Source organism: Haliotis rufescens, unplaced genomic scaffold (genome assembly GCF_023055435.1).
Source record: "Haliotis rufescens isolate VD_foot unplaced genomic scaffold, xgHalRufe1.0.p SCAF_153, whole genome shotgun sequence".
NCBI classification, from domain to species: domain Eukaryota; kingdom Metazoa; phylum Mollusca; class Gastropoda; order Lepetellida; family Haliotidae; genus Haliotis; species Haliotis rufescens.
The window spans coordinates 257,001-329,089 of record NW_025963839.1 but is presented as its reverse complement, the minus strand read 5'-3'; the positions used below and the strand labels follow the sequence as shown (position 1 = coordinate 329,089).

The 72,089-nt window shown below is 41.7% G+C and overlaps 1 protein-coding gene across 3 annotated transcripts; it reads left to right on the top strand.

The window, feature by feature from the left end:
• The first annotated feature begins 18,188 nt into the window (after nt 1-18,188).
• Nucleotides 18,189-48,797, top strand: LOC124126957 (ankyrin repeat and protein kinase domain-containing protein 1-like). 3 transcript variants are annotated; one of them, XM_048396575.1, is made up of 6 exons: nt 18,195-18,445; nt 21,545-21,627; nt 39,242-39,314; nt 47,115-47,174; nt 47,625-47,690; nt 48,262-48,797. In XM_048396575.1, the coding sequence occupies exons 1-6, from the start codon at nt 18,358-18,360 to the stop codon at nt 48,654-48,656; spliced, it is 765 nt and encodes a 254-aa protein (XP_048252532.1). In that variant the 5' UTR covers nt 18,195-18,357; the 3' UTR covers nt 48,657-48,797. The 3 variants fall into 3 exon arrangements, with proteins under 3 accessions (XP_048252533.1, XP_048252532.1, XP_048252534.1); XM_048396577.1 differs by having other exon boundaries at nt 18,400-18,441; XM_048396576.1 differs by lacking the exon at nt 47,115-47,174 and having other exon boundaries at nt 18,189-18,445.
• The last annotated feature ends 23,292 nt before the right edge of the window (nt 48,798-72,089 follow it).

Genomic DNA, 72,089 nt, shown 5'->3' with positions numbered 1-72,089 from the left:
GGAGCCAATGTTGAGATCGTCTTTGATCGCCCATAGCTCCACTCCCAGGGGTGAGCGGGGGTCAAGGACGGTGAAAACGTGACCTCCAGGTCAAGGTCTACCCGCATGCAAAGTTTCAATGCGCTGCGAGAATTTTTAATTTTTGGTGTCATTGGAGTACTAGGTGTTAGACTTATAGTCTTTTTACAGCATTTTTGACCAAAAAGGTCATTTCATGGTAGGAGTCTCAGACTTGGCTGGTCGACTCCTCAGGTCATTTGGGACATACTGAACCGAACATTTTTCACTTTGGAGCCAATGTTGAGATCGTCTTTGATCGCCCATAGCTCCACTCCCAGGGGTGAGCGGGGGTCAAGGACGGTGAAAACGTGACCTCCAGGTCAAGGTCTACCCGCATGCAAAGTTTCAATGCGCTGCGAGAATTTTTAATTTTTGGTGTCATTGGAGTACTAGGTGTTAGACTTATAGTCTTTTTACAGCATTTTTGACCAAAAAGGTCATTTCATGGTAGGAGTCTCAGACTTGGCTGGTCGACTCCTCAGGTCATTTGGGACATACTGAACCGAACATTTTTCACTTTGGAGCCAATGTTGAGATCGTCTTTGATCGCCCATAGCTCCACTCCCAGGGGTGAGCGGGGGTCAAGGACGGTGAAAACGTGACCTCCAGGTCAAGGTCTACCCGCATGCAAAGTTTCAATGCGCTGCGAGAATTTTTAATTTTTGGTGTCATTGGAGTACTAGGTGTTAGACTTATAGTCTTTTTACAGCATTTTTGACCAAAAAGGTCATTTCATGGTAGGAGTCTCAGACTTGGCTGGTCGACTCCTCAGGTCATTTGGGACATACTGAACCGAACATTTTTCACTTTGGAGCCAATGTTGAGATCGTCTTTGATCGCCCATAGCTCCACTCCCAGGGGTGAGCGGGGGTCAAGGACGGTGAAAACGTGACCTCCAGGTCAAGGTCTACCCGCATGCAAAGTTTCAATGCGCTGCGAGAATTTTTAATTTTTGGTGTCATTGGAGTACTAGGTGTTAGACTTATAGTCTTTTTACAGCATTTTTGACCAAAAAGGTCATTTCATGGTAGGAGTCTCAGACTTGGCTGGTCGACTCCTCAGGTCATTTGGGACATACTGAACCGAACATTTTTCACTTTGGAGCCAATGTTGAGATCGTCTTTGATCGCCCATAGCTCCACTCCCAGGGGTGAGCGGGGGTCAAGGACGGTGAAAACGTGACCTCCAGGTCAAGGTCTACCCGCATGCAAAGTTTCAATGCGCTGCGAGAATTTTAATTTTTGGTGTCATTGGAGTACTAGGTGTTAGACTTATAGTCTTTTTACAGCATTTTTGACCAAAAAGGTCATTTCATGGTAGGAGTCTCAGACTTGGCTGGTCGACTCCTCAGGTCATTTGGGACATACTGAACCGAACATTTTTCACTTTGGAGCCAATGTTGAGATCGTCTTTGATCGCCCATAGCTCCACTCCCAGGGGTGAGCGGGGGTCAAGGACGGTGAAAACGTGACCTCCAGGTCAAGGTCTACCCGCATGCAAAGTTTCAATGCGCTGCGAGAATTTTTAATTTTTGGTGTCATTGGAGTACTAGGTGTTAGACTTATAGTCTTTTTACAGCATTTTTGACCAAAAAGGTCATTTCATGGTAGGAGTCTCAGACTTGGCTGGTCGACTCCTCAGGTCATTTGGGACATACTGAACCGAACATTTTTCACTTTGGAGCCAATGTTGAGATCGTCTTTGATCGCCCATAGCTCCACTCCCAGGGGTGAGCGGGGGTCAAGGACGGTGAAAACGTGACCTCCAGGTCAAGGTCTACCCGCATGCAAAGTTTCAATGCGCTGCGAGAATTTTTAATTTTTGGTGTCATTGGAGTACTAGGTGTTAGACTTATAGTCTTTTTACAGCATTTTTGACCAAAAAGGTCATTTCATGGTAGGAGTCTCAGACTTGGCTGGTCGACTCCTCAGGTCATTTGGGACATACTGAACCGAACATTTTTCACTTTGGAGCCAATGTTGAGATCGTCTTTGATCGCCCATAGCTCCACTCCCAGGGGTGAGCGGGGGTCAAGGACGGTGAAAACGTGACCTCCAGGTCAAGGTCTACCCGCATGCAAAGTTTCAATGCGCTGCGAGAATTTTTAATTTTTGGTGTCATTGGAGTACTAGGTGTTAGACTTATAGTCTTTTTACAGCATTTTTGACCAAAAAGGTCATTTCATGGTAGGAGTCTCAGACTTGGCTGGTCGACTCCTCAGGTCATTTGGGACATACTGAACCGAACATTTTTCACTTTGGAGCCAATGTTGAGATCGTCTTTGATCGCCCATAGCTCCACTCCCAGGGGTGAGCGGGGGTCAAGGACGGTGAAAACGTGACCTCCAGGTCAAGGTCTACCCGCATGCAAAGTTTCAATGCGCTGCGAGAATTTTTAATTTTTGGTGTCATTGGAGTACTAGGTGTTAGACTTATAGTCTTTTTACAGCATTTTTGACCAAAAAGGTCATTTCATGGTAGGAGTCTCAGACTTGGCTGGTCGACTCCTCAGGTCATTTGGGACATACTGAACCGAACATTTTTCACTTTGGAGCCAATGTTGAGATCGTCTTTGATCGCCCATAGCTCCACTCCCAGGGGTGAGCGGGGGTCAAGGACGGTGAAAACGTGACCTCCAGGTCAAGGTCTACCCGCATGCAAAGTTTCAATGCGCTGCGAGAATTTTTAATTTTTGGTGTCATTGGAGTACTAGGTGTTAGACTTATAGTCTTTTTACAGCATTTTTGACCAAAAAGGTCATTTCATGGTAGGAGTCTCAGACTTGGCTGGTCGACTCCTCAGGTCATTTGGGACATACTGAACCGAACATTTTTCACTTTGGAGCCAATGTTGAGATCGTCTTTGATCGCCCATAGCTCCACTCCCAGGGGTGAGCGGGGGTCAAGGACGGTGAAAACGTGACCTCCAGGTCAAGGTCTACCCGCATGCAAAGTTTCAATGCGCTGCGAGAATTTTTAATTTTTGGTGTCATTGGAGTACTAGGTGTTAGACTTATAGTCTTTTTACAGCATTTTTGACCAAAAAGGTCATTTCATGGTAGGAGTCTCAGACTTGGCTGGTCGACTCCTCAGGTCATTTGGGACATACTGAACCGAACATTTTTCACTTTGGAGCCAATGTTGAGATCGTCTTTGATCGCCCATAGCTCCACTCCCAGGGGTGAGCGGGGGTCAAGGACGGTGAAAACGTGACCTCCAGGTCAAGGTCTACCCGCATGCAAAGTTTCAATGCGCTGCGAGAATTTTTAATTTTTGGTGTCATTGGAGTACTAGGTGTTAGACTTATAGTCTTTTTACAGCATTTTTGACCAAAAAGGTCATTTCATGGTAGGAGTCTCAGACTTGGCTGGTCGACTCCTCAGGTCATTTGGGACATACTGAACCGAACATTTTTCACTTTGGAGCCAATGTGAGATCGTCTTTGATCGCCCATAGCTCCACTCCCAGGGGTGAGCGGGGGTCAAGGACGGTGAAAACGTGACCTCCAGGTCAAGGTCTACCCGCATGCAAAGTTTCAATGCGCTGCGAGAATTTTTAATTTTTGGTGTCATTGGAGTACTAGGTGTTAGACTTATAGTCTTTTTACAGCATTTTTGACCAAAAAGGTCATTTCATGGTAGGAGTCTCAGACTTGGCTGGTCGACTCCTCAGGTCATTTGGGACATACTGAACCGAACATTTTTCACTTTGGAGCCAATGTTGAGATCGTCTTTGATCGCCCATAGCTCCACTCCCAGGGGTGAGCGGGGGTCAAGGACGGTGAAAACGTGACCTCCAGGTCAAGGTCTACCCGCATGCAAAGTTTCAATGCGCTGCGAGAATTTTTAATTTTTGGTGTCATTGGAGTACTAGGTGTTAGACTTATAGTCTTTTTACAGCATTTTTGACCAAAAAGGTCATTTCATGGTAGGAGTCTCAGACTTGGCTGGTCGACTCCTCAGGTCATTTGGGACATACTGAACCGAACATTTTTCACTTTGGAGCCAATGTTGAGATCGTCTTTGATCGCCCATAGCTCCACTCCCAGGGGTGAGCGGGGGTCAAGGACGGTGAAAACGTGACCTCCAGGTCAAGGTCTACCCGCATGCAAAGTTTCAATGCGCTGCGAGAATTTTTAATTTTTGGTGTCATTGGAGTACTAGGTGTTAGACTTATAGTCTTTTTACAGCATTTTTGACCAAAAAGGTCATTTCATGGTAGGAGTCTCAGACTTGGCTGGTCGACTCCTCAGGTCATTTGGGACATACTGAACCGAACATTTTTCACTTTGGAGCCAATGTTGAGATCGTCTTTGATCGCCCATAGCTCCACTCCCAGGGGTGAGCGGGGGTCAAGGACGGTGAAACGTGACCTCCAGGTCAAGGTCTACCCGCATGCAAAGTTTCAATGCGCTGCGAGAATTTTTAATTTTTGGTGTCATTGGAGTACTAGGTGTTAGACTTATAGTCTTTTTACAGCATTTTTGACCAAAAAGGTCATTTCATGGTAGGAGTCTCAGACTTGGCTGGTCGACTCCTCAGGTCATTTGGGACATACTGAACCGAACATTTTTCACTTTGGAGCCAATGTTGAGATCGTCTTTGATCGCCCATAGCTCCACTCCCAGGGGTGAGCGGGGGTCAAGGACGGTGAAAACGTGACCTCCAGGTCAAGGTCTACCCGCATGCAAAGTTTCAATGCGCTGCGAGAATTTTTAATTTTTGGTGTCATTGGAGTACTAGGTGTTAGACTTATAGTCTTTTTACAGCATTTTTGACCAAAAAGGTCATTTCATGGTAGGAGTCTCAGACTTGGCTGGTCGACTCCTCAGGTCATTTGGGACATACTGAACCGAACATTTTTCACTTTGGAGCCAATGTTGAGATCGTCTTTGATCGCCCATAGCTCCACTCCCAGGGGTGAGCGGGGGGTCAAGGACGGTGAAAACGTGACCTCCAGGTCAAGGTCTACCCGCATGCAAAGTTTCAATGCGCTGCGAGAATTTTTAATTTTTGGTGTCATTGGAGTACTAGGTGTTAGACTTATAGTCTTTTTACAGCATTTTTGACCAAAAAGGTCATTTCATGGTAGGAGTCTCAGACTTGGCTGGTCGACTCCTCAGGTCATTTGGGACATACTGAACCGAACATTTTTCACTTTGGAGCCAATGTTGAGATCGTCTTTGATCGCCCATAGCTCCACTCCCAGGGGTGAGCGGGGGTCAAGGACGGTGAAAACGTGACCTCCAGGTCAAGGTCTACCCGCATGCAAAGTTTCAATGCGCTGCGAGAATTTTTAATTTTTGGTGTCATTGGAGTACTAGGTGTTAGACTTATAGTCTTTTTACAGCATTTTTGACCAAAAAGGTCATTTCATGGTAGGAGTCTCAGACTTGGCTGGTCGACTCCTCAGGTCATTTGGGACATACTGAACCGAACATTTTTCACTTTGGAGCCAATGTTGAGATCGTCTTTGATCGCCCATAGCTCCACTCCCAGGGGTGAGCGGGGGTCAAGGACGGTGAAAACGTGACCTCCAGGTCAAGGTCTACCCGCATGCAAAGTTTCAATGCGCTGCGAGAATTTTTAATTTTTGGTGTCATTGGAGTACTAGGTGTTAGACTTATAGTCTTTTTACAGCATTTTTGACCAAAAAGGTCATTTCATGGTAGGAGTCTCAGACTTGGCTGGTCGACTCCTCAGGTCATTTGGGACATACTGAACCGAACATTTTTCACTTTGGAGCCAATGTTGAGATCGTCTTTGATCGCCCATAGCTCCACTCCCAGGGGTGAGCGGGGGTCAAGGACGGTGAAAACGTGACCTCCAGGTCAAGGTCTACCCGCATGCAAAGTTTCAATGCGCTGCGAGAATTTTTAATTTTTGGTGTCATTGGAGTACTAGGTGTTAGACTTATAGTCTTTTTACAGCATTTTTGACCAAAAAGGTCATTTCATGGTAGGAGTCTCAGACTTGGCTGGTCGACTCCTCAGGTCATTTGGGACATACTGAACCGAACATTTTTCACTTTGGAGCCAATGTTGAGATCGTCTTTGATCGCCCATAGCTCCACTCCCAGGGGTGAGCGGGGGTCAAGGACGGTGAAAACGTGACCTCCAGGTCAAGGTCTACCCGCATGCAAAGTTTCAATGCGCTGCGAGAATTTTTAATTTTTGGTGTCATTGGAGTACTAGGTGTTAGACTTATAGTCTTTTTACAGCATTTTTGACCAAAAAGGTCATTTCATGGTAGGAGTCTCAGACTTGGCTGGTCGACTCCTCAGGTCATTTGGGACATACTGAACCGAACATTTTTCACTTTGGAGCCAATGTTGAGATCGTCTTTGATCGCCCATAGCTCCACTCCCAGGGGTGAGCGGGGGTCAAGGACGGTGAAAACGTGACCTCCAGGTCAAGGTCTACCCGCATGCAAAGTTTCAATGCGCTGCGAGAATTTTTAATTTTTGGTGTCATTGGAGTACTAGGTGTTAGACTTATAGTCTTTTTACAGCATTTTTGACCAAAAAGGTCATTTCATGGTAGGAGTCTCAGACTTGGCTGGTCGACTCCTCAGGTCATTTGGGACATACTGAACCGAACATTTTTCACTTTGGAGCCAATGTTGAGATCGTCTTTGATCGCCCATAGCTCCACTCCCAGGGGTGAGCGGGGGTCAAGGACGGTGAAAACGTGACCTCCAGGTCAAGGTCTACCCGCATGCAAAGTTTCAATGCGCTGCGAGAATTTTTAATTTTTGGTGTCATTGGAGTACTAGGTGTTAGACTTATAGTCTTTTTACAGCATTTTTGACCAAAAAGGTCATTTCATGGTAGGAGTCTCAGACTTGGCTGGTCGACTCCTCAGGTCATTTGGGACATACTGAACCGAACATTTTTCACTTTGGAGCCAATGTTGAGATCGTCTTTGATCGCCCATAGCTCCACTCCCAGGGGTGAGCGGGGGTCAAGGACGGTGAAAACGTGACCTCCAGGTCAAGGTCTACCCGCATGCAAAGTTTCAATGCGCTGCGAGAATTTTTAATTTTTGGTGTCATTGGAGTACTAGGTGTTAGACTTATAGTCTTTTTACAGCATTTTTGACCAAAAAGGTCATTTCATGGTAGGAGTCTCAGACTTGGCTGGTCGACTCCTCAGGTCATTTGGGACATACTGAACCGAACATTTTTCACTTTGGAGCCAATGTTGAGATCGTCTTTGATCGCCCATAGCTCCACTCCCAGGGGTGAGCGGGGGTCAAGGACGGTGAAAACGTGACCTCCAGGTCAAGGTCTACCCGCATGCAAAGTTTCAATGCGCTGCGAGAATTTTTAATTTTTGGTGTCATTGGAGTACTAGGTGTTAGACTTATAGTCTTTTTACAGCATTTTTGACCAAAAAGGTCATTTCATGGTAGGAGTCTCAGACTTGGCTGGTCGACTCCTCAGGTCATTTGGGACATACTGAACCGAACATTTTTCACTTTGGAGCCAATGTTGAGATCGTCTTTGATCGCCCATAGCTCCACTCCCAGGGGTGAGCGGGGGTCAAGGACGGTGAAAACGTGACCTCCAGGTCAAGGTCTACCCGCATGCAAAGTTTCAATGCGCTGCGAGAATTTTTAATTTTTGGTGTCATTGGAGTACTAGGTGTTAGACTTATAGTCTTTTTACAGCATTTTTGACCAAAAAGGTCATTTCATGGTAGGAGTCTCAGACTTGGCTGGTCGACTCCTCAGGTCATTTGGGACATACTGAACCGAACATTTTTCACTTTGGAGCCAATGTTGAGATCGTCTTTGATCGCCCATAGCTCCACTCCCAGGGGTGAGCGGGGGTCAAGGACGGTGAAAACGTGACCTCCAGGTCAAGGTCTACCCGCATGCAAAGTTTCAATGCGCTGCGAGAATTTTTAATTTTTGGTGTCATTGGAGTACTAGGTGTTAGACTTATAGTCTTTTTACAGCATTTTTGACCAAAAAGGTCATTTCATGGTAGGAGTCTCAGACTTGGCTGGTCGACTCCTCAGGTCATTTGGGACATACTGAACCGAACATTTTTCACTTTGGAGCCAATGTTGAGATCGTCTTTGATCGCCCATAGCTCCACTCCCAGGGGTGAGCGGGGGTCAAGGACGGTGAAAACGTGACCTCCAGGTCAAGGTCTACCCGCATGCAAAGTTTCAATGCGCTGCGAGAATTTTTAATTTTTGGTGTCATTGGAGTACTAGGTGTTAGACTTATAGTCTTTTTACAGCATTTTTGACCAAAAAGGTCATTTCATGGTAGGAGTCTCAGACTTGGCTGGTCGACTCCTCAGGTCATTTGGGACATACTGAACCGAACATTTTTCACTTTGGAGCCAATGTTGAGATCGTCTTTGATCGCCCATAGCTCCACTCCCAGGGGTGAGCGGGGGTCAAGGACGGTGAAAACGTGACCTCCAGGTCAAGGTCTACCCGCATGCAAAGTTTCAATGCGCTGCGAGAATTTTTAATTTTTGGTGTCATTGGAGTACTAGGTGTTAGACTTATAGTCTTTTTACAGCATTTTTGACCAAAAAGGTCATTTCATGGTAGGAGTCTCAGACTTGGCTGGTCGACTCCTCAGGTCATTTGGGACATACTGAACCGAACATTTTTCACTTTGGAGCCAATGTTGAGATCGTCTTTGATCGCCCATAGCTCCACTCCCAGGGGTGAGCGGGGGTCAAGGACGGTGAAAACGTGACCTCCAGGTCAAGGTCTACCCGCATGCAAAGTTTCAATGCGCTGCGAGAATTTTTAATTTTTGGTGTCATTGGAGTACTAGGTGTTAGACTTATAGTCTTTTTACAGCATTTTTGACCAAAAAGGTCATTTCATGGTAGGAGTCTCAGACTTGGCTGGTCGACTCCTCAGGTCATTTGGGACATACTGAACCGAACATTTTTCACTTTGGAGCCAATGTTGAGATCGTCTTTGATCGCCCATAGCTCCACTCCCAGGGGTGAGCGGGGGTCAAGGACGGTGAAAACGTGACCTCCAGGTCAAGGTCTACCCGCATGCAAAGTTTCAATGCGCTGCGAGAATTTTTAATTTTTGGTGTCATTGGAGTACTAGGTGTTAGACTTATAGTCTTTTTACAGCATTTTTGACCAAAAAGGTCATTTCATGGTAGGAGTCTCAGACTTGGCTGGTCGACTCCTCAGGTCATTTGGGACATACTGAACCGAACATTTTTCACTTTGGAGCCAATGTTGAGATCGTCTTTGATCGCCCATAGCTCCACTCCCAGGGGTGAGCGGGGGTCAAGGACGGTGAAAACGTGACCTCCAGGTCAAGGTCTACCCGCATGCAAAGTTTCAATGCGCTGCGAGAATTTTTAATTTTTGGTGTCATTGGAGTACTAGGTGTTAGACTTATAGTCTTTTTACAGCATTTTTGACCAAAAAGGTCATTTCATGGTAGGAGTCTCAGACTTGGCTGGTCGACTCCTCAGGTCATTTGGGACATACTGAACCGAACATTTTTCACTTTGGAGCCAATGTTGAGATCGTCTTTGATCGCCCATAGCTCCACTCCCAGGGGTGAGCGGGGGTCAAGGACGGTGAAAACGTGACCTCCAGGTCAAGGTCTACCCGCATGCAAAGTTTCAATGCGCTGCGAGAATTTTTAATTTTTGGTGTCATTGGAGTACTAGGTGTTAGACTTATAGTCTTTTTACAGCATTTTTGACCAAAAAGGTCATTTCATGGTAGGAGTCTCAGACTTGGCTGGTCGACTCCTCAGGTCATTTGGGACATACTGAACCGAACATTTTTCACTTTGGAGCCAATGTTGAGATCGTCTTTGATCGCCCATAGCTCCACTCCCAGGGGTGAGCGGGGGTCAAGGACGGTGAAAACGTGACCTCCAGGTCAAGGTCTACCCGCATGCAAAGTTTCAATGCGCTGCGAGAATTTTTAATTTTTGGTGTCATTGGAGTACTAGGTGTTAGACTTATAGTCTTTTTACAGCATTTTTGACCAAAAAGGTCATTTCATGGTAGGAGTCTCAGACTTGGCTGGTCGACTCCTCAGGTCATTTGGGACATACTGAACCGAACATTTTTCACTTTGGAGCCAATGTTGAGATCGTCTTTGATCGCCCATAGCTCCACTCCCAGGGGTGAGCGGGGGTCAAGGACGGTGAAAACGTGACCTCCAGGTCAAGGTCTACCCGCATGCAAAGTTTCAATGCGCTGCGAGAATTTTTAATTTTTGGTGTCATTGGAGTACTAGGTGTTAGACTTATAGTCTTTTTACAGCATTTTTGACCAAAAAGGTCATTTCATGGTAGGAGTCTCAGACTTGGCTGGTCGACTCCTCAGGTCATTTGGGACATACTGAACCGAACATTTTTCACTTTGGAGCCAATGTTGAGATCGTCTTTGATCGCCCATAGCTCCACTCCCAGGGGTGAGCGGGGGTCAAGGACGGTGAAAACGTGACCTCCAGGTCAAGGTCTACCCGCATGCAAAGTTTCAATGCGCTGCGAGAATTTTTAATTTTTGGTGTCATTGGAGTACTAGGTGTTAGACTTATAGTCTTTTTACAGCATTTTTGACCAAAAAGGTCATTTCATGGTAGGAGTCTCAGACTTGGCTGGTCGACTCCTCAGGTCATTTGGGACATACTGAACCGAACATTTTTCACTTTGGAGCCAATGTTGAGATCGTCTTTGATCGCCCATAGCTCCACTCCCAGGGGTGAGCGGGGGTCAAGGACGGTGAAAACGTGACCTCCAGGTCAAGGTCTACCCGCATGCAAAGTTTCAATGCGCTGCGAGAATTTTTAATTTTTGGTGTCATTGGAGTACTAGGTGTTAGACTTATAGTCTTTTTACAGCATTTTTGACCAAAAAGGTCATTTCATGGTAGGAGTCTCAGACTTGGCTGGTCGACTCCTCAGGTCATTTGGGACATACTGAACCGAACATTTTTCACTTTGGAGCCAATGTTGAGATCGTCTTTGATCGCCCATAGCTCCACTCCCAGGGGTGAGCGGGGGTCAAGGACGGTGAAAACGTGACCTCCAGGTCAAGGTCTACCCGCATGCAAAGTTTCAATGCGCTGCGAGAATTTTTAATTTTTGGTGTCATTGGAGTACTAGGTGTTAGACTTATAGTCTTTTTACAGCATTTTTGACCAAAAAGGTCATTTCATGGTAGGAGTCTCAGACTTGGCTGGTCGACTCCTCAGGTCATTTGGGACATACTGAACCGAACATTTTTCACTTTGGAGCCAATGTTGAGATCGTCTTTGATCGCCCATAGCTCCACTCCCAGGGGTGAGCGGGGGTCAAGGACGGTGAAAACGTGACCTCCAGGTCAAGGTCTACCCGCATGCAAAGTTTCAATGCGCTGCGAGAATTTTTAATTTTTGGTGTCATTGGAGTACTAGGTGTTAGACTTATAGTCTTTTTACAGCATTTTTGACCAAAAAGGTCATTTCATGGTAGGAGTCTCAGACTTGGCTGGTCGACTCCTCAGGTCATTTGGGACATACTGAACCGAACATTTTTCACTTTGGAGCCAATGTTGAGATCGTCTTTGATCGCCCATAGCTCCACTCCCAGGGGTGAGCGGGGGTCAAGGACGGTGAAAACGTGACCTCCAGGTCAAGGTCTACCCGCATGCAAAGTTTCAATGCGCTGCGAGAATTTTTAATTTTTGGTGTCATTGGAGTACTAGGTGTTAGACTTATAGTCTTTTTACAGCATTTTTGACCAAAAAGGTCATTTCATGGTAGGAGTCTCAGACTTGGCTGGTCGACTCCTCAGGTCATTTGGGACATACTGAACCGAACATTTTTCACTTTGGAGCCAATGTTGAGATCGTCTTTGATCGCCCATAGCTCCACTCCCAGGGGTGAGCGGGGGTCAAGGACGGTGAAAACGTGACCTCCAGGTCAAGGTCTACCCGCATGCAAAGTTTCAATGCGCTGCGAGAATTTTTAATTTTTGGTGTCATTGGAGTACTAGGTGTTAGACTTATAGTCTTTTTACAGCATTTTTGACCAAAAAGGTCATTTCATGGTAGGAGTCTCAGACTTGGCTGGTCGACTCCTCAGGTCATTTGGGACATACTGAACCGAACATTTTTCACTTTGGAGCCAATGTTGAGATCGTCTTTGATCGCCCATAGCTCCACTCCCAGGGGTGAGCGGGGGTCAAGGACGGTGAAAACGTGACCTCCAGGTCAAGGTCTACCCGCATGCAAAGTTTCAATGCGCTGCGAGAATTTTTAATTTTTGGTGTCATTGGAGTACTAGGTGTTAGACTTATAGTCTTTTTACAGCATTTTTGACCAAAAAGGTCATTTCATGGTAGGAGTCTCAGACTTGGCTGGTCGACTCCTCAGGTCATTTGGGACATACTGAACCGAACATTTTTCACTTTGGAGCCAATGTTGAGATCGTCTTTGATCGCCCATAGCTCCACTCCCAGGGGTGAGCGGGGGTCAAGGACGGTGAAAACGTGACCTCCAGGTCAAGGTCTACCCGCATGCAAAGTTTCAATGCGCTGCGAGAATTTTTAATTTTTGGTGTCATTGGAGTACTAGGTGTTAGACTTATAGTCTTTTTACAGCATTTTTGACCAAAAAGGTCATTTCATGGTAGGAGTCTCAGACTTGGCTGGTCGACTCCTCAGGTCATTTGGGACATACTGAACCGAACATTTTTCACTTTGGAGCCAATGTTGAGATCGTCTTTGATCGCCCATAGCTCCACTCCCAGGGGTGAGCGGGGGTCAAGGACGGTGAAAACGTGACCTCCAGGTCAAGGTCTACCCGCATGCAAAGTTTCAATGCGCTGCGAGAATTTTTAATTTTTGGTGTCATTGGAGTACTAGGTGTTAGACTTATAGTCTTTTTACAGCATTTTTGACCAAAAAGGTCATTTCATGGTAGGAGTCTCAGACTTGGCTGGTCGACTCCTCAGGTCATTTGGGACATACTGAACCGAACATTTTTCACTTTGGAGCCAATGTTGAGATCGTCTTTGATCGCCCATAGCTCCACTCCCAGGGGTGAGCGGGGGTCAAGGACGGTGAAAACGTGACCTCCAGGTCAAGGTCTACCCGCATGCAAAGTTTCAATGCGCTGCGAGAATTTTTAATTTTTGGTGTCATTGGAGTACTAGGTGTTAGACTTATAGTCTTTTTACAGCATTTTTGACCAAAAAGGTCATTTCATGGTAGGAGTCTCAGACTTGGCTGGTCGACTCCTCAGGTCATTTGGGACATACTGAACCGAACATTTTTCACTTTGGAGCCAATGTTGAGATCGTCTTTGATCGCCCATAGCTCCACTCCCAGGGGTGAGCGGGGGTCAAGGACGGTGAAAACGTGACCTCCAGGTCAAGGTCTACCCGCATGCAAAGTTTCAATGCGCTGCGAGAATTTTTAATTTTTGGTGTCATTGGAGTACTAGGTGTTAGACTTATAGTCTTTTTACAGCATTTTTGACCAAAAAGGTCATTTCATGGTAGGAGTCTCAGACTTGGCTGGTCGACTCCTCAGGTCATTTGGGACATACTGAACCGAACATTTTTCACTTTGGAGCCAATGTTGAGATCGTCTTTGATCGCCCATAGCTCCACTCCCAGGGGTGAGCGGGGGTCAAGGACGGTGAAAACGTGACCTCCAGGTCAAGGTCTACCCGCATGCAAAGTTTCAATGCGCTGCGAGAATTTTTAATTTTTGGTGTCATTGGAGTACTAGGTGTTAGACTTATAGTCTTTTTACAGCATTTTTGACCAAAAAGGTCATTTCATGGTAGGAGTCTCAGACTTGGCTGGTCGACTCCTCAGGTCATTTGGGACATACTGAACCGAACATTTTTCACTTTGGAGCCAATGTTGAGATCGTCTTTGATCGCCCATAGCTCCACTCCCAGGGGTGAGCGGGGGTCAAGGACGGTGAAAACGTGACCTCCAGGTCAAGGTCTACCCGCATGCAAAGTTTCAATGCGCTGCGAGAATTTTTAATTTTTGGTGTCATTGGAGTACTAGGTGTTAGACTTATAGTCTTTTTACAGCATTTTTGACCAAAAAGGTCATTTCATGGTAGGAGTCTCAGACTTGGCTGGTCGACTCCTCAGGTCATTTGGGACATACTGAACCGAACATTTTTCACTTTGGAGCCAATGTTGAGATCGTCTTTGATCGCCCATAGCTCCACTCCCAGGGGTGAGCGGGGGTCAAGGACGGTGAAAACGTGACCTCCAGGTCAAGGTCTACCCGCATGCAAAGTTTCAATGCGCTGCGAGAATTTTTAATTTTTGGTGTCATTGGAGTACTAGGTGTTAGACTTATAGTCTTTTTACAGCATTTTTGACCAAAAAGGTCATTTCATGGTAGGAGTCTCAGACTTGGCTGGTCGACTCCTCAGGTCATTTGGGACATACTGAACCGAACATTTTTCACTTTGGAGCCAATGTTGAGATCGTCTTTGATCGCCCATAGCTCCACTCCCAGGGGTGAGCGGGGGTCAAGGACGGTGAAAACGTGACCTCCAGGTCAAGGTCTACCCGCATGCAAAGTTTCAATGCGCTGCGAGAATTTTTAATTTTTGGTGTCATTGGAGTACTAGGTGTTAGACTTATAGTCTTTTTACAGCATTTTTGACCAAAAAGGTCATTTCATGGTAGGAGTCTCAGACTTGGCTGGTCGACTCCTCAGGTCATTTGGGACATACTGAACCGAACATTTTTCACTTTGGAGCCAATGTTGAGATCGTCTTTGATCGCCCATAGCTCCACTCCCAGGGGTGAGCGGGGGTCAAGGACGGTGAAAACGTGACCTCCAGGTCAAGGTCTACCCGCATGCAAAGTTTCAATGCGCTGCGAGAATTTTTAATTTTTGGTGTCATTGGAGTACTAGGTGTTAGACTTATAGTCTTTTTACAGCATTTTTGACCAAAAAGGTCATTTCATGGTAGGAGTCTCAGACTTGGCTGGTCGACTCCTCAGGTCATTTGGGACATACTGAACCGAACATTTTTCACTTTGGAGCCAATGTTGAGATCGTCTTTGATCGCCCATAGCTCCACTCCCAGGGGTGAGCGGGGGTCAAGGACGGTGAAAACGTGACCTCCAGGTCAAGGTCTACCCGCATGCAAAGTTTCAATGCGCTGCGAGAATTTTTAATTTTTGGTGTCATTGGAGTACTAGGTGTTAGACTTATAGTCTTTTTACAGCATTTTTGACCAAAAAGGTCATTTCATGGTAGGAGTCTCAGACTTGGCTGGTCGACTCCTCAGGTCATTTGGGACATACTGAACCGAACATTTTTCACTTTGGAGCCAATGTTGAGATCGTCTTTGATCGCCCATAGCTCCACTCCCAGGGGTGAGCGGGGGTCAAGGACGGTGAAAACGTGACCTCCAGGTCAAGGTCTACCCGCATGCAAAGTTTCAATGCGCTGCGAGAATTTTTAATTTTTGGTGTCATTGGAGTACTAGGTGTTAGACTTATAGTCTTTTTACAGCATTTTTGACCAAAAAGGTCATTTCATGGTAGGAGTCTCAGACTTGGCTGGTCGACTCCTCAGGTCATTTGGGACATACTGAACCGAACATTTTTCACTTTGGAGCCAATGTTGAGATCGTCTTTGATCGCCCATAGCTCCACTCCCAGGGGTGAGCGGGGGTCAAGGACGGTGAAAACGTGACCTCCAGGTCAAGGTCTACCCGCATGCAAAGTTTCAATGCGCTGCGAGAATTTTTAATTTTTGGTGTCATTGGAGTACTAGGTGTTAGACTTATAGTCTTTTTACAGCATTTTTGACCAAAAAGGTCATTTCATGGTAGGAGTCTCAGACTTGGCTGGTCGACTCCTCAGGTCATTTGGGACATACTGAACCGAACATTTTTCACTTTGGAGCCAATGTTGAGATCGTCTTTGATCGCCCATAGCTCCACTCCCAGGGGTGAGCGGGGGTCAAGGACGGTGAAAACGTGACCTCCAGGTCAAGGTCTACCCGCATGCAAAGTTTCAATGCGCTGCGAGAATTTTTAATTTTTGGTGTCATTGGAGTACTAGGTGTTAGACTTATAGTCTTTTTACAGCATTTTTGACCAAAAAGGTCATTTCATGGTAGGAGTCTCAGACTTGGCTGGTCGACTCCTCAGGTCATTTGGGACATACTGAACCGAACATTTTTCACTTTGGAGCCAATGTTGAGATCGTCTTTGATCGCCCATAGCTCCACTCCCAGGGGTGAGCGGGGGTCAAGGACGGTGAAAACGTGACCTCCAGGTCAAGGTCTACCCGCATGCAAAGTTTCAATGCGCTGCGAGAATTTTTAATTTTTGGTGTCATTGGAGTACTAGGTGTTAGACTTATAGTCTTTTTACAGCATTTTTGACCAAAAAGGTCATTTCATGGTAGGAGTCTCAGACTTGGCTGGTCGACTCCTCAGGTCATTTGGGACATACTGAACCGAACATTTTTCACTTTGGAGCCAATGTTGAGATCGTCTTTGATCGCCCATAGCTCCACTCCCAGGGGTGAGCGGGGGTCAAGGACGGTGAAAACGTGACCTCCAGGTCAAGGTCTACCCGCATGCAAAGTTTCAATGCGCTGCGAGAATTTTTAATTTTTGGTGTCATTGGAGTACTAGGTGTTAGACTTATAGTCTTTTTACAGCATTTTTGACCAAAAAGGTCATTTCATGGTAGGAGTCTCAGACTTGGCTGGTCGACTCCTCAGGTCATTTGGGACATACTGAACCGAACATTTTTCACTTTGGAGCCAATGTTGAGATCGTCTTTGATCGCCCATAGCTCCACTCCCAGGGGTGAGCGGGGGTCAAGGACGGTGAAAACGTGACCTCCAGGTCAAGGTCTACCCGCATGCAAAGTTTCAATGCGCTGCGAGAATTTTTAATTTTTGGTGTCATTGGAGTACTAGGTGTTAGACTTATAGTCTTTTTACAGCATTTTTGACCAAAAAGGTCATTTCATGGTAGGAGTCTCAGACTTGGCTGGTCGACTCCTCAGGTCATTTGGGACATACTGAACCGAACATTTTTCACTTTGGAGCCAATGTTGAGATCGTCTTTGATCGCCCATAGCTCCACTCCCAGGGGTGAGCGGGGGTCAAGGACGGTGAAAACGTGACCTCCAGGTCAAGGTCTACCCGCATGCAAAGTTTCAATGCGCTGCGAGAATTTTTAATTTTTGGTGTCATTGGAGTACTAGGTGTTAGACTTATAGTCTTTTTACAGCATTTTTGACCAAAAAGGTCATTTCATGGTAGGAGTCTCAGACTTGGCTGGTCGACTCCTCAGGTCATTTGGGACATACTGAACCGAACATTTTTCACTTTGGAGCCAATGTTGAGATCGTCTTTGATCGCCCATAGCTCCACTCCCAGGGGTGAGCGGGGGTCAAGGACGGTGAAAACGTGACCTCCAGGTCAAGGTCTACCCGCATGCAAAGTTTCAATGCATATATCTGAATACTGTATATCTTTGAACAATATTCCTGAACTTTGTAAAACATATTGTACCAACTCTTCGTATACTAGAATGCTTGGGGAAAAAACAATTCAATTGTAGTATGGGCCTGAGGCTTTACATTACTGAAATAAATGTATGTGTATGTGTTTCTGTATGTCTATGTCCGATATGCATTTACACCAATCAAACGCAACAGATGAACTTTGGACCTTGTGTTTCATACGTCAAATGTTCTAAACTCGAAGACAAGACAAGAAATGAAACGTTTGCTTTCTTTATGGATTTTTTCACACCTTGCTCTTTAGTTCGTCCCCGCCCTTATGTCTTACCACCGTCTCACAGAAACAATGTATTTCACTTTGAATGGCCCTCAGTATACACCTTGAAACATTTATTGGAACAAACAAAAAGTCAAGAGAATTTTGGTGATGGTCCCCAGAAAAGAGAAAATAGTGCAAACTTTCGTACAGCACCGCGTCGCGACTAGAGACAGTTTGGACAAAGAACGGCCACGGGATAATTCCACAGAATGTTCCATACACTACTGACAATTCAAACATGGGGAACGATCATTTCCATTTTTTTGGAACTAGTTTTTATCAACGACGGCCCACTAATATGCCACGTCAGGGAGAATTCCTTTCACAAAATTTCACAAAAAGCTTTACTACTAGCTTGCGTGCTATTTACATTGGTCTGGGTCCTTAGCTTTTGTTCCTAACATATTTATTTGTCTCTTCGGAGACCATCTTAACGCTGCCAACGTCCTCTTGCGTTCATTTCCTTCCAGTCAGAATTGTACGACTTCCTTGCAGCCATTGCAGCCATGGCTCCCTCGCGCCAGTCACCTAAAGTCGCCGATTGCATATTATACAATAGAGAGGAATATGACGAGTCCTTTTCACATTGTGTAGGTAAGTTATATTAAGGTTGTATTGAGCAGAACGTGCAAAGGTAAATTGTCTTTGCAGCAACAGAAAATCGAAAAAAAGCTCTGTCCACGAGAGAGCTTCAGTTTCTGTTCACTCTTTCTGCCACGCCCAACACGCCAAATTAAACAACGGGGTTGTCGGCATCTTAATTGTGGGTAAATGTATGTTTTGGACAGGTGGGATTTTTAATAAATGCATACAAAATATGATTTGAATCTTTCATGTTTTGTTTTATCATGTTTATTGAACTGAGTATCATCATACACTCAGCTGGGATGCTGACAGATTTGCACATTGATGCTCACTGTAACCATTATGGCACAGCTAGTATGGTAAGACAAGCATGTTGGACAATCTGAGGATAGAACTAGTAGGTTTTCAGTGTAGAGCAATGACCAATAGGTATATCCAGCAGTATAGGTCAGCACTGTGTACTGGGTAAAGTGACACACAGTAAGCCAGCTCACACATCCCGACCACCGGGCTACAGTTGGCTGACTACATGGGTTCTATGGACCTGACATACAGCACATACAGCAGTCACCCTGGGATGATTGGATAGTCACAGAGAATGAGACAAGCCTTTCTGGGTACCTTTTTATTTGTTTTTTTTATTAAAACCTGCACCTGTGGAGGAATACAATAAACTGGTGCTGCATTTGGTATGATTTCATGCACACTCTTTGTTTTGTCCAACAGTTTATGTCACTGAAAAGGTATTGAGTTGAACTTGAATCTGATGTGGTTGTCTTCCTCATGAAAATAGTAGTAGTCAGCCTCAGTGTCTCCTGGTAGCCTCAGGGTTAAAGTGTCCACTTGTCATGCCAGGTACAGGTTCAACTGAGTATAATGTGTGAAGCCCATTTCTGGTTTCCTCCACCATGATATTAATGTAGTATTGTCTAAAGTCACATTAAACCACTGACTGACTGACTGACTGACTGACTGACTGACTGACTGTAATTGTGGCTAAGGACATTGTTGGTGTATCTGGCACCTTCCGTAGGGTGAGCATACAGTTATACTTACACAAATACCTCATTAATTCCACCTTGTCAAGCAAACTTATAATACATCTTTCTTGTACAACTCAGGTCAGGGGGTTTAGAGTTAATCAGATTATCATGTACGAGACAATGGTCGCCATTCACAGGCCCAAGAACACCTGAAGAGTAAAATACTAATAAATGTTCAGGGGTGCTGAGTAATCCTTGTGGGTTCAATAATAATTTGATGAAGACCAAAAGTTGCCTGCAAATATTCTAATGGTTTAAAGATACTAAGGTAATCAATCTGTATTAATATTACCTGCTAGCATTGAATCAATACCATTAACATATCAATCAAGCCCCAGCATTGACTACTTTAAGTATGTTACAACATCCCTATCACAGATCAACAGGTGTTCCTTCTTACAAGTGATTTTCATCCAAAATGTCTTGAGTCCTATTAATAAGTTATCCATGCATTTAGTAAATAAGTTGTCATTAATATAGATGGCAACACCCGCGACCCTTGTAGATATATCTGGAGTAAATGCACTGCGGAAACCTGGTAGTAATTCTTCATTTAAAATATGAGAGTGCAGCCATGTTTTTGTAATATATATTATATTACATTATGTCATTAAATTTGATGTTAATAATATGAATCTTGTAATTGGGACTTCCTATACTACTCAGCTGTATCCCCTCTTGCTGAAAGTACAGATGAACTAGATAATATAATATAGATGTAGTCTGTGTTTAAATCTCTTTGTACAAAGAACCTTACAATTAAATGCCCTGATTCTCTGTTGATACTGTACAATACCTACTCCTCTCAAACACTTTCATAGGATCAATTTGGATAGAAACTCAGAGTCTGCAAAGTAAAGTGTCAAGATAGTTGTTTTAATATAAGAATTATGGATCATTTATCATATCTGTATCAGAATGCATGAGCTGGTGGCATGTGGTCCTGTGCCTTTGAAATGTGACTCTGTTCACCCAGCAGTGAATGGGTACCCAGTAGGATGAGATGTCAATGTGACGGTTAACCTGCAAGTGCCTCAAAGCAGTTTGGGTTGTATACTCCCTAGGGAGCTGAGTATGTTTGTTAAGTGCACACTGATCCATTGAACGGGTAATAAGTGTGCTTTTAGCAACCACAGAGTGGATGGAAAACAGCGCCTAACAAATGCACTTGTGTTGTATGAAATGTGAATGCAGTATAGATTTTCAAATGTGAAAAAAAAATAATGCAAAACAGGCATAATAAATATAGTAAAATGACAGATTTTCACATCATCTGTATATAATCTGCATGTTAACCTCTCACACTAGACATGTCAGCACAATAGAGGTCACTCATAAGGCATTTTTCCATTAACCATGACAAAATAGAGTTCAGAATAAATAATCATAATAACTAAAGATATGCACTGAAAGTCAAGTCACAGTTTAGATGATTGATTGATGGCAGTAATGCCGCTCTAGAGATCAGAATTATGTTGACAAATAGAGTGAGGCACCTAACCACAAGCTCACAAACTCAGCGATCTAACCCACTCAGCCACCGAGGCTTAGAAAGTGTTATCCCAAATATAACATTTTTAACATTATAAATAACATTGTATGTTCACATTTCAAATTGTTATGGTTCTTAGTATAAAGTTATCATTACAAGTTAAAAATGTAGATATATATTATATAAAATATGTCTCACTGTATTGTCACTTTAACACCTATCTTTAAAGTCACATGTCAATAGAGTTATTTAGTTGTCCAGCAGCACTAAGGAATTCAAGGGGAGTCTGAATCCTTCTATGAATTTGTCCGCAACCTCTCAGTGTAAGTCCTCTTAAGGGATTGGGACGGGCACCATGAACCATCTGAGCTTACTTGGTACTGACCCACTGTGGTACACTTGCCCAGGCAGCCACCCTGTGCCATTACACGCATCCGCGTTCGCTTTTGTTTATTCCAACTTTTGGTTGAACCGGGCCTTCCGGTTTTTCTGTCGATGTTATGGTTGCAGAATAAACTGCATTGAGTTGACACTGCTGTGTTGACTAATCCTTGGCACTGTGCATATTTCCAGTGAACACAAGTCAGCCGCTGGTTGTTGAGTCTGTATCTGAAGCCATGGAGGAGGACTTGCCTACCGCCTTTCTGCCACGTGAAGTATTCAACTTTCTTTGGATTTGTCATAGTTTAGATTCCATGATAAGCATTTTATAACTATACATTTCCTTCTCCATTTTGAGTAAAGAAAACCAAATTCTTATTTCTCATGAAATATCTCAAACTTGACTCTAAATTGCCATCAAAATACTGATATATCAAACAGATTCCAAAGAGGTGCCCTTTGCTATTTTACAGATTTGGGACATTTCATTTTCTTGTTTCCATGGAAACAATTTGGAGTTAGTGTCAAAAGGTGGGGGTAGGTGTCGTTTCCAGAGCACAACTTGAAAACTGGGAAAGACTTTTCATGTAAACCTGGTACATGTATTAATCAAGGGCTGAAGTGGTGCTTTTTGCTATTTTTGAATTTAAAAAGAACAAGTTCCTGTTTCCAAGGCAACAAGATTGACTGATTGTTGATAGTGGTGTATGTGTTTGTTCTAACCATATATCTAATACTAAAAGGTATTGGAGGTTTGGTGAAAAGGGATTTTCTCCAGTTGGAGTTATATGTTTCAATATAAGTATTTATTTTGAATTTGTTTTATGGAGCTTAAAGAGTCAGAAATTATAAGAACGTGTTTTGTTTTGTTTTTTAAATATTTTTATTTAAATTCAGTAGACATATATGTAACATTGGTACATGAGGTATATACATGTAGCTATTCATGGAATCTTAAAACATGATCAGATATGGATAAGTACATCTATTGATTGACTGAGAAATTATAATCAGTAGGCTGATAATTCCATCCATTTTCTGTCGAATCTCTTAATACTACTATTTTCATTGCGATGAATCTTTTTATGCATACATCTCTCAACATTTTATGAAAAAAGGAAAGCATAATGGAGTTTTCTTAGTGCTTGACTGGTGAATGTATTTTTTTGCAAGAAGAATTATGAGGTTGAATAGGTAGTTGTTTTTGTTGTAGCAAAATAACTTATCCAGAATGCTAATATGAATATCATAAGCAAGTTTCGAGTTAAAGTACATTTCAATTTCTAACCAAAATTCCTTTACAAAAACACATTCTACATACACATGGTATAAGTTTTCAGATTCAGAGACATAAAATGAGCATTTATCATCATCTATTAAGTTCATTTTCCATAATTCCTTTTTGGTATATACAGCTCTATTTTTAATTCTGTACTGGAAATCTATTAGTTTAACATCATTGGTACACAATCTACAATTAGAGAAAGCGTTATTCAATAAAATGCTTTGATTAAGTTAATTTTCCCATTTATCACACATCAGAGGAAAGTTAGTTTATAGCTATGAGTTTATCATAAAATATTCTCGAGCCCTTTGTTCTTATCAACAAGTCTCTCAAAAAAACTTTAAAGTATACATAAGTTAGCTGTGATAGAAGATCTGCCATTTATTGCTTTTTTCCATGATTTAGGGATATTTAGCATTACTCTGTTGTAGTCAAGTATAGTACCTTTAATTTGAAATTGGTTTTGTAATTCTTCAAATATTCAAAATCTGTTGTTGCTATATAAAACTTTTAAACTATGAATACGCTTATTAAACCAAAGTTTTAGAATGAAATTATTTTTATATTGGTGATTGAACCATTATGGATCTGATAAAATTTTGTCAATACGTTGTTTGTCAACTTTGTTTTCTGTAGTAATTACCCCAAATACTCAATATGTCCCCCCAAAAGGGAATTTTCAAAGTAATACACTTATCAATATTTGCTCCCAATAGGAATGTCTGTTTTGATTGGAAGTTCTTTAATGTTGACGAAGTCAGTTTTTGTAAACTTGTCCTTAAAAATGATCATTTCAATGAATCAATAGATTGGCTGGTATCTATCATTCTCAGACCACCTTCTTCATATTTCCTTATCAAGGCAGATCTTTTTATTTTGTCTGGTTTGTTATTCCAAATGAATGTATAAAATAGTTTATTAAATTTTCCAATAAATTTATCAGGTGGGTTTGGAAGTGCTGAAAATATATGAACTAATGTTGAACAAGACAGAGTCTTAAAAACTGTGATTGTACCTGTTAATGATAGATGTCTTTTTTTCCAGCTTCCCAGTAATGTATTAATATGTTCCAGTCTTTTTCTTGTATTTATTACCCATGGATCAAGTAATGTGGGATTAAATATTATTCCCAAGACTTCCAAGTTTCCCTCATGCCAGTCTAATATCATGTCTTCATGTCTTCTAGTTTTTGATGCTGCTTCCTGCCATTGAACCTATCCATATAGCTTTAGTTTTGTCAATATTTACCTTAAGACTGGATATTCTATAAAATTTATTCAAAGTATCAATTGCAGCTCTTCAGATCCATCTAAAAATAACTGTGTATCATCTGCATATTGACCTAATTTATACTCCATACCATTTATTGTTATTACTTTTATGCCGGCATCCTCTTTGGTTCAGAAAAGGGTGGAGAGATGTCAATTTTGTATTACACAAGATGATGCATTCTTAGTTAAGATATTAATCCATTTAATTATGTTTGGTCCAAAACCAAATTTTTACATAACCATTTTTTCATAATTATAAGAAAGTTGGTTTGGTTCAGGGTTTTCGCTTGGTGTAGTGCTGCTGATATGGCCAGAAATTCTGCTGTATTTGAATTTTTGTGATGATAATTACTGGTTATTGTGGGGTTGGTCTACATGGATACCTATGCTGGTGTTGTTTGTGTCTTGTGATGCATCGGTGTATGTGTGGTATGTGATGGCCAGTTTGTGTCTTGTGATGCATCGGTGTATGTGTGGTATGTGATGGGCAGCTTGTGTCTTGTGATGCATCTGTGTATGTGTGGTATGTGATGGCCAGTTTGTGTCTTGTGATGCATCGATGTATGTGTGGTATGTGATGGCCAGTTTGTGTCTTGTGATGCATCGGTGTATGTGTGGTATGTGATGGCCAGTTTGTGTCTTGTGATGCATCGGCGTATGTGTGGTATGTGATGGCCAGCTTGTGTCTTGTGATGCATCGGTGTATGTGTGGTATGTGATGGCCAGTTTGTGTCTTGTGATGCATCGGTGTATGTGTGGTATGTGATGGCCAGTTTGTGTCTTGTGATGCATCGGTGTATGTGTGGTATGTGATGGCCAGTTTGTGTCTTGTGATGCATCGGTGTATGTGTGGTATGTGATGGCCAGTTTGTGTCTTGTGATGCATCGGTGTATGTGTGGTATGTGATGGCCAGCTTGGGTTGATAACTTGAGATGGGACGGTAGGAGTCAGGCTTGTTTGGGGTTTTTCCTCATTTGAGGACTGGTACTATATCAGAATGTTTCCATTGAAGGGGTATAGTGCCCGTTGTCTATATTTAGTTTTTGTATTCTAATTAGGATTTTGTTTATGATTATGTAACTGATATTATCTTGTCCTGTGGCTGAGGCTGTGTTTTTGGTGTTGGCTCAGCAGCTTGTTTTAAAAAAGTTGGCAGCGATTGCAATAGTTTTGGCTTTATTTGTGGTGAGGTTCTTAATGTTTGGGTAAATAGATTTTAGGGAATTAACTTTTATGGCTTTAAAATTTGTGGTGAGGTTCTTAATGTTGGGGTAAATAGATTTTAGGGAATTAACTTTTATGGCTTTAAATTTTTTCCACAATAGCAGTGTTTTGTCTGCTTATGTTTCATTTTTACTGAAAGTTTGCCAGTGTATTCTCTTTGCGCTGCCATGATTATTTGTTTAGTTGTGTTGCTCAGATTTATAACTACAGGTAGTTTAGAACAGTCTCTCTTAAAATGATTGGGAGCCTTTTTTCTTTGTTTTCTAGCCTTGATTATTTTGTTGCTCCACCAAGGGACTGGGGTGTGTAAGAAGTTATTTATATAGGTGGGTGTCTGTGTCGGTGTTTTGTATTCGTGATCATGTGATGTGTCAGATTGATGGCAGAGTTTGATGAACAGTGGCCAGTTTCTTTGTTTTAAATTAAAATTTGTTTGCTGGGTGTTTCCTGAAGTTTGATCGTTTGTTAAAAGGGATTTGTTTATTATATTTAGTATAATTTTAAGGACCAGTGATCACTGCCCCATGTGACATTATGAACTTCCCAGCCTGTTTTTTTAACAGATTTGCTGTCAAAGAGATAGTTATGAATGACATGGTGATGGGTATAACTTTGAGATAATTTTAGTTCAGTGATATGACTTTAGTTTATTTTTCAACTGTGGGTGGCAGTTAGGAAGCTGGCATAAGATGTTTGGTAGAGTTTGAACTTGTGAGCAAGGCTTTTGTATTTTTAACAATATAACAAGAAGGGCAGCTGCTATGAACTTTATAAGTTTGTTATGTTGTTATATTTTGGTTGAGTTATGGTTGCTGAAGGTGCTGTTTTTAAGTTTTGATTTTTCTTTGCTTTTCTGTTATTTTGCTGAGTAATGTGGGTGGTGGTGTAGGTGTATGGGTGTTGGAGTGGTTGGGCGTGCTGGTGGGATTGGGGGTTGTGATAGTGGATGGTTGTATGGGTGTTTGAGTGGTTGGGCGTGCTGACGGGATTGGGGGTTGTGATAGTGGATGGTTGGATGGGTGTTTGAGTGGTTGGGCGTGCTGGTGGGATTGGGGGTTGTGATGGTGGTGTGGTTGTATGGGTGTTTGAGTGGTTGGGCGTGCTGACGGGATTGGGGGTTGTGATAGTGGATGGTTGGATTGTAGTGGTATGGGGAGGGGGGATTTAAATTGTGGTTTGGGCCTGGGTATTGACTGTAGTAAGGGCCGGGGTTGGGAGTTGGTGTGGTTTAAGGGGAAGGGTAGGATAGGATGTGTATGTGTATTAGGTTTGGTAGGGGGTGGAGGGTAGGGGGTGGAGGGTAGGGGGTGGGGGATGTATGTCTGTCTGCATGGTTTCTGTGTGTTTGGAGATGGGTTGAGAAGTTGTGAGTATCTGTTTTGGCTTAGGTTTTTGTCTTTGAGATTGTGGTTTCTGGTTGTTTGGGGGAGTGGGGGGAGGGGTTGGAAGGAACTAACTGTAGAATCTAGGGTTTGGTCTGAGAGTGGTAGGATTTCCTCGTCTGTGGTAATGTGGTGTTGTTGTATGATTGCTGGTTTTGGTACATGTGACTGTTTGATGTTTTTATCAAGTTTAAAAATATATTGTTTGACGGACGGGTGTTTTGGTTTGCTGTATGTCCTTCGGGGTTACAATTCTTACAGAAAGGGGCCCATGTGCACTCCTGTATTAGATGGTTTTCAGAGTCACATTTTTGGCATAGTGGGTCGTTTTGGCCTGTAGTAGAGTCGTGATCAAAAGAGTGGCACTGGTCACATTGGATTGTTGTTTTTTTCTGATGGGGTGGACTTTATCATTTAATGCGCCAAAGCTTACGTGAGTGGGGAGTGATATGGCTTTGAATGTTATGAAAATTGTTTGGGTGGATGTTCTGGCTGTGATTGGTTGTTTCCTCTTTACTGTTATGTATTCTAGTATTTTAGGTTGTGTTGTGTTTTGGTTTGCTAATTGTATCTATTCTTCCATGTCTTGTGTCCAGGTAAATGACTCTTTGTATCTGTGTTTGCCTTCTGGGGCTGCCAATGTATGTTTAAACCATCAATGATGCTTGTACTAGTCTGGAATGATGCCGATTTACTGTGCCGAGATACCATGCGGCAGTTTAACATGAATATCCCACTCAGAAACAGTATGCTAGAAACAGACAAGGTAACAACAACAACCATGGTATGACACGGCTGGGGATCAAACCCACGACCTTCCGCTCTCCAGGCAGATGCTATACTACTAGACCACTGAGGTGGTCGAAGTCATGTTCGGTGTTCATGGTTGTTGGACATACTTTTGTGAACATTTCTAATGAATAGAAGTTTGACACCCGGTCTGAGTCATCAACTTGTATCCAGTAATGGCATACAAGAAATGGCAATCTGCCTTAAAAATTGGGAATTAACTGTTCATCAACATGTCCATTTGCCATAGTGGAATACTGCTTCTTGTCTGTAATTCTTCTTTTAAAGCCCAAATCACACTAATTGAATAATGTCTTTTGTGCACTCACTCACTGATATGTATTTTAGAAGTGTTCACTCTGTACACTGTCTGTGAATATAAACTGACGTCCAAAAGAAACTTTACTAACTGAAAATATAAATTTCAGACAAAGTATCATTTTTTTTACGATGAAGTCTATCTAAAACACATAACCTAAATACAACAATAGTGTATGCAGAAAATGTTAATCGTCTGTTACATGTTTGCGAGATAACACGCGAAAAAGTGAAAAACACATGCACCAAGGACAACTGCAAATGCACGTGTGGGTAAGGGTATAAAATGATTGCAACGGCAAATCAGACATCCACAGTGATATGGTACAGATGGGAGCCACCCACGCCCATATTGCACGAATCTTCGGTTGCTCCCGTGTTGCCGTTACCAACTTGATGCAACGTTACAGAAAGACAGGGCGGACCGCTGACAGGCCAAGAACAGGCAGACCCAGGGTGACCACGCCCCATGATGACCGGTACTTGCGTACCTTGCACCTCTGAAATGGCTTCCTGACAGTGACGTCGACAGACAGTGGCCAGGAGACTCAGTGCTCATGGAATCAGGGCTTTTAGACCATACACAGGACAGCTATTGACAGCACAGGGCAACATCGTCGTCTGCGATTGAGATGGGCCCGGACTGTACGACCTTGGCAACGACGTGACTGGCAGAGGGCTGTCTTCACTGATGAAAGTCGATTCTGTTTAGGGCTGATGGAAGACAACGTGTTAACCGCCGAAGTGGTGAACGAACGTCGGCGTGTTGCGTACAGGAGGTCGTACAATATGGTGGAGGGAGTGTCATGGTGTGGGGAAGGATCTGTTGGCAGGAGAGGACACCGCTGGTCATCGTTGACGAAAACTAGACAGCTCGGTGTTACGTGGATAACATTCTTCGTCCAGTTGTCCTACCATTTCTCCAACAGCAGCCACGTGGTGTCATTTATTAGCATGACAACGCTAGAGCCCATACAGCCAGAATTGTCACTAACTTCCTCGCAGCAAACAACGTCAACGTCCTGCCGGCAAACCGGCAAGAACTGTTCTTGGCCCGCCAAGAAGAATGGCGTCAAATCCCACATGACCTCATCAGACGACTGACTTTTTCTGTGCGTCGAAGAGTTTTTGTGTGTTTTGAGGCATTTGATGGTCACACACGCTACTAATGACTTGTTATTGAACGTGAGCAATTGTTTATGTACTCTGCCTATTGTCCATGAGTTTTGTACCACACCCAACTTTGGGGGGCTCTGACGTCATTCTCGGTCGCGGTATGATTGTCATTTTCAGTGTTGATTACGTTGATATATTGATCTTCTCAATATACTTTACTTCATGCATATATGTTTTGTTGTTTTTGAACAAGAGTGATTTCAGACTCTGGTAAAGTTTCTTTTGGACGTCAGTTTAGTTCACTGATTTGTTGTCTTATTTGAGAGATGTTCAGCAAATAGTTGTTTCAAACATGATATGCCCCCCATAACCCCTTTTGTCTAACCAACATCATGCTCGGGTGAATTTGTATGTATAACAGTAGGTGCTGGACAAGTAGGGATACCCCCATTTTGGTGTAAACATATTTTTATTTCAACTGAAAATTGGGATCGTTAAACATGTTAAACAAGACAGTGCTTATTTTAATACCTCTCCCTACATAGAAATCAGGTAACAAAGATGGTAAAGGCGTCTACATAATATTTACACAAAAAAAACCTGGTGGTCAGTTAGCCTGTGAAGATCCGGGGTAGAATACGTCTTTAGCAACCCATGCTTGCCGTAAGAGGTGGCTATGCTTGTCATAAGAAGCGACTAACGGGATCGGGTGGTCAGGCTCGCTGACATGGTTGATGCATGTCATCATATCTCAATTGTGGGGATCAATGCTCATGATATCAATCACTGCATTGTCTGGTCCATACTCGATTATTTACTGACAAACAAACAGTTGGCAAGCATGATCAGCAGTGTTTGGTTTGGATAGTCAGAATGATGGGATTGTACGTAATATCTGTACTACATAATGTCCACAAGATACACATATTTGTATTAATTGTCCCCCGCCGTGCGAAAGCGCGAAGTGGGGGATATAGTATTCACGACCGTCCGTCCATACGTCCCACCTGTTTGTTGCCGCGATATCTCAAGGTCACAGCCGGCAAATCTGCTTTTGGAGTTAGAAAACGGTGTTGCCGCGATATCTCAAGAACTAATCGCTGGATTGTCTTCATATTTGGAACTAAGGTACCGCAGACACCAGTCGGTTTTGGTGACCTTGACCCCATTTTCAAGGTCACATCAGGCAAATCTGCTTTTGGAGTTGGAAAACGGTGTTGCAGCGATATCTCAAGAACTAAACACTGGATTGTTTTCATATTTGGAACTATGGTGTACATACAGACTCTGCAGACACCAGTCGATTTTGGTGACCTTGACCCCATTTTCAAGGTCACAGCAGGCAAATCTGCTTTTGGAGTTAGAAAACGGTGTTGCCGCGATATCTCAAGAACTAATCGCTGGATTGTCTTCATATTTGGAACTAAGGTGTATATACAGACACCGCATACACCAGTCGGTTTTGGTGACCTTGACCCCATTTTCAAGGTCACAGCAGGCAAATCTGTTTTTGGAGTTGGAAAACGGTGTTGCCCCAATATCTCAAGAACTAATCGCTGGATTGTCTTCATATTTGGTACTATGGTGTATATACAGGCGGGGGACATTTCGTCACTTTGTGACAAATACTTGTTAAGTTAAAATCTACCAGAACTGGTGATGAAAATATGGACAGATAGAATCATTTCTTGATTTGCTTCAGATGATAGGCCTTCACATCCGTAAAGTACTGTATTAACATCATATCCTGTATCTAATATAAGAAATTGCTTCTAATTTGATCAGAATTGTAACAAAAAAGAAGTAGAGTAGCGGGTCTTCATAGCAGTGACCACAGGAGAAAACTGGGCTGTTTGTTATGAATCTATCGAATTTATGTCCGTTTAGGTCACTGGATCTGAGTGAGGCGGCAGTCGATATTTTCACAGAATCTGGTTCCAAAATTTGTATATTAAAAAATGTTTGTAATTGTAAGTGCATGCTAATAATTTCGAGAATTTGAGTATGAGCAAGTAAACTCACGGGCAAAAGAAACGCTGGTTTTATAAACGTTGACACAGTTTTGATCAAAACCTAAAACCATGATTCGATACCATATAAAAACATTCTCCCAAACGCACCAACTATTTCCTAGGGGTAGTGGCGATTCTGCAGCACGTGATTTTCGGAGAAATATGTTTTTTCCCTCTCTATGTAAAAAAATGCATAAAGAAAATTTCGTGCTAGATTTAGGTATTACCTCCTGTAGCATTGAATCGTTTAGATTCAACTTACAAGAATGCCACTTTTGACGTCTGAGCAGCGAGAAAGAGCAATAGGAATGTTGCAGATGGGTGAAACTCAGACCAGAGTTGCAGAAATCATGAACTGTCACAAAACCACCATCGAGAGACTGGTGAAACCTTTAAGAGATACTGGCCGGACATCAGACAAACCACGAAGTGGAAGACCACGAGCAACCACGCCCAACGAAGACCGCTATTTACGTATGTTGCACCTACGTAACAGATTTATCACTGTGACATCATCAGCACAAAATGCTTTCCAACACGACGTCAGCAGACGGACTGTAGCCCAACGTCTCCGCAATTTTGGCTTGAGAGCTTATCGACCTTTGATGGGAATGACCTTGACCCGACAACATAGACTCAACAGATTGAGGTGGGCTTGTACAGTGCAACGCTGGCAAAGACGACGTTTTCAGGGCCGATTGCGAGTTTACCGGCATAGAGGCGAACGTACTTCACGTTGCTGCTTTCAGGAAGTGCACCCCTATGGTGTTGGCAGTGTGATGATCTATTTGCGGTGACACCAAGACCGACCTGGTGGTTATAAATGGTAACCCCAACGCTAACGGCTGTATCAACCAGGTCCTTACACCAGCCATACTTCCATTCCTGCAGAATAATCCCAGAACGCTGTTGCAACAGGATAACGCAACTCCACATTCTGCACGTTTTACAAGAGACTTTTTGAATGCAAACAACATACAAGTTCTCCTGTGGCCAGCCCGATCCCCTGACATGAATCCAATAGAACACCTCTGGGACCTTCTTGGGAGACATATTCGGCAACGTCAGCATCCCCCACATGACAGACAGACCTTGACGCAGGCCCTGCAAGAAGAGTGGCGTCTCATCACTCCAGCTATTGTGAGGAGACTGGTAACATCAGTACGACGTCGTGTCAGGGAGTGCATACGTGCTAGAGGTGAACACACTCGATATTGACGATTAAGTGTGATTTTCAGGTGTGTTATTGTTTGACAACAAGAAAAATAACATGATCGAATTATGGACATATAAACACCTCTTCCAAAAATGCTCATAATTCCTGAACATATCATCGCGTGGCTGTCAGAGTTCGTAAACCTGATGTCTATTGTTGTGTCTGTAAAATAAAATGATGTCTGTTGACATCATTTTTCATGTGTCTTTATTAGATGCGAATATTAGAAGCCAGCGTTTCTTTCGCCCGTGAGTTTAGATTTAATTTCTTCATCATATAGATTATTCCACAATTTTGTAGAGTTAGGTGTAAAGGAATTTGTATAGTGTTGAGTCTTACATCTAATAGTTTGTAATCACTGCGAGTGCTAACTTGGTCTGGGATAAGGTTGTAGAGATAAGCTGGTGCCGAGTTATTTACCATTTTGTAGAATAAAGATATAGATTGATTTTTGCGCCTTAGTGAAACTGGTTTCAGATTTGTTTCTGTATACAATGTTGAAGGGCTTATGCCCTGCCCTTTGTTGCACAGCATGCAGTGTTCCCACTTGATTTTGAAACTGCCAGTGCTGGTGGACTGTCAACTCCAAAAATTACAATTACCCCCTAATTTTTGTTAGTCCCAACTTTCAATAAATGAAAAACATATGAAATTTACCTGGTTGTAATTCCCTCAACATCATGTTCAATGCAATGATGTCATCTCTGCCGTAACATAGTTAGATCTACACGTCATTCATACAAAGTTCTAACCTCCAAGCAAGGCAAAATGTTATTGCCTTCCACTAAAAGTAGACAAGGGGAAACCCTGATGGTGATTGTTTGGAATAATATATTATGTTAACTAAGAGCTAGGTTGCACCTGATATATACTGAACAGCATTGAAAACGCACTAGCAATAAATCTTGAAATATTACAAAAACAACATGAGCAATGACCGATTTTGATTAGAGGTGAGGTGAGGTGAAATGGGGTTTAACGTTGCGTCCAAGATTATTGCACTTATATAGCGACGTGCATGCACGTGTGTGTGTGTGGCTGCTTGTACTAGACCGGACTGATGCCGATTTATAGTGCTAGCATACTGAGATACCATGCCGCAGTTTAACATGAATACCCCACTCAGACACAGTATACTGACTCAGAGCCGACCAGTCCTTGCTTTAACCCTTAATGCCGAGCGCCAGACAGGGTAACAACAAGTACCTTTTTTTAACGTCGCGGCCGGGGATCGAACCCCGGACCTTCCGCTCTCAGGCGGACGCTCTACCACTAGACCACGGAGGCGGTCGATTTTGATTAGAACAGACATAGGCGGATTATTAAGAAAGACGACAAAGGAAACAGGAATACCACACAGTAATTACAATTACGTCATCAGTGTAAGGAAGACACATAAGGTTAAAATGAAAAGTCAATATCTGGTATGTCCGCCATTGGCAGCAACACAGGCCATGCAACGTCTTCTCATTGATCGAATAAGTCTGTGAATAGTGTTCTGGGGCATTCCACTCTTGACGTAGTGTATCTTCAACTTCTCTCAGACTCTGTACTTGCGGACGACGTAAGAGGCGTTGACCCAGGTAATCCCATAATTGTTCAATTGGCGATAGATAGATCAGGTGACAGGGCTGGCCATGGAAGCAGAGGCACATTATTGTTCGCTAGGTACTGTGTTGAAACACGTGCTGTGTGTGCTCTTGCATTATCTTGCTGGAAGGTGTGCATATCCTGGTGCTGATGAAAGAATGGGATGACATGATTTGCCAATATGTTATTCCTGTAGTAAAGGGCATTAACTCTTCCACGACAAACATGGAGCTCTGTTCAATGGTTATGACTGATGCCGCCCCACACCATGACACTCCCTGCCCCCATCGGTCTGTCTGTACAACGCAGTCATTGTGGTAACGTTCTCCACGTCGACGCCACACTCGCAGTCGACCGTCAGCCTTCCGTAAATGACTCATCAGAGAACAGCACACCATGCCACCATAATCATCTCCAATGACGATGCCTTTTGGCCCAACGCAGACTATCATTTTCGATGTCGATCAGTGAGTATTGGTCCAACATATGGACGTCGAGCACGTAGCCCTGCTGAGCGGACGTGCTGAGCGGACGGTGTCAGCACTGATCAATTCCGTCGGCCTTGTATGGTTGCTGCAGTCCTGGTAGCCGGAAGTGTACGACCAGGAAGATGCTGACGAAAAATATGGCGATCCTGACGTGGTGTAGTTACACGACGTGACCCGGACGTGGTCGATCTCTGGTGGTTCTTGTCTGCTGGTATCTGCTCAGTAGCCTGAGAACTGTTGAATGATGGCATTGAAACCGTTGTGCAACGACTCTACTTGACGTACCAACTCGAAGCATGCCCAAGGTACGTTCACGTTCCTCTGCTGTTAACCTTGGCATTTCTTGTATCAGTACCCTTTACGGTACAAATGATGTGGCTTTTAAAAGTCTGTCTTTTATAGCCCTATTCTGCATGCTTCCCAGTGAAACAAAACACGTTTTCCAAGATGTGCACGCAATTTGTTGTGTTTGGGCGATTTCGCTCACAAAAAATTAGGAATGTGTTTTGACGAGCTGTTCTTCTTCATGCTTCGTCCAGAACGTCGTATATTACTCATTCACTTATATTTTTTCATATGACTAAAGCCCGGATAAAAATACATCCATTTTCATTGTGGGGCGTTTTCAATGCTGTTCAGTATATTATCTGCTATATGATTGAGCCAATAGATCCATCTACAGAGAGAGCTGTATTTCATTTATCGTGTTGCATAATGATTCCAGACTGCAATGTGATTACTACTTGTATAGTTATACAAAAACTTTAAATCTCATTATGCATATATCATTGATGTAGACTGAGACGTGAAAACCGAATTATGCCAATTATAGACTTCGGAGAATAAGTAATAACATTATGATTGTAATGATGATGTGTTAGCATATTTTCCGAAATGTAATCATAATATTTACAAAATGGTTTTTTATCTAAAATATGTACAGAGGCATTTTGTCACCATGTGTACTAATTGTCGGGAATATTAGTTGACTTTAACTTGTTTAATTTCTGTGACTGTAGGTGCATAGCTATAGAGGCTTTACACTGACTGCTTTGAACCATTCTGATACAATAGATGCTCCCTTGAGTATTTGTTTTTACTGCGAGCAAGTGACCCAGGATGGTCAGAGAGTTTGAGAAGTGCGGAAATTCAGCTGTTGAGAAGTATTACATGGTCGAGATCCACTCTTCAGGTACAGAAGACATGAATATGAGATAATATTAAGATTTATGGGAATTTTCAAAGGCGGTTGTCAGTCAATTTCTTAATTTAATGGAAAGTTGAATTATTTAGCCATGTGAGATAGCGTTTCCTATTTTAACAGTGTTATTGAAATTATTAATTGTTTTAGAAACAAAATACTGCCCACATGGTCAGTGTAAATGCTTTATGTTCATATTTTTGGGTAAACATGACATTTTCAAAGTTGCACGTAGCAAGGGAGCAGTCATTGTATTACAGTGTAAGGTATCATGCTATTGATGTGTTGCGATTTTATTATGCTGTTTTTTTATAAAAGTCTACTTCAGCACGTTTAATTACATGTATTGTCATGACAGTGAATGGTGGATACATTCAATTACATTCTATCATTCTGTAATTTTTAGAAACCTGGAAAAGTAAATCCCATGTTAGAAGAAATCTAGGCTTTGTGATCTCTGTATGATTCTTTCTAATAATGCCTACCAGTAACAGACAAGCTGACTTCGTTCGGAAAAATTTAAATTTTGCTTATGTTTTGTTTCAACGACAAAGATTTTTATGAGGACTGGTACTAACTATATTTGCCGCTCCACAGGGACTGGTAGTCACATGAATTACCGGTCCAAGCCTAATTGGTCCAAGTAAAAAACTAGTAATTACCGGTAAATGGGAACACTGATATGGTTCTTAGAGCATACAGATTTAATCTGTCCAGTACCAGATCTTGATTTTTTAGAACAATTATTCCCATTTTTGCTATACTGAACACCCAAAGTTCCTGTGACATTGAATAAGATTTAATGCAAAGTTTTGTTTTTTTACAACAGATAAAGACTCCTGTAAGTGTTCAAATGGTTTAATTTGCCATACTGACTTTAGAAAATGCGTGATTTCATAAAAAACATGAACATGCCAAAATGTCAATTTACAAATCAATAGCGCGTTTGTCCACCTCTGGTTGCGATGCAAGCAACACATCTTCATCTATATCTGATGGCACCTGTTTCGCGGTTCCTGGAGTGTCTGTGGAACACGTGGTTGACGTCTAATACTCTGTTTATACGGCAAAAAATTGCATATATGCAAATTTGCACACATATGCAAATTTACATACGTGAGCAAAAGTATATTTGCTGTGCATTCATACGAAGTATAAGTCCCATAAGCAGATTTGGAGTAAATTGTCAAAACCATCCATTTCTGTCATAGCTATGGAAAAGATCAGACTGGAATGTTTCCTGGAATGGTTGTTCTGCAGCACTTTGAAGAGACAGACTGGCTAGAAAACTTCAGAATGAGAAAGGAAACATTGGATTTCATTTGCAGAAGACTTGAAGGTGAACGCTCTCCTTCCCAAGACACTGTTGAAGAACCATTGGGTGTCCTAAAGAAGGTAGCAATTGCCATTTACTGGCTTGCAGCATACAGAGTCGGTAATCTCTTTGGTGTTGACAGCAAATGACAGCATAGGTGTTGATGATGACCTTGTGCCCCATCTGAGCATTGTGTATCGCAATCATGTCCATGGCGTCCCGGGCTTCAGTCAGCGAGGACCACGATGCCCGCGTGTTTGCCAATTCCGATATTTTCATTCAAGGTGATAATGGCATTCTTTTCCCCACATGGAACAAGAAGGTTGGTGATTCCAATATGCCAGTGGTACTACTTTGTGATGCGGCCTACCCATTAAAGACTTGGCTTTTAAAGCCTTTCTCCAACAGAGCCAATCTAACTCCTGCTCAAGCCACATTCAACTATTGCCTCAGCAGGGCAAGGATGACGGCAGAGAATGCCTTCAGTCGTTTGAAGGGACGGTGGAGATGCTTACAAAAGCGATTGGACATTTCACGGTGATTGGCTGTTGCATTGTCTTGCATAACATGTGAGAGTGTCAATGAAACCTTCAGGGATGAGTGGAATTAAGACACAGATGATGACACAGATGATGGACAAGTGGGCATACAGGATGGAGGTGATGAACCTGTCCGTTGTGCAAAGACCCTTAGGGATTAAGTTGTTCTTCAAAACAATTCTCTTCCCTTAATCCTAAAAGACATCTCGTTTCATCGTCGCTCCATGCAGATCCACATTTTGGGCCCTCATTTGTTCTTTTTCTGCTAGCCATTTTTGATGGTCTGGTCTGTTTGAAGTCTGGACATCAACTGGTATCATTCTGACCAATGAGGATTAAGCGTTGCCAATTTGAATATCTAAACTGCATATACTCACAGGTAGTAGCAAATTTGCACCTAGTCCAAACTAGGTGCAGATTTACTCATATGAGTAAAATCTGCACATGAGTAAATGCGTCCATACGGTCAAATTTGCTCACATAAGCAAATTTGCACATATGCAAAAAATACACACGTGTGCAAATGCCGCCATATAAACAGGGCTTAAGGCGCCGATCCACCTAATTCCACATGTGCTCGATTTGTGAGAGATCAGGGGAGCAAGCCGGCCAGGGCATGACATTCACATTGTTTAGTTGAATGGAGCCTGAACAAGTCGAGCAATAATGAGGCTGGGCGTTGTCATGTTGAAAGGTAATGCCTGGGCCATGATGACGCAAAAACGGTAGAACAACAGGGCTGATGATCTCGTCGCGGTAGCGCTGTCCATTGAGATTTCCCTCTACCACTATCAAACGGGTCCTCTCTCTTGCTGTAAACCCACCCCATACCATAACGCTGCTGCCCCCGAACCGATCTTCTTCCATGACACAATGATTGACGTAACTTTCACCTCGACGTCGGTACTCTCGAATCCGTCCATCACTGTGGCTGAGGTGAAAATGAGACTCGTGAGTGAATAGAACGTGTCCCCACTGCATGGCCATCCAGCGTTGACGCTGTCTGCACCACTGTAGACGTGCTTGATGGTAGTTTTCTGTCCAAATGGGACGTCTGGCGACAATCCCTGCACATTTGAGGCGGCGACGTATGGTTTGTGAAGATATTCGTCGAAGGCCAGGGATGTTTCTTGCAGTCACTGTTGCTGGCTGGAATCGATTTCGTAGACGTGTTGTTTGAATCCATGCTAAACAATGCATATGGAATCCCGTTAACGCACATGGAGAGTGAAATGCATGGGGCTTGCATAAAAGTAAACTTTTGCATAGAATGCATGCTTTTCTGATGCAGTTGCGTTTTTGTGACTTGATTCCACACATGTACTACAATATTGAAAACCAAACTTTACTTGTTTGAAAAATACACTTAAATATTGGTGTCACAGGAACTTTTGTTGTTGAGTATATGTTTGTGATCCATGAAGACTTTACTCAAAAGTTACTATTCACTGAAGATTCGTTAGGTATTCAACACTACTCCCTTGGGTGTTCAATCTATTTTGTATTTTTTAGGCAATGGGTAAACCTTTCAAACAATAATTCTGCTTAAAATGCTGTCATTTCGGGACTTCTAATGTGCATCATGAGCTGCCTAAAGTGTGCCACTAGTGGTATAAGCTCACAACAGTGATATATGTCTGTATGAGATACAATGAGTAAGACATAGAGGTTATCACGCGAGTGTGTTTGGGGATGGTAAATATCCTGCATTAGGAACAAACATTGTATTGCGAGCCTTGGCGAGCTAAATACATAGTGTTTATTCCTAATACAGAATGGCATGTTCATTCAGTGAGTCAGTGAGAGTGATATTTCAAGAGGAAGCAAGCAATATCTATTATACACTCTTATGATCTCTTAATCTATAGGTCGGTCGGGTAGCCTAGTGGTTAAAGCGTTAGCTCGTCACGCTGAAGACCCGGGTTCGATTCAGACATGGGTACAGTGTGTGAAGCCAATTTCTGGTGTCCCCCACCGTGATATCGCTGGAATATTGCTAAAAGCAGCGTAAAACCTCACTCATTCCCAGGTTTGCTGATTTCGTTATAATATTTTCTTTGTATTTGTGTTATTAGTATGATTAGTTTATGAGTGTGTCAATAAATTGATCCACCAGACTAAACTTGAATTTCATCATTACAGATACAGGAACTTGAGGACCGTGATGCGCTGCGTGAGAAACAAATCCAAGACTTGACGGAACAGAAACAGAAAGGTTGGATTTCTATAATCTGTTGGGAATATTGAAAACTATCATGTGGTGATACCAGGTGTTTGTGAAAAGGTGAGTCAAATGAGGGAATTGTGTCGGACATCAGTTTTGTCACTGACGCATCAAATTTGGAAATTTTCCTCCACTTGGTTACCATAAAGCTTTTTGAAAGGTTTACTGAGGCCTTGAACGTTGTAACCTTTATCAAACAACTTTTGAGCAAGAGTCAGATGACGGTCTTTGAAATCTTGGCAGAAAGAGCGTGGTTGATTGTACCTCAAAATTTGTAAAATATAAACACCAAAGGCGTCCTGTGTTTCTAATGGCGACAGAAAACGTCATTAACACTTCTAACACTGTACAGTAGACATGATACACCAGCCCTGTGCTTCTAATGGCGGCGGGAAGTGTCATTAACACTTCTAACACTGTACAGTAGACATGATACACCAGTCCTGTGTTTCTAATGGCGGCGGGAAGTGTCATTAACACTTCTAACACTGTACAGTAGACATGATACATCAGCCCTGTGCTTCTAATGGCGGTGGGAAGTGTCATTAACACTTCTAACACTGTACAGTAGACATGATACACCAGTACTGTGTTTCTAATGGCGGCGGGAAGTGTCATTAACACTTCTAACACTGTACAGTAGACATCATACATCAGCCCTGTGCTTCTAATGGCGGTGGGAAGTGTCATTAACACTTCTAACACTGTACAGTAGACATGATACACCAGTACTGTGCTTCTAATGGCGGCGGGAAGTGTCATTAACACTTCTAACACTGTACAGTAGACATGATACACCAGTACTGTGCTTCTAATGGCGGTGGGAAGTGTCATTAACACTTCTAACACTGTACAGTGGACATCATACATCAGCCCTGTGCTTCATTAACACCTCGTGGTTGAAGCCATGTATGAACAACCTTTAAGGAGAGAACTTTTCTATCAGTCCCTTGTCATATGCTTCACAAGTACCCCGCTTAGAAATATCAGAGATTAAGTTGGACACATACCGGCACATAATATTCGCGAAATGAAATACGTCTCTCCATCTTTTGTTTAGTTCTAAAAGTGATGTTAAGTTACATAAATAACTCAAATCTCCTCACTGAATCTTATCGCTGACAACTATACTTACATCTAGTAACAACCATCTCGAGCATCTCGCTCTTCACCCACTCGATTTGCGGGCGCATCATGTCATGACACGTTCAACGCCCAGTGATAGAGCAAAAAGAATATTGCGGGTTACCTAATAATTTACAGGAATGTGATTGACTTCGTGCATGTGAGACGGAAGACTGGCAGTTAATGCTAGGGGCACTCAGAGGTTGACAAACTCCTCTCCTCGTTACATGGCTTATATGCGGCCTTAGATTGAATTCTCTCAATCAGTGACTCACTATTAACTCAAATGTTTTACATCTGTCGCATAACTGACCTGCCATGCACATGCTTTACATATCGTTAAAAAACTATACTGTATGTCCGCCTGTAACAATGGCACACGACGTACCAAACCGAATCGTTTTGCTTCATTTTTCATTCATTCACAATATGTCCTTTTCGTGAAGGCACGCCCTATTAAAGGATAAAGGCATGCCCTATTACTATTAACTCAAGCTATTTCCAAGGGAAAATTTATACCTGCTTGTCAAAATGTTTCTACAGGACGATGATCTCACTGTCTCACGCTCATTATTGCGGTAAACTTTCTTACAAATGTCTTGCATTCGGGGTTAAACAGCTTACAAAAGTCGAAAAATTACCAAATGTGACATGTTATTGGCAATTGTTTAAAGAAATAGAAATGCATGTACTTTCTACTCAATTACCCATAAGGCATTATTTCAATTACCCACACATCCCATAGATTTTTCAGAAAACTATTACATATAGTTGAAAAGACAAACTGTTCAAGGGAGAATATGTTATTGCAGTAAGAGCATATGCCACCATACAGTGCGGGCGCTACCCGTAGGTCAGGACATGCTTATCCTTTTCGCGAACACCTGGTGTCATCACTGATTTTCAGTGCTAATTCACATAATCTGTACCGCTATTTGCCCTCTATCCAAAATGGAATCTGTTTCGGCGGATAATCTAGATTTGTTATTCTCTTGCATTGAGGGGGCGGTCGGGTAGCCTAGTGGTTAAAGCGTTCGCTCGTCACGCCGACGCCCCGGGTTCGATTTCCGACATGGGTACAATGTGTGAAGCCCATTTCTGGTGTCCCCCGCCGTGATTTTGCTGGAATATTGCTAAAAAGGGCCTAAAAACATACTCACTCATTCACTCACTCTTGCATTGACAATTTATATATTTGCTGTCACGAGTCTAGTTTGATCACTTGGCCTAGTTGGCCTTACCTCGATCGGCTCGATCGTTCGTTCCTGTAAATGGGGTAAAACACAAAGTAAAAGTATGATCTATAGTATACATTGAGAGGTGGTTCCTTGAAATGGCAGTTGTCCCGTGGAGACTTATGATATAGACACAATAGTTTTGTTTTCGTGCTAAATACATTAGGCCCAGTTGCATGGAATTTTGTCTGCCATTTTCATTTGGCGTTGATTTGGTTAACCAGTAATATAGACATTTTGCTAAACGGTGACATTTATCACCAAATACATTCAGCTTTAAAAGCGCCCGAAGAGTTAGAATAATTAATTTAACTCTGGTATACAGACATAGGGGTAGACGTCAGTAGTTTTTATATTTGTAGGGAAGTTGTCGAATGAAACACGTTCCACGCATGTGCAGTTCTTTATTACGATCGAAGCCGAACGCTGTCTGCAGATCCGTATTTTCTTACACAGACAGCACAGGGGGGTTCAGTGGCGGTGGACCCCCCTTGTTGAAACATTAAAGTAGAAAATTATTTTGAAGCATAAATGAAAATATTATCAATTGATTATTTATACGTCCTTCGTGTGATAAAGGTGCCTGACATATCTGTGAAAGGTATCTTTGTATGACACGCGGAGTGAGTGAGTGAGTGAGTATGCTTTTAGCATTATTCCAGCAATATCACAGCGGGACACGCGAAGTAACAAGAATCTGTGACAAGTCATAGACGGAAATTGATCAGCAAAAATCCTTCCGCCGCACATGTTTTGGGTGAGTTGGTTTAAACGCCGCTTTAAATATTATTGCAGTTATATCACGACGTGTCAGCTTAATGGGGAGCTAGGCCCGAAGTGATGCAGGTCGGTGAAACCCACGAGCACGGGTATGGTGCTGACAAACCTAGAAACATAATCGGGACGAACCGGGATTCGAACCCACAATCGCGCCCTATAGACGACCGGGCCACCCATGTAAACCGACAGACCACTTTACATCAGGCTCATCATTTTCAACTTCGATGTCTCCGAATCATCGCCTCCATCGTCTTACACATCATTGGTACCCACGAGTTCTTCAACCCACAATCCCCTAACCGCATTCACATAGTCATTCCAATTATTTAAATAAATGTGAATTCAGATTTAGGATAAGGATTTGGAGAGCAAACTTTCCACCGTTCTGAGTCCTGTTTCAAAACAATTGTTTGCCTGATAACTCGGAAGATAATGTTTGCAGTACCGCACTGTCGATAGGTTTCTAACGCCCTGTAGAAATATAGATTCTGATCATGGATACAGGAGTTATAGTTGTTATATGACAGACGCGGAAATAACCACACATGATGAAACATTGTCACCTTTCTGAGTTCCATTTTGAAAAAACTCGTCTTCCTGATTGAATTGTCAGAACCGCATTGTCAAGGGTTTTTTTAACGCCCTGTTTATATAGATAAATATTCTGATAATTGGTATATAGCAGGTATAGCGACCGTTCCGTCGCGCATATACAAAGCAGAATAAGATTGACACTTTCAGGAGAGTCCATTTGAGTAACATTTAGTCGCGTAAATACAGTTATCTTATTTATACAAAGGGACAGACAGACAGACAGACAGACAGACAGACACGGTTGACCCAGTCGTTTTAGGCGGCACAATTCGCAGTGAAGAGTTGCGTCCCCTGGGCGTGCAAGAAATCTATAATCGTAGGTTCGAATCCCAGCACTATACAATATTTCGTATTTTCCTCCCACATCAAGCTAGACACACGGTGGTATAACCGAAATACTGTTAAAAGCGGCGCGAAATAATAGTCATTCAGGATATCCTTTTTGACGATCCTTTATCGATAAATTACTAGTATATCAGATAACCAACGACTCTTTAACCCACAGATTTAGTTCCTACTTAACGGACTTAAGTATGCACATGTGTTATTGCTGTGACTGAGTTAAATACCTGGGCGCATTCATCTACAATCAAATTTCATGTTCAGTAAATTTTTTGAAAATAACCAATACGAAATGCAACAGCGACAAGGCAACACTTCATCACTATGTCAGCGGCCGACATGTTTTACAAATACAACATTCAAAATGGTGGCTACCGTCGCGATAGCTTCAATGCTATGTTTGCTTGTGATAAGGTTGAGGAACTGGTCAGTAGTTCTTGGTAATTTTCCGATCAAAACACAAACATGAGTTCATGGTCTGATGGTTCTTAACAAGCCAAAATGATGTCTCATGCAGGGCGAGGGCCAGGCAAGTCGGGCTCGACCAGTTTAAAAATATGTTCCCATGGTAAAGTGAGAAGTGCAGGCTTGCAGTCAATAGATCGAGTCGTTACAGTCAATAGATCGAGTCGTTACAGTCAATAGATCGAGTCGTTACAGTGATTGATGTCATGAGCATCGATCCATGCTGAAGACATACTTAATTTCTTAGGGCACCAACGCCCAAATCGAACAATTTTGTGACTGTTGTCGCATGGTTGGTTTGGTTGGTTTGTTGTTTAACGCCGCAATCAGCAATATTCCATCTAAATGACGGCAGTCTGTAAATAATCGAGTCTGGACCAGACAATCCAGTGATTAATATCATGAACATCGATCCACGCAATTGGGATCGATGACATGCATCAACCAAGTAAACGAGCCTGACCACCCGACCTCGCTTCTTACGACAAGCATAGTCGCCTCTTACGCCAAGCATGGGTTGCTCGAGACCTTATTCTAGTCCGGATCTTTACGAGGAAACAATGCTTTGTCGCAGGATAAAGTATTGTCGGTGCCTTTGATCTTTTAGGGAAGCATCTTAGAATAAAAATAAAGACATATTTTACGGACGATGATGAGGTAGATTTCTTTAACCAATGAAGTAGGCTTAATTTTTTACCTCAACATGCAATCTGAGACGAAATAAGGTGAGACTGTAGTAAGACTTCTAGTATCACTCCACACTGTATTATCTTAGAGTGATCGGCACAAGCAGCCGAGCGCCAAACTATGACATGCTCCTAACCAGACACGTCACACTGACGTCATAGCTCGCCCCTTCGCCAGTCAAGGCGTTTCTTGCGTTTTTTTGACTGGCAGTGGGACGTGTCACTCGTGTTAGGACGTAAACGGTGGGTAAGTTTTCCGCTTGTACTTCAGAATTTTGTTAGGAAATTAAATGAAATAAACATTGTAAATATTTTAAGATTGATGTACAACAGAATACATTTTGAAGGAATCAGGTGCTTGCTTCACACAATATCTACACCCAGACGTTTGTTTAGCCTGTCACCGGGGATAACAAACGTCTGGATGTAAACATTCATACTTCGTTTCAACTGAAAAGTTTGTTCTATTTTAATCAGTATATTGCATAATATATGCTTGTAAGTTTCATCTCTGAACTAATAACAATTATTTACAACTGGACTGAAGACTATATGAGATTTTTCTAAATCTGTTCAGTCAAGCGTCAGATGTGTTTTTTCGCTCATATTTTTAAAATGTTGTCCTGCATCATAGAACGGCCAAATGTGTCAGCCATATAATTTTTACACTCAAGGCCTGCAGCTTTGTTCTTCGAATCCGGAATATATTATCAGGAACAAATGTATTTTTGCATTGCTTTTGAAGAATTGCAAGGAAATGTAGAATATATAAGAGAAAATGTGCATGATTCTCATTATTTTATGACTAAGTTAGAACGGATGTTAAATGCGAAAACAATTTGGCGAATGTCACACGGGCAATCGGCATTTAAGTCTTATCACTTTATAGAGCCACGTGTTTATTCCCTTCTTTACACAACCAAACACCGTATCAAACATCTTGTAGTGCCGGCTACAGTTTCTGCCTCAGATAGTAAGCTGATCTGTGATGGATGTACTGCCGCCATCGCTCGGAATGCTGAATTATGACAGTGTTGCAAAGAATTTTCCTGACACTGAATTACCACTGTGTTTCACACACGCGTAGTCAAGTAGACCTGTTGCTCTTTTACAATAATTGTACATCATCATGAAAATGTCCTCACTGAAATATTAATCTGTAGCATGTCGAATATCGACGTTTGTAATACTGTGTAGCCCGAGACACCAAGCGACGTAAAATGGACCAGTTTCAGAGTCTAGTTAAGAGAGTGTTTGTATTGGGGAGGGTGGGGACTAAAACATCAAGCAAAGTCACTCGGAACAACAAATAATTTACGATAGGTCACAGCACTCTACATTTAGTAGCCTGTTATCATCAATTTGCAAAGGCAATATGTACACAGAGAAACCATCAAGACAGTAGTCGATTTGACGATGTAACAATTGTGTTAAATGCCCATTGTCCACAGACGTTGAAATGCACGAGAAATATATTTTCCTCCAGAATTACACTGGTGGGCGTCCTATCCTGGTCAAAATATATATAACGATGTGCATTGATTCTTACTCGCAACAAATACCTGAGTATAATTTAAATATACAGTAGTAATAACATAGCAGGCAATGAAAATTAGAAAACAATGTTCAGTATTTGACCTGTATGAGCGAAGTAGGTTTGCTATTCACAGTATTGATACTCAATTGCAGATATTATGCAACAACGCACCAACTTGCGGGGACCATTTCATTGTCATAACGATTCCACCCACAACTAACGAAGTCAGACTAAAATACTAATCATTCCATAATTGGGAATTAATGGTAGGTAGCTGATGTAATACCATGTTGTAAAGTTCCAAAATAATAAATGCACATATTCTGTGTATTCTGTGTACAGCAATATAAACTAACATGTTTAGTCCTTAGTCCTCATAATGGTAACATATTAAACCCTAAAGAATGACATATGTCTACTAGCCTAGTCGTTATGATATCTGAACTATTGGGATGTTTGGCAAGGACTACAGGAGGAGTGCCAATTTTTATCGCTGATGTAGTAATGTTCATTTATGTTGTATGTTGTATGATTATATTATTATGACAACAAAATAATCTATTCAGTTCATGCAACTTCAACCAAGAGAAGAGATATATCTCAGAAGTGATTCAATAAATAAAAGCAATATAAATCTAATAAATATAAGTGATTTCCAAAATTTGTCAGTCATGATATATGAATAATGCCTCTACTGCAACAAATGTATCATAAGTTAAGTTCATCAGTAAATTTGAAAGTCACACATTTGTTGAAAGGCAAAAGCTTCTCTGAGGCCAGTAGTTATAATGTTTACCTGCAATATATAGTTTTCTGAACAGCAAATATGGGGGTTTTGGGTGGAGGGTAGCCTAGTGGTTAAAGCATTCGCCCTTCGCGCGGAAAAACCGGTATCGATTCCCCCACATGGGTACAATGTGCGAAGCCCATGTCTAGTGTTCCCCGCCCAGATATTGCTGGAATATTGCTAAGAACCTGTAAAACCCAACTCACCCAACCCAACTGAACAGCATATTTTGTGTTTCAGGCTCGAGCGACCCGAGTCACGGAGAAAGGGCTGCACAGATGACGACAGCGACGACCCATGGTAGGTGGGAGAAGCCAGCAGGTGGTAGATACTGTCACTGTCCAACTTTGTACGAGATGAGGTCACATCAACATGTAACAAATATAAGCCTGAAAGTTCACTCCACAAACCTTCATATGAACAGTCTCTACAATAACAAGCTGATAAATGTAATCTCTTATCCTAATAATTTGAAACAAGTCAATTGTATTGGCAGTACCACCATAAGGCTCAATCCAACAAGCCTGTACAGACGCGTGGCTCAGATGAACAGCAATCTCAATGTTTGTGTTGTATTTATGATAGAATCTAGTCGTTTGAGTGACTTGTTAGTCGCTAGACCTTATATTTATACCTCTACTAAGATGAATGGTTTTGAAATTTTAAATACACAAACTTTGTCGATTATCTTGTATGTATAATGCTTATTTAGTTTGTATTGTTTTCTGAACAGCATGATGTGTGTTTCAGCCTCGAGCGACCCGAGCCAGACCGCGAGGACACCAGTGAAGACCACAAAAAAGCCTGCTACACAGGGTAGGTGGGAGAACCCAGAAGGCAGAAAGCCCACACTTTAATTCCTCCAACAATTAACAAGCTGGGGTATAGACCCGTGGGGGTTCTGACTTGCTTCTTGCATGTCATCGTATACCAGTTGTGTCGATCGGTGCTCATGTTGTCAACCACTGGACTGTCTGTCTGTACCAGACTCCGCCATCTTAGTGCTGGACTACTGCTGAGTGCGGCGTAAAACAACAAACAAACAAACAGACTGACAAACTCCAATGTCATGTCTTATAAGATCTATCTAATATTTCCAAACAACTGTACTGACAGTATCATCTCATAAAGCTCAGTCCATCAAACGTTGACACTCGCCAGCCACACACTGAATAATGTTACAACAACTGGAGGTGACAGAAAGATTTTAAACATTGACTACATAATCCTTGATTACATGAACCAGCTGTCGTCCTTCCCCTTGATCCTTGCGTTGTCAAGTGTTGGAAGTGGTTGATGACGTACCGTGTCACCACGTTGAGGTGTGAACCGTGTAGATGTATGACGGAGATGTCTGGATGTGTACAGAGTTTACTTTGTGTTACAGCGACTCCATCACCAGCAGACTGCAGGGACCTCTATGAAGCCAGCAAGGCCGGGAACCTGGAGAAGGTGAAGCGGCTCCTGTCTCGGGGCGTCGACGTCGATTGTAGGTGGAGGGGCAGGACACCAGTGATTGGGGCAGCATGGTATGGACACAGAGACGTGGTGGAGCTCCTGGTGGGTAAAGGGGCCGATGTGTCACTGGTGGACAAGGACGGTGACAACATCCTTCACTTCGCCTGTAGGGGAGGAGACTTGGAGACGGTGGAGTTTGTGCTGTCTCTGAACGCGGTGGACATCGACGCCAGGACCAACTACGGGCGGACGGCGGCCCACCTGGCGAGACGCTATAGATATACGCGAGTGGCGGATCTCCTCGTGTCCCGTGGCGCTCAGTGACGTCAGTGTCGTGTTTGTGTAGACGGTGGGGGAGACCTGACAGGGACGTGGTGTGCCGTTCACGTCGTCGTGTGTACATATGTCTTTATTTACGTCAAACTGTTTGTTGTTTTTGGATGTGAATAAAACTTGTAAAAACTTTGTCAGACATTTTGTCATTTGTTGTGTTTGGAACTTCGCATCATCAGGTAAGAAAATTGTTAACTGAGTGTAAATAGAGATGATGTGTGATTGGTATGTAAGCACCGCACCTCGTGATATGTTCATGCATGTCGTCATATATTTCTGTGTTAGTTTTACGCCATAAGTTTGTAATTAATCGTGAAAAACACAAAAAAAAAACCCTGTTTGTTTACATCTTGCTGAGTAGTATAGGTAATGATGGTTCTGGCTCACTTCCACTAGAGCCAGATTCATATACCTATACCATCACTACAGAGAGAATTTTTATGCCAAAATGATGATGCGATTCAATGATAGTCATGAGATTAAGTTAAATTGACTCCAGCTCACCACCACCTGGAGCCAATGATATAAATTTTTATAGGTAATGATGGTTCTGGCTCACTTCCACTGGAGCCGGATTCATATACCTATACTGCTACTACAGCTGGCATTTTTTATGCCAAAATGATGATGCGATTCAATGATAGTCATGAGTTGTATTAAACGAAACTTCAATATTAATTAGTAATGGATAAAATTTACTATAGCCCACGAGGATAATGGAAAGGTATAGGAGCAATAAAAAAATTAGCCACAGCGGCTAAGGTATCTAAAGATGTGGCCAAGGATTGGTTAAAGAAACAAGCGTTGTGGCAAATATATTTTCCGGCACCGCGTTATATACCGAGGAAGAAGTTTGATATTTTTACAACGAATGAAGTTCATCAGGCTGACCTCTTGTTTCTTCCCCACGATAAGGTAAGACGCAAAACGTATAAATACGCTCTAACAGTAGTGGATGTGGCTAGTCGATACAAAGAGGCTGAGCCATTAACCTCGAAAGAATCAACGGAGGTAGCTAATGCACTGAGCCGCATATATAAAAGCGGACCACTAAAATGGCCTAAGCTATTTCAAGTAGATCCCGGTCGCGAGTTTATGGGATCGATAACAAAACTGTTAACAAAGCACGATGTCAAAATCGTCCGTGGTGAAAGAGAGGCCCACCGCAGTCAAGCTATCGTCGAAAGATTTAACCGGACATTAGCGGAACGTTTGTTTGGCTATCAGTATGGGATCGAAATGAAATCCGAGCGATTGAGATCAACCGAATGGGTGACACGATTATCAGCCGTTGTATCAGCGCTGAATAATGAAGTGACGAGATTAATAGGGAAGAAACCATCCGATGCTATTAAAATGAAATCCGTGACTTCCGAATCTTCAGCACCGAGGAGAGGCAAAGAACGAAAACTTCCGGAGAGTAAGGGTAAGATATTTATACCAGGCAGGTGAACTCGAAGGAGGCCTACGTCGTGCAACCGATCCGATTTGGTCTCTTAAGACGTATAACATTAGTCGATTGGTTACGAAAGAAGGAGAGCCTATTCTTTATTATCTTCAAGATGGACCGGGTAGGGCATTTGTACGAGAAGAGTTGTTCATAGTTCCCGACGGTACGGTATTACCACCATAACCATAAGCATAGGTAGTTACACCATCATTATCAATCCATCTCTTTGTATCTAAGGGGGATAATGATGTCTTGTTCATTCTTAATCCATATATCCTATGATAGTAACTTCTTAAAGAGTTCATCTCATGTTTGAACGTTCTACCATTATATAATGATTCTTTATACCGTTCGTGTTTGATATGCTTTTTTACCACATACTTCTTAACGACCTTGGCTTTTCTTATCTCTCCATTATCGGACTTCTTTATAGAATACATCTTAGGTCTTAATCCTACATACTCCGCTATAGGGGTCCCAGCACATTCATCCTTCATCTTACCTAACACCTTTTTATTTACTACGCTGTGCAGTGGATTATCTTTTGGGTAATCGCTCGTGTCGTACATATCTATTTTTTCTGCCATATCTTTATACACATCCTCGGTTTTTATTTCCATCAACAAAGAATCTGTGTCGGTATATAAAACCTCGCATCTATCGCCGTATTGCTTCTTAAGTTCGTTGTAATAAAAGTCATACATTAAGTGTCGAGAATACTCATACCGACGTACACCGGTCTGTTGAATTTTATATTTCTCTTCTGCATATGCAACGCGGCTAAGTCGTTATCGAATATCTTGCTTCTGTTAAAAGCCGGACTGGCTATAAGTTTCCTGAGTCTTTCTTCCTCATTAGATCTGACTAATTTAACATCAACACGCTTCCTTAGATTCTCCATGGTTTTACCAAATACCGAGTTATTCATGAGCTTATATAGATTCTTTTCGAAATCGCTGGTAGCTATCTTTCTTAAATCTGTGTTCAACCTTATATAGGGCTCCATCCAAGGGCTTTGATCAAACTTTAGAACTCTGTGTATTTTCTTAAGTTTCATACCTAACGATAGATACAACTGGAGATTTCTGTAGTGAACTATATATTTTGTGTTTATCCATCAAATTTGGTACGAGTTTTTCTACGTTAGCTAACCTACTATTACCCATCAAGGAGCGTTGATATTCCGACATCCAATCTTTATTAACCATTAATCTTTCGGGAGCTAGCGGATAACTGTTATGGTCTTTATGTAACGAACTTGGATATTTCAAGTCAACTTCTAGTATGTACCCTTTATTCGCATCATTCACATTAATATTATGGATATCATCAATCCACTCAAAACCACCCGTGGGTAAAGGTTGACTCATAGCCCATCCGTACAAATTGTTAGCGTTGAGATATAATATATGCGTGTCGGGTTTACTCGGATCGTATCCTTCCACTAATTTATTATTAGCCTTAGAATACCTTTTCGCTGCCATCGATATACCACCTCTTAATCCTTTCTCAATAAACAAGTGCATATCATAATCTGTGAGTAGTTTTAGTTCTACGCCGGTCTTCTTCAACAATGCATCCCACGATAGTCCGGGACTGGAATAGTACCATGCCGGGTCCAAGCTGTATTGTTTTAAACATGTCTTTCTAAATATCTCGAATATATCGGCGAGTAACAGTACATTGGTTTTTAAGTACAGATCGTGATAATCGCCTAAATTCTTACAACCTAATTTATCCCAGACCGTCAGAGCGTGTTCATAATCGGCATCTGTTATTCTAGATTCCGTCAAGTTACTATAGAATGATTCGAGGGGTGGTAATTCAGTTTCTTCGAATCTAGACCAATCATCCATATATTCGTAAGGATATACACCTTTTCTCAGCAACAAATGACGAGTTATCTTATCGGTATATTTATTTGTTATCGCAAAGTCATCGGGATTGTTCGCATTAGCTAAATTGTCCAGGGAAGATAACAGAAACTGTACAGAGTCTATGAATCTAAGCCCATTACTTTGCTTTATTCTAGATTTCCCATCCTTGTCCCTATAATGTATAGGTTTAGTCAACGAGAACGATATGTATTTTTCCATATTGTTAGGAATGCACGTTAAACCGCCGTCGGTCTTTGAGATAGCTTGCATAATGAGATGTGAATCGTATCCCCTAAGGTTGTGAAACACCACGGGGATGGGTATTGTTTGAGAATTCATTTTTAGTTTCAAGTTACACTCGTTATGCGCGGCTCCCCGATAATTACCTGTGACGTGACAATGATCTCTTACGGAATCCCCATCCAGGGGTTTATTACAAACGTGACAACTCGTTGACTTCTTATGGACCCTCCAATCATCCCTCGTCATACACATGGGTTTCTTACACGATAGATTTTCCCTGATTATTCTCTCTTCATTTTGTAAATATTCTAGAAACTTTCCCGCTGCATCGGGACCTCTGTAAATCACGGGAGTGTTTGATTTCCCATCATACCTTACAACTTTATATCCAAACCCACAAGGAATATGTTCTTGAGTTTTGTACGTAAAACTACTATCTTGATTATTATGGTTGGTATTTTCTATGGGTTTGATAAGCGCTTCGAAGTCGGCGTAAATTACGTACGGTACTGGCATTTGATTACAATAATGTTCAAATTTTAATATATTTTTTCCCTCTTTAGGCATATCGATCCTGATAGCATTCTGTCCAACACCTCTACAGTCTTCTTTATGCGCTTCTAATAGATCTTGTCTGCTGTACCCATGTAGGCATCTTTCGCAGAAATATTTCTTTCTAGCATGTTTTGTTTGATCGTATAGTAGCCTGTTTAAACTCTTTATCCACGTATAATGATATTTACCATCTTTTTCGATCAGAGATGAATTGATTCTGGGAATATGTTCCGAAGCGGAGCTTATCCTGTGTACAACAATTCCTTTAGAATGTCCGAAAACATTTATAGCTAAATTATTTTGCTTTTCCACCTTATCAATTTGTGATATTGGTGTAGGTTCGTCTATACCATCGAAGTTGAGTCCATCGTTTTGAGGATAGCTAGAAGGTCTATCCGGATTTTTATCTACGGGGAACAATGCAGATCTTATCATCATTCTTAAACAGTCATTGCATTTATTTTTTACGTTAATTATGGCTTTTTTCTTCTTATAATACGGGGTTAAATCTATATAAGATCCACCTTTGAAGGGCATATAATTCGCTATATCTAAATATAAACTCGATTTTATCCACACCCCAACAGGAACCTCTATTAGTCCAGCGTTCTAAAGTTTCCTGTATTCTCTGAATTGATGTATCTAATGATGCGTTTATAGTATCGGTTTCGGTTATAACTACTTGATTGCTACGGAAATATGGTTCGGTATATTCGGTGCTATCGTCTGTGTTACTTTTACTCAATGACATTTTAATCGTCAGCTGGTATTTTATACTATGTAAATCATCTAACTCCTCGTTAACTTTACTCGATATGATGGGCTTAATATCATTAACATCCGTGTTGGAATTCATATCCATCTTCCAACCTCTTAGATATTTACCAACGCCGGCGGATATGGGTACAAATATTAATTCTTGTTGTTGTTGTTGAATATCATCATCATCATTATGTTGATTATCATTATTATCTAGTAAAGCGATCAATTCAGCTCTTCTCATTCGAGAATAACCTCTCAGCCCACTGTTTCTCTCTAGAGCTTTGAGTTCTCTAACAGTCTGCGGTTTGTTGTATTCCAAACCTAGTAAGGTAATCAATTCAGCTTTTCTCATTCGAGAATATCCACGTAGACCACGTTGCTTTGCCATAGCTTTTAACTCTCTGACAAAAACCATTGTGGTTGAATGGTATATGCAAAATGAGACAAATGTCTAATTGGTTGTTTTTCATATATTTAAATACGTATTCTACCCAACCTATTCCTCTCATTGATGTAATCTCTCTTCCTAGCATAAATAATCTGGTTCCTGACCCTATCAGCACCGTTTTTCTTACATAAACAATAACGACCTTTGACCCCTATCCCGCATTCAGAACACTTATAGTTTATGTTTCCGCGCCTGATGTAATAATTGTGTATGCCACAGTATATATCATCAACACAGCGTCTATTACATAGAGTCGTCTTCCCCATGAGTCTAAACTTGCAGTTATTCATAGTATATACATCTATCATATCATTTGTCTAAATGCAATTCACATCTACACTAGGCGAGATATTGATTAGGCTATTTATAGATCGCTATAACTAGGTCATGGTTTATGCATAGCCACAGCTGTCACTGTGTAGCTATTGTATAGCTGAAAATCAATAGAGCAGATAACCCAATAATCACAAATGTGACCTCTCGGTCTTTCTGAGCCTCTGACGGTGTATAAAACTGACTCATTGTTGGTCTAGGTATTGGGTCGAGTTTTTTTCCCATAAACGAGGTAGTATTCGTGCATGGCAGATTCAACATCCTTAAACGTTTGAATTGAATGTCCTTCCTTAAGCAGTTTTTCATGAATAAAGTCTAATCTCTTTATTCTCTGCCGCGTATATTGTGACTGGGCTGCTTGGAGTTGTTCCATTGCTTCGTTATGTCGTTTACGCTCCTCTTCAACTTCTTTAGCGTTTGATTCCCTCATACTAGAAAATAAATAATTACTCCCCGAAAAAGCTAGAGCATTAACAATAGCTCCACCGACCATCATCGCAATTGTTGCCATATTTATATGAATATAATATATTCAAATGTTTAATTACTTCATTATGTCTTCCGGGATAAGTCCTTGTTTGATGAGCATATCCTTCGTTGCCATGGCTAATCCAATATCCAGAACCATCATTGGTATGTCAAAACTATTAAAATCTAGCTTGGGGGGTGTGGCTTTAGTAATCATTTTAGCCATACGGGCATAGCCAATGGCCAAGCCGGTGACCACCGCTGAATGATACGTCGCGTTTACCAACATTTTACCGTCTGTAGTTGGAGTAGTCATGTCCTTATAGCATTATATGGGGGCTAACCTCTAATTGAACTTGTTGTTGCGGCGGGGGTGACGTTTTCTCTTCTCCATTCTTATAAAAGAACCATACAGCCGCTATACCAGCAACTCCTACTAGTGCCCATGTTTTAATCGGATTAATATTTGAATTATTTATTAATTTCGCTTTGCGCGCCAGTCCTCCCGTCCTTCCTGCAGCTATTTTCAAAGGATTCTTTGTCACTCTGGGTTGTTTTTGTGTTTGTTGTTGTGTTTTCTCATTCACTGGTGGTTCCTCGTTCACTTGTTGTTGTGTGTTCACTTGTTGTTCACCAATCTGTTGTTCCTCGTTCACAATCTGTGGTGTCACCTGTTGAGTCTCCATTATTATTAAGTGGGCATGTATGTTTAAATTGACAATACCTAGCCGTTATTAAAGCTGTGGTGAACAGAGCTAAGAACATTCCGAATCTATGATAAAACTCACAGCTCACTGAGCTTATAGCGTGTTCGATGAATGGGTCTTTCTCGAGAGATTCGCATAAATACATGCGATTTTCTGTCGGGATAGGGAGAAACGTACTAGCTACGACTGTGTATAGTTGTAATATAGACGAACCTATGGTTTTAGTCATGGTAGCTCCCAGTCTAGACTCGTAACGCGCGTACAGTTTTCTAATTTCTTCGTCGGTCATGTTATCAATTTTTTCGATGGTATAATTTTCCCCCAAATATTGGGAACATTTTCCACCAGCTACCAAAGCCGCGAGTCTTTCTCTGTTTATCTAAAGATTTATCTACATCAGATTCTTTGAGCATTTGTTCGATGAGTTCGTCGCATTCCATAATGTAATACCTAAGGAGATATTTAAGTCTAACATAATATAATATGACATATCCAATACATCCCGTAATAATGAACTGTTGCGAAAGAATGATGATTTCGAACCACATTTTATGTCATATTAACCGCTTATGTTCAATTTGCTACATTTTGCTATAATTTTGCTACAATTTTGCTAAGCAGTTGCTATAATTTTGCTTCATTTTGCTATAATTTTGCTAAGCAATTGCATAAGCAGCTGGTTGATCGGTTTTTAATACAAGTTTACAGTGCTTCTTTGCCGCTAACACTTTTCTGACTTTATCTCGTTCAATCTTGGTATAAATGACATCATTTTCGCGTAAACATTCCTCGAATGAATCTTGGTCTTTGCAATGAAAGAGTGCTACCCATTTGGTTTGCTCTCTGAGATCTTTCAGGACAGAGTTGTATTTTTGAGTAAGTACCCAAACGCTATGCTGAGTATGTCGACCGGAGAATGCTAAATACGAAAGCATATCTTTCTTTTTTGTGAGTTCTTTACTCGCGCTGCAATCGTCTATTACGAAAAGGGTTGATTCTCCTTTGTATTTCTCGTGACATACTCGGAGACAGTCTTGTAATCGATCGCCCCGGATCGACTCTGTGTACCCCGTCGTCATTCATTACCCAATCTCTCGATAAGTATGTTTTATTACGCTTATAGTCGGGCACAGAATAATAATATGATCGAAAACGTCCCGATAATGACTTTCTAAAATATCTAGAATAAAAGCTGTTTTTCCACAGCCCGTTTGACCGCATATGATAGCGCAGTGCGGATCTTTAGGTAAAAGATTATCAATAGATTGCTTGCACGAATCTCCCATTCTGTATATTAAGTTGCGCATCCATAATCACGTACAAATATATGTTTAATTTACCAGCTGATTCCTGAAGCTTCGTTATCTGTATGGTGGCACCCTCGCTAGCATTTTCTATTCTCCTCCCACTGCCGTGTAGTTGGTCATCGTCCGTTGTTCGCATGTCGAGCCATAGCGCGTACTTCGTGGTGAGGTATTCACCCATCGATACACTCCCGAGAGACAGATCTTTCACGACCGCGTTACCTTCCGGGGAACGTTTTATAGAAGGAAGTTTTTTTATCTCATCCCACTGGTGATACGCTAGCATTCCTTGGCTATATAGTTGATTAGGAACGCCCTCGATAGTTAATTCTACTTTTGTAATCTTGGGATTGTAGAACTTCTCGGTATTTCTTTTAAACGCATCGGAGGGGTCCTCGAACAACATTAAAATACCCTTCAACGACCTTGTCGGGACGTTAAGATTGATATTCCACATCGTATCTTTTTTGTCCCTCGTGATTTTTCGGTGTCGCAGCACGCGATCGTACAAAATGGCTAAACTTCTGTGAATAATGGTTACGAATTTGTCTGGCTAATTCGGGATCCGTTATCATATCGTACTCCAGCGAGATATTGTCAATGGAATAGCTAGCATCATCAGCAGCTCTGATTACTCTGCCGTAGTCATTAAAAGTGAGTTCGTATTCTAACCTATCGCCTAGGGATGCTTGATAAAAGGGCATGTGGGAATCTAGTAATTCAAAGTCTAGGGGAACATAGAATCGGTTACCTAATGCGTCGGCATCGGCCTTATCTTTTTCGTTGGTATCAACACCATTTTCAGCGCCCACGCGCAGTCACAATGTGTTCTTATTACAAATACCTTGGTACTGTAAGTTTTCCCGCTCTTTATCCGTTCTCCATAGATCCATGTAGCAATAGTATACATCGCTATCGTCGATACTCAAAACCTCATTACCGCTAATTTTAATCGCGATTTTCTTAACGATAGCACAACCTATGTTCTGAACGGGCTCCCTGTTAACGTCTGTAGAAGTCAAACTAATCGTAAATGCTAGTCGGACAGTTCCCGGAACTAACACATCGTGTGGGCCGAGATTAGGAAAGCGAACCAGAAGCGTTTGATTCTGATCGATGGTACTAGGGTTATTAGTTATAGTTACAGACTGACGAATTGCTTTGACCCCTAATGGATCTCGAAGTCTATGTTGTGGGTTTAATATGTGTCCGTATTGCGAAGTCATTGTTATATTGAAAACATGTACCCTATGTTTAATATAAAAATGACTGATTTTGATATTAATGACTTTGATCTAAGTACCTTTGATGACTTTGATAACCAGAATCCAATCGAAGATACTGATGAAACCAGGTTTAGTAGTCTTAACGATGAACTTTTACAATCAAACGTCAATGATTATTACGATGCCTTAAAAGAAGATAAAAATTATGTTAACCCAATAGGCCGTGACTATTCAAAGTTTACGATAGATAGTAAAGGAATATTGCGACTGCGTGACTTTCCGGATATCGATCTTATGAATTCTCGTACTCGTAAGCCCTAGCCTTGTCTACTATAGCCGGTAAACACGGCACCGTGTTTGTTCGTGATAAATTAGGTTTTGTAGACTACTCGCGGCTTTCCGCGAAGACTACTAAGGTTCTTCGAACCGTGCGTACTGAACTCGGTAATACAGATGATTTGGAAGCAGCCTCGATGGTGGCCTCGAACGGACTCGGAGAAATCTTAGATACCTATTACGATAATTCCACGTTACAGGTATCGGAGTTTAGTATTAGGGATTTACGAGGTCTTGACAAGGCAATGCAAACAATGCGGGGAGAACTGATCAATAATATAGCCAAGATATCCGAAATCGACAAGCATATAGCTCAAGAGAAAACAAAACTTGAACAGGCGGGCGATGAGTTCAGTAGACGCCGCGTAGCGGAAAGATTGCGTAACTTAGAAGATGAAAGATCAGCCGGCCTCGAAGCAGCTTCCAGTAATAGAAAGGCACTTCGTTCGCAAATCAGTCGAATTTCGAGAAACTATCGATCAAGTCCTCAACGATGATACTACACTGGCCGATAAAATTAAAACATTGTTCAGAGAACAGGGAATAACAATTGCCAGTATTTTAACCGCGTTGGGATTTATTATATCGACTTTGACTCTCTCGTTAACAGGTGGCAGTACAGGTGGTGGTACACCGCCTAACGATAAAAATGGTATAAAAGAGTGGATAAAAAAGCATTTAAAAGCATTAGGTTCAGCACTGGGAAAGCTTGCTGAGAAAGCGGCAGCCGCACTTCCCGGTATATTGGGAGTGTTGTTTCCTGGCTCTTGAATTTATTAGCTAAGACCACCACTTGGCTTAGTCAAAACTTGTGGGGGCTGATCGTAGCAATTGCAGGGCTGTTGTACATTTTCACTAAGAACTATTTAACCACCAAATCATGAGTAAACCAACCGAGACTCCACCCACTACAAGCGCTGTTTTTTCATCGATATGTTGTTGATTTTTAGCCTCAATATGCGGTGGCACTTGTGCGTTAGTAGATGGTTGTGAAACATGTGGTGTTTGAGGCTTGACTATTCCCTTTTCGCCCGTGATTGTTTGCGTTATTAATTCGACGTTAATATCTGAATTTATACCTGTTTTTTGTTGATCTGTAGCGATAACAATTTTATTATTATAACCTATCACTTGACCGATCTTAAGTTCCATATTACTCGGAGACATGTATAGTCCCGCCGCATAAACGTAGTCCACTTTGGATTGAACGTACTGTAATGCATCTTGAAAACGATTTATAGACGATGGTATGTCAACTGGTGAATTAATGGCGTCCTCCACGTTTGTGACAAACTGTTTTTGCGCATCGAACCCCATCCCGGTACGAATAATGGACGTTCGTGTTTGCGATTGCGCTCCGAGAATTGCCCACACATAAGTTCTTATCGATTCATTAACTCTTTCAAATCCTGGGTTAGTAAAATTATTTTCCGTTTTATCATTAAGAAATTCATTCCAAGCATCTGTTGTATCGTTTGGATGCACAAACTTTGTTATAATATAAGTAATGCCACTCTCAAAGTTCATACGATCTGCTCTAAACTGTTTACTCGAGAGAGCAAAGCCTGAAGGGATCACACCCTCTTTAATTAAATAATCGCTTTTATCTTTAATAGTTCTTTGTCCATTGTACGGAATACCTAGACCATGGCTAGGTCCTTTAATGCGCCAATCTTTACTCGTAGAAACATTAAATTCATTACAAATACGTTCGAAGGCCCTCTTATTATAATGATTATTTGCGTGATTCCATGCTGGATCCAGCGGTAATGGAGCACTAATTTCTTTAAGTATACGTCTAATCTGATAGAACACGTGAAATAATATAGCAGACTTATATAGTTTAAATCCTGGGGCATTAACAGATACGCCACATCCCGTTGTGGCACACCATCGGCAAAGTTTAACTGATTCTGCCAAAATTGCATCGGACGGTTAAACCAATCGTCCACCATTGTATCGTTAGTTGCCGTGAAACTGTATTTTTCAAAGATATCGTGGAATTTAACGGTAAACTCAGCACCGGAGGCAGTTACTATAATCGATTGATTAGTAATGTAAGTTGATTTCATATTTAAGTTATGATATAGTATCATTGTATATTTAATATGTATGTTACACTCCCTGGAATAACAAATGGTCAGTCTATTGAACTGCTTCATACTATCGATAACTCGGATGGACAACTCGAAGTCGCTCTATGCGACATAACGTATTACCCGCTGTGGACCAATATAAATGCTGCGAGAGGTAATAATGAGTTGCTTACACTGATAAACGAATATACATTTGACAAATTCATTACTATACCTGATGGGTATTACAGCGTATGCTCACTCAATGATGAAATTTTTAAAGCTTATGGAATGAGTCTCACACAAAATGAGTCGAATGGGATGCTGAAATTAGCCACTGGAGAAAAAGGTGTACGGATTGAAATGAACTTATATTCTAAACTTGGATTTACACTCTACAAACCTATACAACCCAACATAACAACACAGGGAGTTAAATTACCTGATTTAGTTCCCTATAAAGAGTTGTTCATCCATCTTGATCAAATAAGCACGACGGATAATATTCAACTAGAAAGTCCTTCAACTCTGCTCAGAAGTGTTCCAGTGAAAAATGAAAAATATAATAGCAGTAGAACGGAATCTTTCTCGTTATTACAATATAAAAAATTGAAGCGTGGTATTATTTCAGACCTCAAAATTTCTGTATTAGATGTAAAACACCAACCTGTACATATAGGATACTTAAGTGTAACACTCCATATTATAAATAATGGTTGATGCATCAGGCCCTGGAACACTAAGACAATGTAATACAATTGCGCTTTCCGATCTCGGAGACACAGAAGGATTTGATAAACCCGGTTACAATGGTAAGTTATACGCTTTACACTTACACGATAATGTATACAAGCGGAAAGAAGTCACATTCACAGGTAATCTAGAAGATTTAAGCGATGTCGACGTTAGTAGACTCATTAAAAACACTTCATACAATATTATTCTCAACGGCGAGAATAAATGGACCATGGTCGAAGCAAACATCGAGTGGCTACTGAATATCGTCATTACCCCACCTTATGTGATGATGGGTAAGGGACATAATTTAACTAAGATAATAAATAGTGGCATCGTACTCGCGGCTTATATCCCGTCAAAACGAAAAAGTGTGTTAGTCACTCCCCTGCCAGAAAACCCAGGTCATATGTTATATAATCGTCCGGCCTTAAAAAATGTTACTTTAAATTTGATTACTGAATTCGAAGATATGAAAGATACATTGAGTGCAATACCTAATATTTCCACGCTTATTATTGAAGTCTTGTTCGGAGATGTACCAGAAGATGCCTTCGAAATATTACCAGGTCTATCGATTAAATGGCTCAAGAAACAGGAGCGTCAACTTTGCAGTATTATTCATATCGGAGCATCACCCGTTGCAACCCTCGACGGGGTTCAAATTATTAAAAGTGGTAGTATTTCTCTTTCTAAGATATTCTTGCCGTATAATATACATTTGATAAGGTTGATGTATAGTCTCAAAACATTTAAGCAAGACCAATTAAAGACTATTATATGATCGTAATATACACTATGAGTTTATATCCAGCGCTCGATGAAGCATTTGAAAAGATGGAAACTGTTTATGGATTTCGATTACATCAAATAAGCGACATAAAACATCGAATAGAGAAGGATAGAGAGTTGAGACTTGGATTGTATAAAAAGTATCGCAGAGCCGTGAATGCTCTGGACGGAGTTGACACCGCTCTTGTAGTATCTGGCATGGGACTTGGTGTAGCGGGTATCGGTTTACTATCAACTATAATCGCCGCGCCTATCGTGCTCGGCATGGAAATAACAGCTGGAGTCTCGGGACTGGCAGGAATAGCGATAAAATTCATTTCTCGTAGGTTACAAAAGAAAGCATTAAAACACGATAGTATTCGGATACTCGCCGAAGCAAAGTTGAACAGCATTGAGGATCATATTTCGACAGCAATGGCCGATTGTAAGATATCCGAAGATGAGTTTCGTTTAGTGCTGTCGGAACTCACCAAATACAATGAAATGAAGCAGGAGATTCGATCAAAATCTCATAAGACCAATGGTATTAGCGAAGACGAGAAAAAAAAGTTCATAGAACAGGGGAGGCAACAAGCGCGTCAATTATTCCGTGCCAAAACCAAAGAACTGGTTGGAGATTAAAAATAGATTGCTTACTATCGTTTGATCACATCTAGACAAATGCTTACATAAATATATAATAATGGAGAAAGCTATTAAATGGAGAGAATTACCACAAGGTTTTTATTATATCAGTGATGTCAAACCAACCAAATACGGTTATCAATTGTTTCTTATCAATTTACAAGAAGAGTGTAGTTATATAGTCTGGTCTCCTAGTAAAATGAACGAAGAACTTAATAAAAATGTTGAATATCGCTTTATCGATAAAAATAATAAGGATATTTTTATTACCATTTAGGCTCATCTAAAGCAATGATTGGCCCCAGGTATTGGTGAGCTAGAGCCAATTTAACTTAATCTTATGACTATCGTTGAATCGCATCATCATTTACGCATAAAAAATGCCAGCTGTAGTAGCAGTATAGGTATATGAATCCGGCTCCAGTGGAAGTGAGCCAGAACCATCATTACCTATAAAAATTTATATCATTGGCTCCAGGTGGTGGTGAGCTGGAGTCAATTTAACTTAATCTCATGACTATCATTGAATTGCATCATCATTTTGGCATAAAAAATTCTCTCTGTAGTGATGGTATAGGTATATGAATCTGGCTCTAGTGGAAGTGAGCCAGAACCATCATTACCTATACTACTTGCTGCACTTGGTGACCTCAGACCGAGCCGAGGTTCGCCCAGCTGACGTGGCGCCAAATGTACAATGACAGTGACGTCACACTGTCGATGACGTCACGGCATTCCGGCTTAGGTCTAAACACTAAAGCTGCTGGCTGTTTTCTCTGCTAAATACGATATCGGTAATTCACAGGGCAGCACAATGATGGCTTCGCGACATATGCAAGTACAGCACAGGCCTCATGTGGGCGATATAGATTAACAAATGGAGATGTGTTGCATATTATTGCTGCTGAAATTTAAAAAGAAATATTTCTGATTGGCGAGATATTTTTTTTCTCTCCCATTTCACCATTTCAATCAAGCTAATTCCCAGCTCGTGACACCTTCTTTACACTCTCGTCTTACAACTGACCAGATTTCCCAGATGAATTCAGAGCTATAGATAGGGTTTTGGTTATTTGTTGTTGTTTTTCACCCAGGGGCAGGATGTCAGAGGGATATATATGTCTCTCCTCTTCACACCTCACTTGGAAGTCGAATAAAATTCAAAATACATCAGACACGCAGATACACTTCACAGTTGTGTATACTGTGAACTTTCCGCCATATTAGATAGTGTTTACAAAATCACGTTTCACGTGTAGCCTACCGGTAATGAGACGTCTGTAACATTACGCGTATTTCAAACTTAGCTGTGATACATACATCCTTGAATTCCTCATACATTTTAGAATCAAATGACACATGGACTCTGTCACCTATACAAAGTGCCAAGATCAAATCAAGCAAAATAAGTTAGGTGTGAAAACAACGCTGTGCTCGAAAAACTGCACTTGTTTGAAATGTAAACAAAGCAAAATACATATTTTACAGTGTATCATTTTCCCCTTCTTTTAGCTATCCATTCGTCTATTCGTTCAGAATATGCATGGGAAGAGAATTATAGGAAGAATTAGGGAATTAAAAATAGATACATTGCTATGATTTTATATTTTTCAACAGAAATTTCTTGGGAGTGTCAAAGTCAATATTATAAGTTCATATAAACAACTTCCATGAATAGCCGTTTCAATTTATTTTAAAACTAAAACTGAATATATAACATTAACCAAATGGATATTTATACGCACACATTTCCTGGAGAATTGTCTTGGTCTTGGTCTTGGAATAGTTTTTTTAGGTCGTTTGATAAACATAACGATTCGCAGGTGCGCGTTGTCACAAACGATTTACGAATTATTCCTCTCGTTTTGCATTAAACACTCTCTCAAAAAAGAAACGCAACCCCTATATTTTCAAGATGTTTATCTCAATATTCAAGTTATTATAACACATTTATTATTGAAGACAACAACATGAAATTTGGCATGGTGGCAGTACAGTTATGCAAGTTTAAGTCCAGGCTTCGACAGTTCTCTCACTAAGATTGACTTGACGCAAGGGGGCGTCTTTCTCAGTACCTCGTATGAGCGCCACGAGCTGCGATCACAGCATTGCACCTCCTTGGAACAGAACGGATTAGATGCCGGATTCTTTCCTGAGGGATTGCTCTCCACTCCTCCTGCAGTGCAACGGCTAGTGCATCCAACGTCTCGGGCGGCGGTGTACGTGCACGTACTCGTCGATCCAGATAATCCCAAAGATGTTCGATTGGGTTGATGTCTGGTGATCGGGAGGGCCATGGTAACACGTTGACGTTTGAATTCTGGAGAAAATTCACTGTTGCATGAGCAGTGTGCGGCCGGGCGTTGTCGTGTTGATAGAGCTCCCTCTGTTGGTCGATAATCGGCAGAAGATGAGGCTGTAAAACGTCATTGATATAGCGCTGGGCTGTCAAATTGCCACGAATGATCACCAAGTCTGATCTTTGGTTGTAAGACATGGCTCCCCACACCATGACGCTCCTCCACCAAATCTGTCGACCTGCCGAACACATTTCGGGGGCAAAACGTTAGTTTCCTCTTCTATAGACACGCTGTCTTCCGTCACGGCGTTGTAAGCGAAAACGTGATTCGTCACTAAACCAGACGCACCTCCAGTTTCTGAGGGTCCATATCCGAACATTGGTGCACCACCTGAGTCGTTGGCGTCAATGTTCGTGGCGTAAAACAGGTCCAATAAGTGGTCTTCTTGCACGTAGACCGGCCTCTCATAGACGGTTCCTAATTGTTTGTGCGGACACTCTTCTCAAACCTGGCACCTGTGTTGCAGTGACGGTAGGTGTGGCTAGCCGATTACGTAGGTGGGTGACCTGGATGAGTCGATCCTGGGGTGGTGTGGTAACCCTTGGCCTACCACTTCTGGGGCGATCTTCAGTTGCATGAAACTGGGAGTATCGGCTCCAAAGTCGGGAAATCCTTGTTATATGAACATTGAGGTGCCGGGCAACGTTTCCAAAGCTTTGTCTGGCCTCAATACGACAAATTGCGATATTTCGATCTGCAGCACTCAACCGTGGCATATTCGACCTTGTCTTTCGGTGAAAATGATAGAGTGAATTGCTAATCAACACGTGCTTTTATAAACCCATACTTCTACTGCTCTTTCCATGAATTGCATGTGCATGAGGCTTTTGGCATGGGCCACGTGAAAAGTTTGCTCACTATGATAAAAGTAACAATAAAATGCCCTTGTGCACGAAAATTAATGTGTTTGGGCGCTTACGTTAATAAACAGTGTACGTGGTATCCGTGCATATCAGATAAACTGTATTTACAATCAACATTCTTCTTTTGGGGCTTTCTAACATTTTCAGACTGGGGTTGCGTTTCTTTTTTGAGAGAGTGTATAATCAAAATGTTCATCTTTTTCTAAATATTGTGATCACAGGATATTAAACTAATTACTTTATTTCTCCAAGAATTGTAAAAAGTAATTAGGGGAGGTATATATTTTAATCAAAATACCAGTGTCGTCTTTCTCCAATGCTGTCAAAGATATAAAACCAGCCATGACATCAAATAGAACGGTGTCATGTTTTTAGTATTTCATTACATTTGATCACAAGGCTAGTACTCCATTAATAATGGTGCAACATAAGCCAAATTACACTTACACAGTCAGAAGAATGTTGTAATCTAAGGACCATTAACAGCTTAGATAGGGCCATTCATTTCGCTATTACTTCTTTTTTTATTAAGTAAGTTTCATCATTTCTTACGGTAATATAAGGGAGTATACAGTTTCAATATCGATATTTGTGTTGGAATAGTTTGGTTACTCGTGAACAAAATACCACGAAAATATACTGTCCTTACCCACAGCTAATTCTCACCACGTGACCGGAGTTTAAATAAACTGGAGCTAAGCATAGCTGAGTTATGCCCCCTTTTCTTTTTTCGTGTGTAACCTCTCTGCCGCCTTTTGATGTCATAGAGAAAAATCAGTTTTCGTCATTTACGGCAGGCTATTTTTTGCATTGAATGTATGGCAGACAGACAGACAGACAATTTATTCAATAAAAGGCCACTGGCCCAAAATACATACATATGCAGGAATACATAAAGCCTGCGCAAAATGACATATTTACAAACTGGGAAAATTGACATTATTTATTTATTTTTATTTTTTTATTATACTTATAAATTCGCAGTGGATTATTTACTATTTATCCTAAGTTGATGAACTTTGGTAAGAAAAATAGATATTTTATATAAGGTATCATATGCATCGGAGGAAATAATAATAGAGATAAAGTTATGCTGAAGGTTAGAGGTAATATATTTATCTAAAAGTGCATTACGAAGGGAGCTGTAGGATTCACAAATTAATAATACATGATATTCAGTTTCAATAAAGTACTTATTTTTAGATAGACAGAGAGGGCAGAGTCTTTCTTCATATGGTTTGGCATGGTATCTTCCAGTATTTACTGCTATTGGAAAGTTACTTAAAATCCTTTTTAAGTGAGATGGAAGTGGTGAATTTAAGTAATATTCAACATTTAGTAGCGATTTAAAATGTTTATAGGAATAAGAGTCAGATAAACTGTTCACATTTACACTCCAGGTTTGCTGCAAGTTGTCAAATAGTCTCTGTTTAAACATGGAAATAAAAACAATTTTATCCCCAACTTCTTGTGCTATCCATGCATATCCAAATCCAAATCGGAGTAAAATATTTTTAATGTGTGTGGCCCAGGTGGTGCGACCTGAATCATCCAGAACAGCTAGCATCTTGTAACACTGATATATGGTAGTCTCTCCGGGCTCAGTTGTATCAGCCTGCACCAGTACTTCACAGCTCTTGTCATATATGTAAGCTGTAAAGGAGCTCTACCACACTCACCAAGCACTATCACATTACATGTATTTCTTGACACTTTAAGAACTGATTTGCACACCTTAACTTGAATATCCTCAATGATTTTGCTGTAATTAACTTCCCAGATTTCAGAGCCATAGCACTGGATAGGAGTTACAATACTATCAATAATTTTGAATACATCTTTGCATGGAATATCACAAAGTTTCTTCTGATATCTATTAATGGCAAACACAGCTTTGGAACTCTGAGCAGCTAAACATGTTTGAGCCTGGGTCCACACAAGTTTTGGGGTGAACATAATTCCTAAATATCTGTAAAATGGAACAACATCAATGCTTTCACCATTATATGACCACTTTTCACAACTTCTTAGGGGACCACCATTTCTAAATACCATTACTTTTGTCTTCTTCAGATTGACTTTCATACCAGTTTGTAAACAGAATAAGTGTATAGCATCAATTTTCTTTTGTAGTTGAACTGCTGAAAATGATACAGATGAAACATCATCTGCAAACATTATGGCAGAAACATTTTTAAAATCTTGTGATATAAAAACACCTTCTCCTCCGCAGTCTTCAAGTTGAATTAAAAGCTTGTTTATGAATAGTATAAATAGTTGTGGACTCAAAATACAGCCCTGCCGGGTGCCAATATTACATTCAAAATAATCAGTTAGTCCAGTTGAAGCCCTTACACAAGCACACAGACTTGAATACATTGATGAAATTATATTGAACAGTTTACCCTTGATCCCAACATCATGTAGGCTTTTCAGTAGATCATCATGTCTTATGGTGTCAAATGCCTTTGAAAAGTCAACAAAGAGGCAGTAAAATCTCCCCTTTCTTCTCCCTGCATATTTTGAGTCATTGCCTGCAGACTAAAAATGTTGTCAATAGTTGAATAATTGGACCTAAATCCTGCTTGTAGTTCATCAATTATGTTATTTTTCTCACAAAAATTCTTAAGTCTCCAGTTTATGAAAGAGGTAAATATTTTACACAAGTTATCAATCAAGGATATTCCCCTGTAGTTGTTTACATCATGCTTGTCTCCAGACTTAAAAAGAGGGCAAATGATACTTCTATTCCAAGCATTTGGTAACACACCATTGTCAAGTATTTCATTAAAGAGAGCAGTCAATGTAGGTAAAATTATATTTTTTGTTTTCTTGAAATATTCAGAGACAATACCATCAGGTCCTGGTGATTTATTATTTGCAAGCTTTTGGATATGTTGTTCAACTTCTTGATTTGTTATAGGTTGATTTAAATCTTCATGTGCCGGGGTATCATCAGTTACATAATTATCTGTGTCCATTGGTGGAGGTAAGATGGGTTTATTTTCTGAGTGGAGGAGGGAAGAAAAGTGCTTCATCCATTCATCAGTTCTAATTCCAACTAGCAAATGTGATTGTCTCCCTTGCTTTAACAATTTCCAGAATAATTTAGGATTAGCTCTTGATTCAATTTGTTTTTGTTGCTGTTGATTTTGATAAGATTGTCTTTTAAGTGCAAAAGTTTTCTTGAGTTTAGATCGCAACTCCCTGAACACACTTATATCTAAACAATAGTCTCTATGTCCTCTCAGGGCACAGTATTTTTCATTCTTTAAGTTTTCAAGTTCACTGTCCCACCAAGGTGGTTGACTGATCTGTCTAGATTTATTATGGTTTGAAGGAAAACAGTAAAGTCTCTTGTTTATAGATGCTGCTTCTTGGTAGACATTCACAAGTCGACAGAGCGCAGTATTAACATTTGTTGAAATTATCTGTTCAATTTCATCTTTGAGGAGGTCATACAAGTCTTTAAACTTGGATTTAAAGACATCTTTATTATCTTCCTTCCATGGGTATTTGTACCAGGGATTAACTTCAAGTTCACTACGCAGAGAATCATCATTGTTCTTGTTGACTTGTACATTACTACAATCATTATGAGCAAATGTAACCTGCAAAACACTGGGAAGTGATTTGACTCATCTCGCTCACCTACTCCAAAGTCAGATATACATGGAATGAGGCTAGGGGAAGCTATCATATAGTCAACAGTACTGGCACCATTGTGTGTAATGCATGTATATTCACCTTGCTTGTCTAACCTTCAGCATAAATTATCTCTATTATTTCCTCAGATGCATATGAAACCTTATATACTCTTCAAAAAATGAAACTTGACATAGATGTAAAACCACTTTTTGCCAAATATCTAAAATAATTACATTAAATGAGAACCAAATACGTCAAACAGAAAGATGATGTGACCTTTAATTTGCGAAAACACATGCAAAGCACATAAACGTAGTGTTTGGGGATCAATTTTAAAGCATCCTCCAAACGCAACCGCCCGTAAAAAACGTGCAGCACAGGATCCTGTATGTAGGCATGCAGGCCCCCCTGCTGAATGGGTATAAAAATCCACACCAACGGCTGTTCACACAGTCCTTATAACGGCAGTAGAGGCGGTGACAGAATGCCAAGACTGAATGCAGTTCAACGGAACAACGCCATTGGGAGATTAAAAGCTGGAGCAACTCAGCAAGAAGTGGCCAGGCACTTTGGCGTATCAAGACAGACCATCTCCGCACTGTGGACCTGATACAACAACACCAACAGAGTTGACGACAGACCAAGGTCAGGAAGACCAAGGGTGACAACCCAAGCACAAGATCGATACATCCGGCTGCGACACCTCCGAGACCGCACTATCACAGCCACGTCTACAACCACACAGATCCCTGGGGTACGCTGAATATCAGATCAAACGGTACGCAACAGACTGAGGGAGGCTGGACTTTTTGCACGAAGACCTGTTCGACATCATGTATTGACCCCACGTCATCTGGCGGACCGTCTGCTTTGGTGCCAACAGAGGGTTAGATAGGCACGTGCAAGGTGAAGAAATGTACTGTTTACTGATGAGTCCCGTTTCATACTCACACGTGCTGAAGGGCGTGCACGTGTCTACAGACGTCGGGGTGAACGTTACACCCCCAACTGTGTGCAGCAGGTTGTCCCATTTGGCGGCGGGAGTGTCATGGTATGGGCCGGAATTCATCACGGTGGTAGGACGCCTCTCGTGGATATGACAGGTGCATTGACAGGTGTGCGTTACAGAGACTTGATCCTACAGCCTTACGTTCTTCCTCACGTCAACGTTCATGGCAGACACTTCCAGCATGACAACGCTCAACCGCATATTGCTCGTATTTGTCAGGACTTCTTACAGCACAACAACATCCAGACATTACCTTGGCCAGCCCGGTCACTAGATTTGTCCCTGATTGAGCATCTGTGGGAGGAATCGGATCGACGCGTTCGCAGAAGGAATCCACCGCCCCAAACACTCCCGGCGCTTCTTGATGCACTTCAGCGTGAATGGCAGCACAGTGGTGGGTCAGTGATGAGGAGTGGTGGGCCAGTGATGGGGAGTGGTGGGTCAGTGATGGGAAGTGGTGGGTCAATGATGGGAAGTGCTGAGTCAATAATTGGGAGTGGTGGGTCAGTGATGGGGGGTGGTGGGTCAGTGATGAGGAGTGGTTGGTCAGTGATGGGGAGTGGTGGGCCAGTCATGGAGAGTGGTGAGTCAGTCATGGGGAGTGGTGGGTCAGTCATTGGGAGTGGTGGGTCAGTGATGAGGAGTGGTGAGTCAGTCATGGGGAGTGGTGGGTCAGTGATTGGGAGTGGTGGGTCAGTGATGGGGAGAGGTGGGTCAGTGATTGGAAGTGGTGGGTCAGTGATGGGGAGTGGTTGGTCAGTGATGGGGAGTGGTGAGTCAGTCATGGGGAGTCGTGGGTCAGTGATGGAGAGTGGTGAGTCAGCCATGGGGAGTCGGGGGTCAATAATGGGGAGTGGTGGGTCAGTGATAGGGAGTGGTGGGTCAGTCATGGGGAGTGCTAGGTCTGTAATCGGGAGTGGTGGGTCAGTGATGGGGTGTGGTGGGTCAGTCATGGGGAGTGGTGAGTCAGTCATTGGGAGTGGTGGGTCAGTGATGGGGAGGGGTGGGCCAGTGATGAGGAGTGGTGAGTCAGTCATGGGGAGAGGAGGGTCAGTCATGGGGAGTGGTGGGTCAGTGATGGGGAGTGGTGGGTCAGTGATTGGAAGTGGTGGGTCAGTGATGGGGAGTAGTTGGTCATTGATGGGGAGTGGTGAGTCAGTCATGGGGAGTCGTGGGTCAGTGATGGAGAGTGGTGAGTCAGTCATGGGGAGTCGTGGGTCAGTGATAGGGACTGGTGAGTCACTCATGTGGAGTGGTGGGTCAGTCATGGGGAGTGGTGGGCCAGTGATGGGGAGTGGTGGGTCAGTGATGAGGAGTGGTGAGTCAGTCATGGGGAGTGGTGGGTCAGTGATTGGGGGTGCTGAGTCAGTAATGGGGAGTGGTGGGTCAGTGATGAGGAGTGGTGGGCCAGTGATGGGGAGTGGTGGGTCAGTGATGGGAAGTGGTGGGTCAATGATGGGAAGTGCTGAGTCAATAATTGGGAGTGGTGGGTCAGTGATGGGGGGTGTTGGGTCAGTGATGGGGAGGGGTGGGTCAGTGATGAGGAGTGGTTGGTCAGTGATGGGGAGTGGTGGGCCAGTCATGGGGAGTGGTGAGTCAGTCATGGGGA

Coding starts and splice junctions, on each gene's coding strand:
- LOC124126957 (XM_048396575.1), top strand. CDS start 18,358: ATGGCTCCCTCGCGCCAGTCACCTAAAGTCGCCGATTGCATATTATAC. Junction 21,628..39,241: donor CCGCCTTTCTGCCACGTGAA/GTATTCAACTTT, acceptor TCATCATTACAG/ATACAGGAACTTGAGGACCG. Junction 47,175..47,624: donor GACGACAGCGACGACCCATG/GTAGGTGGGAGA, acceptor TGTGTGTTTCAG/CCTCGAGCGACCCGAGCCAG.